At 47.8% G+C, this 69593-nt stretch overlaps 3 protein-coding genes across 3 annotated transcripts; 1 reads left to right on the top strand and 2 right to left on the bottom strand.

Moving 5' to 3' along the window:
* Positions 1-3289: 3289 nt before the first annotated feature.
* LOC123176484 (CLAVATA3/ESR (CLE)-related protein 2) lies at positions 3290-3796 on the top strand. Its single transcript, XM_044590671.1, has one exon. The coding sequence runs from the start codon at positions 3366-3368 to the stop codon at positions 3630-3632; it is 267 nt and encodes an 88-aa protein (XP_044446606.1). The 5' UTR covers positions 3290-3365; the 3' UTR covers positions 3633-3796.
* A 23082-nt stretch (positions 3797-26878) lies between these two features.
* LOC123176494 (nucleotide pyrophosphatase/phosphodiesterase-like) lies at positions 26879-29894 on the bottom strand. The gene is made up of 9 exons (XM_044590677.1): positions 29647-29894; positions 29240-29331; positions 29076-29142; positions 28834-28953; positions 28513-28745; positions 28130-28262; positions 27791-27996; positions 27576-27701; positions 26879-27494 (listed from the first exon to the last, which is right to left on the bottom strand). Exons 1-9 carry the CDS (start codon positions 29830-29832, stop codon positions 26879-26881), a joined length of 1779 nt encoding a protein of 592 aa, XP_044446612.1. The 5' UTR covers positions 29833-29894.
* A 3124-nt stretch (positions 29895-33018) lies between these two features.
* On the bottom strand, positions 33019-40741 carry LOC123183071 (3-deoxy-manno-octulosonate cytidylyltransferase). Its single transcript, XM_044595806.1, has 8 exons — positions 40440-40741; positions 39222-39267; positions 38914-39000; positions 38698-38822; positions 38305-38444; positions 38176-38227; positions 37942-38052; positions 33019-33369 (listed from the first exon to the last, which is right to left on the bottom strand). The coding sequence occupies exons 1-8, from the start codon at positions 40665-40667 to the stop codon at positions 33277-33279; spliced, it is 882 nt and encodes a 293-aa protein (XP_044451741.1). The 5' UTR covers positions 40668-40741; the 3' UTR covers positions 33019-33276.
* Positions 40742-69593: the final 28852 nt, after the last annotated feature.

Raw genomic sequence — 69593 nt, forward strand, 5'->3', positions numbered from 1 at the left:
CGCCAGGTGGCCGGCAATGGGGAACAGTGGCGCCGACGATGTTGACGAGAGGGCGTTTTGTAAGAAAGGTGCTGCGGGAGGAGATGGTCCAGGCGGACGACGACGGTGTCGTCGACATTGGCGGCTCTAAGAGGAAGAGTCCCGGTGGCCCAGACCCACAGCATCATTAACTGATGTCGAGGTCGCCTTGTATGCAGTTTCTCTACAACGGCATCATATACATGGGACCTGAATCCCAGGATAGATCGATCGATCAAGTTTGTGTTCTTGTCTTGATATAGCGAAAGAGATGGTTTTGTTTCCCAAGCAAATCTATACATGTTGTATACACAGTATAGTAGGAGATGCAGCACAAGTTTGTGGAAAAGATCAAAAGTTGTAACTTGTTTTCTCAAAAAAGGAATAAAATTTAGTTTTCATCCGCATTTTGCCACCCTAAGTTTCAGTTGTTGTTGTTGTTGTTGTTGTTTTCTTGACTGCTGCAGAAGTTTCAATTCCGTGGGCTTGTCTACTATCATAGTCGTTGTCCACATTCTACTCCGTCCGTTCCATAATCAGAAAACATAGGAGGGGCCGGTGGTTTATAATGCCAAGCAATTCAGGCACAAAAGAAATACCATGGTCTTCTACAAACTGCTGCTACCTGCATCTACTTTATTTATGGCCTTTTTCTAAGAGGATATGGACCAATCCCGAAACTTTATGTAAGACCTACACTACCGAAAAATAGTCCTACTTTCATTTTTGCCGACGCAGCAGCAGAATTGCCGGCAAAAGAAGAAAACGACGTGGCCTTATTTTATCCACACATGGACGAGATGATCGACGACCAAACAAAGTAATGCTACAAGATTGTCAGTATGTTCGACAATTTATTCGGCCTATCAACGCGCGCCGCCGCCACCAGAAACCGTATGCTATATGCAAAGCACTCGTACGTGCTTGTCTGCTGATATCCTTGTGGCCATTAGCCAAGTGAGCAGTTTGGTTGGAGTTGGGCTTATCAGCTGTCTGGCCTACTGAGTTGGTGAGCAAAAGCGCCCAGAAAGGTGGCATTCGTACTGGTTCATGCCTGCCACTCATGTTTTAACAAAAAGCGGGAGTAGCTAGCGAATTAGCTAATTGACAAAAAGCCGCCACGTTTGTTTTGTCAGCAAAATGGAAAGGGTGAAAGTTTTGATGGATATAACCATAGAAAGTTCAGACTGTCCTTTTTGAAGAAAAACTTGTTGGCTTATTAAACAGATTTCGAATATCCCTTGCAAAAAAAAAAGATTTCGAATAAGGTTAAGCCAGTTTAGTGACATGACAATTTTGTTAACTGAACAAGCCATATAAGACAGACTAATTAAGCATGGCTAGCGCATTCACATTTTATTTTTTTTATTTTTGGGTTTTCATTCGGTTTTTCCTGATAAGCCGAGAATGTTAGATTTTGGGGTCCGGTTTTTCTTATAAACCGGACCAACTCTCTTTTTTTTAATGAAATGCAGAACCCTTCCGCTCACACGAGGTTTCTCAAAAATAAGACAGACTAATTAAGCATGTCTAGCGCATTCACGTTATCACGTATTATGAACCTAAAGCACATGTGAACAAAGAGAGGAGATCAGGACAAAAGAGCCAGCCTGAAAGTCTGGCGCAACAGCACTGCTGGCCATGGTGATGGTGAAGAAACCTCGTGCACTCTATCCATCAAAACTTTAAAGGGTGCTAAAAAATCTGGCTTCCGGCCATTATATTTGGAGAAAGGAGGGAGTTTTGACGGCGCACTCTATCCTGAATGCTCTAAGCACAACTGAAGCATCCCGCGTGTGATACCACTACCACTTCCTCTTCGATGTGCCGCCTCATGCCACCCACTTAGCCCCCCTCTCATGTTGACTCAGACGGCGGTGATGCAAGCATTTTGTTGAGTAGCACTCCGAAGTCGCTCATGACGGCTCCTCCCTCCTCCTCCTAGACGCCTCCATCCCGCCAGGGTTGAATAAAATGACATCTCGGAATAAGAAATCGACGTCGCAAGGTCCTTTCAGCGTGTCTCCCCCTATTCCCTATGCCCCTCCGGTGGCTTCTCTAGCTCCCAATGCTGCTCCGGCCACCCCACTGACCTCGACGACTGTGATCAACCCTAGCCGCGGGGATGTGTCCGGTGAACTGCCCAATAGGTACGAAAGTTTTCCCTTTTCCCCCTTGATTTGTTGGTTCAATTGTAGGAGTAGCAATGCGAGTGTGGCATTGCTACTAGTTAGTGCGTCGGTACGCGCATGCAAACTACTCCTGTTCTGACAAGGACAGAGACGAGCTAGCCAATTAGCTAGCTGATTGGTGTAAGAGGCGGCCCTTTGCTTTGTCGGCAAAAAGAATATTTTGACTGGATGACTGGATGTGTAGGATTTGTATTCAGGGTATCAATTGGAGGGGCCTATTCTCCACTGGGAGATCTAGCTAGGGTGACGAAGTTGTTCAGTTAGAAGAATACTGTGTCCACTGGATTTGGATGTCCAGTGCGCCGGTACCACTACACAGATAAAAGTTGTCCATCTTTTGCATTTGTGTTTGCATTTTGCATGTCGATCGGCCTGCCCATACCAATCCTGATGAAGAAGATGGTATGTGCTGATCATCATCCACGACTCCACAAGTGCTTTCTTATTATCCTCGCACTTGCATGCATGTGCCGAACCTCAACCCAAAGAAACGACTGGCCGGCCGGGTCCGGGTCACGCAGGTGTGCGCGTCCATGATTCCTTGTTTGTTATTGAAATGGACACGGACGAACTTTTGCACACATGCATGCACCCAATCCATGCAGTCGTGCGTAGCGAAATCCACCACAATGAGAGCGCACGGGAGGTCTCGATCGGCCGGCATGCAAGCAGTGCAAATGTATCCTACCCACGTGCGTACGCTTCACATCGGTTTGTAGTTCAAGTACGTACTAGCTATTCCATTGACGGCTTCGACTTTTACTTGTTAATCTCTTGGCACTACCGGCCGGGGCCCGGCCTGCCGGCAGGCGCCATCTCGGGGTTTGCCGGCCGGCCAACCGCCTTATTGCACGCCGGGGCCGGCGGATTGGTGAAACCCCGTGGAAAGTGCACGGAACAACGCAGATACGACGGAGCTGCCAACCGATTTGATATGCTCCATCTCGCGTACGTGTGCACATACGTCTCCCTAGTGCTAACCAACGCGTTAAGCGCGGGCCAGGCTCTGCGACCAACGCGACGCCTATATAAACCAGCCACCTTGCGCTCAAATTGGCATCCGCATGCATCAAGGCGAACGCTGACGGAGCAGAGTTGCCCTTGCACTTGCGTTGCAGGTTCAAGTTCCTAGAAGCTAGCTAAGCTTGTACGCGCATGGCCAGTGCTTGCGTGCTCCGTGGTGCGGTGCTTGTGGTGTGCGTCCTCCTGGTTCTCTCGTCCGCATCTGCAGCGGCCGAGGCGGCTGGCCGGCAAAGAGGTCATGGGAGAGAGGCCACGGCGCCGGCGGCGATGGCAATGGCAGCAGGAGGGCGCTTCGTCAGGAAGGTGCTGCGGGAGGAGATGGTCCAGGCGGGACGCCAGGGCGACATTGGCCAGTCTAAGAGGACCAGCCCCGGCGGCCCAGACCCGCAGCATCACTAGATGATGTCGGTTCACGGCGGTCTCGTTGCATGCACGTAGTTTTCATGCAACAAATTACGTATCTGCCGGGCATCATAGGGGCCTGAATTCAAGCCGATCTAGCCAGCTTGTGTTCCTGTCTTGCATGCTAGCAAAAGAGAAAATTTTGTTTTTCCCCAAGCATATATGTATACAGTGTACGTACGTCCTCGTTGATATCTACGGATTACCTTTGACTAGTAGTGTACTACCACGTTACGATAGAAGCACCATGTGTGTGGATGTTATATATATGTTGTGAGTGGTTTCTCAGAATGAATACGTTTCAACTTTTATCCGCATTTTTCATGGTTTTGCACAAATCTCAGTTTATTGGATTATCTAACTTGCTTGTCCCAAATTCTTTAAAACTCTGCCACATTATAATATTTCGATCAACAATTTCTTTTTCATTCCCCTAGCTTACTTATACATAATTAGTACTCCCTCCGTTTTTTCTTCATATAAGTTTTTTCAGAAGTCAAAGTACCTCCAATTTGACCAAAACATGTAGAATAAAATATCAACATTCACAATACCAAATAAATATCATTAGATTCATTATGGAGGAAAGTAGTTTCCTCTTAAATGTATTTAGCATTAGATATTGACATTTTTTAATATAAATTTGGTCAAAACCTGCAAAGTTTGACTTGATACAAATCTTATATGCAGAGTAAAAGGAAATGGAGGCGGTATATCAAAACTTTTACCTATCTCGGGTAAAATTGCACGCTTCCGAACCCCATAGTGGGAGTGGAGTCATGTCATTAAATCCCTCGCCCCTAGGTAAATCGTCAACCTTTTTAATCACGTCGGTTATCCTCGCCTTTGACCGTCAATCGACCATCTACATGCCGGGGTGGCTATTATTAGTATCGCAGATGAAACCCTTTAGCAAGTTTAAGGAACCATATTGGTAAACTTCCTGAGTTCGAGAGCCATTTCGAGCGATGCCAAATACTCTAGTTCACTACCATGGACACATTATTCCCAATTTCATGTCATTCTCTTGCGCAAAAACTTAGTACACAGTGATACTATGTTTCACAGGGAAACTAACCAATAGTGATTTGCTGGGTAGAAAGCTATCAGCCACTTTCTGGAATCTACATATTCGGTTGTTCGAGGACGCTTGTGGCACAAAAAAGGAAAAAATTGCTCTTTTCCCTTTCCCAAATTTGGAAAACCTCATGTTTTGGAAATACCTTCAAAACCACTTTTTAATTGATAAGGATGGGATTTCAAAATAAAATTTAGAGTTGCCAGAATTTTTACTTTCAAAATTAAGATAACTTTTAGAATTTTTAGTGTTAGCTTTCAACTTTCACGAACTTCGGTGCCAGCCCCCGGAAATTCCAATGCTATTTTTAAAAACCACATGCCAACCGCTATTTCATCACACTTTCTATAAAATTATCAAAGGCTTTCAAAAAAAATATCAAGGTTCCAGCAATTTCATCATAGCTTCTATCAAATTTCACAAAATCTAGAAGCCAACTTTCAAAAATCTAGGAACCAAAAACATTTAAAATAATGTAATGTTACTTTGAAACAAAGTACATAACTAAACTTTCTAAACATTATATATGCAGTGGAGTTCGCATAGTTGGTGGTGGGCGTTGTTCCTCTTCATGGTGAGCAACTAGAGGCATGTCGTCACGCTTCGAAGCGGAGGCAATGAGTGTCCCTCGTGAGGTGGGGAGGTGGCATCACGTCTGACAGTGGCGCCCTCAAGTGTGTGGACTCGGCAAAGTATGCTTGATGAGGTGTCTCCCTCCGATGTGGCGGCATTGTTGGGTAGGGTTGTAACTTGTGACCAGGTGCTCTAGTTTAGGTAGCACTCACTGAATCGCAAATGCAGAAGTGCATCAAGTAGATTCTATCTAGGTAGATTTCCACGGGAGGGAAACTAGGCAGCGTGTCGGTCAACAAGGGGAGGTGAGCTTAGTAGCGTGTCGATTTGTGAGGGGATACACGACGAGGTGGAGCCCAGCGAGGCATTACCGAGATGAGGTCAGGGAAGGGTGAGAAAGGAGAGAATAAGGTTGAGAGAGATGGAAAAAATGGGATGTAGTCGTAAGGGGCGTGTGTGGGAACAAGAAAATAAATAGGGTTGGGCCTGGAGCCTTCGGGGAAAGAAAATGTGTGATATGGTGTGACCGCGGTAGGACAGCGATGCAGATAGTCAAAAATTCACTGTGGCCACAGGTACCCATGGATAGCCCTTTCGATCTGTTTGATACTCCCTCTGCCCATGTAAACAATATCAAGCTATTATTTGGTTTTAACTTTGACCATCAGTAGGTAGACTAACAAAAACTACACTACATGTTTCTCAAAAAAATTAGTACTACATAGTATTACTGAAAATTTATTATTGAAAACTTCTTGTAAATACCAACCCAATGGTATAACTTTTGCTCCAAAAAATACCAACCCAATGGTATTTTTTTTACATATAACCTATTCTTTGTTGGCCAAATTAATAGTTAAATCAGAACCCAAATTACAAGATGGTGTTGTGTACTCACGGAGTGTTCAGCTTTGACTTGGTCATATATACCTCTTGTACAAATTGCCACCTTTATGTATATGAACCTTATGGCCTTCTCAGGAGGATATGAACTATTTGTCTACTTTTTTAGGTAACATGCCCTATTTGTCAACAAACCTAATTTATCCAGAAACATACTTTATGCAAGATCTACACCACCGAACAACATTGTATGTCTGCCGACGAAGCCGAGAAGGGTGTGTTCGCAGCACGTTAGAGCATCTCCAGCCGTTGGCCCCCAGGAGGCGCTAAGAATCAACCCCTGGGGCGCACCGGCGCTAAACCGTGTGCTGGGGGCGTGATACCCCCCAGTCGCGGCGTCCACGTTTTTTTGAAAACTTAAATTTTGTCACAAACACGGCGCAAATTAAATCAAACTTCGGCGAGTTCGTTCATATTTAAAATATTTTACAAAAAATAAAAAACGCTACTAGTCTGCTCCTCGCCGTCTCCCTCGCCGCTCCTCACCGCCCGCCGCCCTTGCAGTTCTACATGCCGAGGAGGCTGTAGAACCGCGTGTAGTCGCTGCCGTCGTCGTCGTCGTCGCCTCCGCCGCGGCCGCCGTCCCTGCTGCAACCCTCCCACGGTTGGCGCGGCGGGTTGGACGGTTCGGGGGCGTCCTCGTCGTCGTCCCTGTCGAGGATCACGACGCCGTGCTCGTCCTCGCGCCCACGTTTGCGGGCGGCTATCTCCTCCAGGGCCCGGCGCTGCCGGACCATCTCATCGCCGAGGTAGTCGTCGCGCGCCCGCCATAGGGCGTCCTCGTCGGAGAAGCCGCGCCGGGCTATCTCCTCGTACTCCGGGGGGAGGCCGGGCTCCGGCTTGGGCGCGACGAGGACGAGGCGGCCAGAGGCGGGGGTGGAGTCGGCGATGCGGACGCCGGAGCTGCGGGTGCGCCGGCTGACAGGCGTGCCCGGGGGCTCCAGCTTGACGGGGCGGAGGCAGGGAGAGCCGGTCGACCGACCGGACGAGGAGGAGGATGCCCCGGGGTCCATGCGCCTCGGCGTCCACGAGCTCCCACGGTGGCGAGAGAAGGACGGGGGGTCGGGGTACTCCAGCCTCGGCGTGTTGCCGCCCTCGATGTACTCGAGGACGGCCTCCAGCGTGCGGCCAGGCACGCCCCACCATCGGCGCCGCCCCTCGGAGTTGAGCCTGCCGGAGGGCACGACGCCGTTGGTGGCCTCGAGCTGCTCGGCGTGGCGGCGGCGGAAGTATGGCTCCCAGAGCGGGCTGTCGGGGACGTAGCGTGGCCCCTCCCTCGCCGCTCGCGGCAGGGAGGCGCGGATACGCGCGATCTCCGCACGCCGCCGCCGCCTCGGTGGGCAGTGGTGGCACCGGGAACCCGTCGGCGCTGATTCTCCACGCCCCGGGCACCCGCATGTCCGGCGGGACCGGGTACTCGGCCTCAAAGAGGAGCCGAGCTTCGTCCTCGTGAAGGTGGCGGCGGCCGAAGCCGTTCGCCGCCGCGCCGTCGCCTGGGAAGCGTTCGGCCATTCTTTGAACTGGAGACGGCGAGAGGAGAGGAGGAAGGGGGGAGAAAGGGCGCGTCGGCGGTGGAGACTCTGTGCGTGCCACCGGCGCGCTGGGGTCGGCTTATATAGGCGGAGGCGCCGCGCGCATGCGTGGCCGCCGCGTTTACGCGTGGCACGCGAGGGGACGTGCGTCGTCTCGTCTTCACTGCGCCGCCCGTGAGGTATCAATGGCGGAGGCTGACCGGCGCGGCAGCGCTCGACAGCTTTGGCATTGATTCGCCACGGGAAACGAGGCGATGAGGACGACGAAGCGGCGAGAAGCGAGACGAGTCGCTGGCAAGGAGGGCCCACGGCTCTTTCGCGCCAAAAACGATTCGTCCGGCGCCCCCGAGCGCCCCAGCACGCCGGGTTCGGGTTGGGTCCGCCGGCGCCAATTTCGGCCGAGCCTGCGAAAATTGGGCCCTTGGGGACGTGACTGGGCCGAATTTTTGGCGCCGGCGATCGAAAAGTCGTCTGGAGGGGTCTTGTTGGGGTCACGGCTGGAGATGCTCTTAACTGCTCTCAAACGTAGAAAACGGCAGTTTTCTTGCCGCACAGAGAGTGAGACGACGATCCAAAAAGTAATACTATCATACTACAAACAAATCAGTAGAGCTAACAAAGACCTGTCTGCCACCTATCGACGTGGCCGCCAGAACCAGAAGCCGTATGCGTGCAAAAAAAAAAAAACTGGAACTGGAAGCCTGTAAGATGATTTATCCATAGGGGCATTATATTGGTACTGGTTCAAGCATGCACGCTAATCCTGTAAGCTCTATCTAACTAGCTCAAGTATTTAACAACAAAAACCATCACAATTCAACCAACAGTGACAAAAAAACTACTAATTTACAAACTTTATAAAAACCTATCACTTTGAGTCTAATCTTTGGCAAAAAAAAAACTACCAAGTCTGATAACATACTGGTTCAGTACGTTTAAATCCATTTATGATAGGTTGGGCCCACACATCAACTTGACCGTTATTACAAATGGGGTGCACACGTCAACCCCTCTCGCGCGCGCATTTCGATAAGCACCTTGTGTGCATCTAGGAAAGGAGACCTCGTGTTGTTCATCGCCCCATTGCAGACCTCTGAGCTACGGGCAACCCAGTCCCGGAGCCCACCCTCCATGTCCTTCGCTCATGCCTCCGACAAAAGAGAGGCTCCCTGTGCTCCGTGCAGAAGCCTGTAGCTGCACCTAGGGCCCTCTCTGCAACGCGAGCGACATGGGTGTGGTAGTTAGCCACGCGCCCGAGGTGGGCCGAGGTCCCAGGTTCGATCCATGCGGCGCGAAGCCGTCGGGAGTGAACTGCAGGAGAGCCACCGGGCTCCGTCCTGGAGCGGCGCCCTGGGGCCTCCCTGCGGCGCGTCCCGGCTGGCATCTGGTGGCGAGGCCACTGATGGTCCGGACAAGAGTTGTGCGAGGAGAAAGGGGAAGCGGGTGGCTGAGCCATGGTCCCGCCAGCATGGCCGAGCCATGGCCAAGCGGTGAGGCAGGCAGGCCGGAGACGTTGTTAGTTGGGATTAGATGGGCCACTGACCGCTAGGCCCACCTGGTTAGATTAGCCTAACTACTAATTATGTTCACTAATTTGTAAAATGTTTAAAAGCCTGAGAAATTTTCTTGAGACTGACATACGGGCCTCACATATGTCATAACAGTAAATTAACGGAGTTGACTATGCTGCCACGTAAACGCTTACATGTGGGCCAACTCTGTCATAATCGAGTTTAATTTCGACTCAATCAGTCCCTAACATGAAGTGGTAGTTTTTTGCCAAAAAAATAGACTCGGAGTGTTTTTTTAATAAAGTTTGCAAAGTGGTGGTTTTTTCGCCATGGTTGGTCGAATTGTCGTAGTTTTTTTTTGTTAAATACTTAACTACTCCCTTCACCCATAATATAAGATACTTTTACAAGCTATGGTAGTTTGCAAGAACGTCTTATATTACGAGACGGAAGGAGTAGCGCATTGGTGTTAAGAGACTGCCCTTGTTTCATTTGTCGGCAAAAAGATGGTTCATTGTGCACACATGCATGCACCCAATCCATGCATGCTGCAGTCGTAGCAAAATCCACCACAAGGAGTGCATATGTGCAACCGCCAACCCACGTCCACGTACGTACGCATGCAGTTTGCTTTGTAAATCGACCAGTACGTACTAGCTACGTACTCCATTACCGGGATCGACTTTTACTTGTTAATCTTGTCAGCAGCAGCCGAGGGCCGGCGACCCTATCCTGTCGATCGGGCGCCACCTCGGATCGAGGTTGCCGGCCGGCCAGCCGTGTTACCGCACGCCGGAGCCGGCGGATTGGTTGAACCCCATGGAAAGGGCACGGAACAACGCAGAAACGACGTGGCTACAAACCGATTTGATATGCTCTATCTTGCCTGTGCACGTCGCTCTAGTGCACCGGTTCCGCGCGGGCCAGGCTTTTCGACCAGCGCGACGCCTATATAAACCAGCCACACCTGCAGCTCAAAATGGCAGCCGCAAGCATCGAGGCGTTGCATAGGTACAGGTTGCTAGCTAAGCTTGCATGCGCATGGCCAAGGCTCGCGTACTCCGCTGTGCGGTGCTGATGGTGTGCGCGCTCCTAGTTCTCTCGTCCGAGGCGGCTGGCCGGCAAAGGGGTCATGGGAGAGAGGCCACGGCGGCGCCGGCAGCGATGGCAATGGCGAGAGGGCGTTTTGTCACGAAGGTGCTGCGGGAGGAGATGGTTCAGGCGAATGGCCAGGGTGGCATTGGCGAGTCTAAGAGGACCAGTCCGGGCGGCCCAGACCCGCAGCATCATTAGTTGATGTTGGTTCACCACCTGTCACGTTGCGTGCGTTGAGCTTTCATGCAATAAATCACGTTCTTGTCTTGGTAGCAAAAGAGATTTTTTTTTTCACAAGCATATGTATACAGTGGACGTCGTCGAGTACTTGTTACTACTAGTGTACTGCTACGTTACCACAGAAGTAGCATGGGCGTGTTTGGTTGCCCGCATCGGGCCCAACCAGCCCCGCGCGGGAAAAAAGAAGCATGTTTGGTTGCCCGTTTTCACTGTTGGGCCTGCATCGCACGCTTCTTAAAGCACCTCTGGGCCTGACTCACTGGAAACGCACGAATCGGCAGTTTCTCCAGAGCCAGGCCCGAGCGGTGCACGTGGGCGGCGGCGGCTGCACGCACGCGGCCACGCTCGAGAAGCCGCGTTGCTTCCCGAAGCGCCGGCAGTTATTAGCCTCACCGCCCCTCGCCGCTCCCTCTCCCCACTCTTCCCTACTCTCCCAACTCTCACCGGCGGCGGCGGATCGGAGCAGAGGAAGAAGACCACCGGACTCCATCAATGGCGGTAAGCACTTCTCTCTCTTCGACATGCACGCTAGATTCGATCCACGGCGATAGATTCGATCCACGGCGGAGGGGAATGGAGAATAGAGGTAGATAAGCATAGCGGTAGTTCATACTAGTTCATAGCAGTTCATACAAGTTCATACATGCAAGATCGAAATGCAGAAGGGGGATTGCGGGATTGGGGGATAGGGGGTCGACAACGGACACCGGCTGAACGCGGCGGCCGTCACCGGCGTGCAGAGCGCCTGGTCGAGCCGCTGGCCTTCATCTTCTTCTTCATCGCCATGCGGGCCGGTGGGTCGTCGTCGTCGTCCTCGGCGGAGTCGAGGTCGATCTGCCAGGTACGCGGCCTGGCTCTGGCGCCCTCTCAACTAGCGAGGTGGGACTAAACTCCCACCACCACGCCGCTGTGCGCGGCCTTTGGTACCGGTTGGTGGCACCAACCGGGACTAAAGGTGGGCATTGGTACCGGTTCGTGCCACCAACCGGAACCAATTCCCCCCCCCCCCTTTAGTACCGGTTGGTGCCACCAACCGGGACCAAAGGTCTCTTTTCAGCAGCCCAAAGGGCGGGAAGCGGCGGCCTTTGGTCCCGGTTGGTGGCACCAACCGGTACTAAAAGTGGGCATTGGTACCGATTGGTGGCCTGAACCGGGACCAATGCTCTGTGTATATAAGCTGGACTTGTGAAATTTTTCATTCAGTTCTTCGATCTGCCTCTCTGCCGCCGAACGCCTCGACACCGACGAACACCTCGACGCCGCCAGGCTGCCGGACCTCAACGCCGACGCCGTCGCCATGCCCTGCCCCGACGCCGACGTCGTGAGCCCCTGCCCTGCCCCGACGCCGACGTCGTGCGCCCCTGCCCTGCCCCGACGCCGACGATGTGCGCCCCTGCCTCGACCTGACGCCGTCGCGCCCCTACCCTGCCCCGACGACGCCGCCGTGCGCCCCTGCCTCGACCTCGACGCCAACGCCGCCGCGCCCCTGCCCTGCCCCGACGCTGCGCCACGCCCCTGCCCTGCCGTCAACGCCGCCGCACCACTGCCCGCCGGACAGGCCGGTACTCCCTCCTCCCTCCCACCCCTCTCCTCTGTCCTTCCTTCATGTATGTGATGATGGTGAAGTTGGTTCAGTGCAAAGTTTCAGAGAATTGCATGTTTTCAGCCATGTCCACAAGGTGTTTGATGAAATGCTAGGGTTAGGTAGGGAACTTTGTTTTATGTGAAACTTGGCAGGATGATGTCTCCTTGGATGTTAGTGAAGATGGTCAAGTTGGTTTGATAAAAGGAAAAACTTGTTAGTGCAAGTTTTATTAAAATTTAGTGCTGGATAGAAACTACATGAATTTTTTTGGTGGACTTGCTAGATGAAATTGGGGCTGCCCTTCTGGACTTAAGGGTTTAGTAGGAAGGACTACAAGATGTAAAAAATTCAGAATTTTTTTAGCAAGGAAAAATAGGGTTGTAGTTTAATGCCAAGATTGGACCAAAATTGAAAAATGGAAGTTGTGCTCAAAATTTTCAAATGACCAAAGTGGGTTTTTGAATAAAAATGATCTATAGACATCAGAGGACTTCTCAAAAAATTTGTGGCATTTGAAAGGAATTATTTGAAATAGTTCTAGTGCAAAAAGGTCATTCTAGAGTTTGAAAATACTAATAAAAGAATTTTTTGAGGCCAAATCATTACTACTGATGTTTTTGTTCATAGCATTTTTTTGTCCATGTATGTATGTATGAATGGATGGATGGATGGATATGGATGTATATACAAAATATTCATATATGATGTTTTTTTGTTCATAGCAATTTTTTTCCATGTATGTATGTTCATATATGCAAAAGTTACATTTAAGAAAAAAAATAAGAAAATTCTATTTTTTTATTCTTCTCTTCTATCCCGATAACTTCAACACGAGGGGGGGGGGTCGATATACTCCCTCCCCGATAACATTATTTTCCAATGTATGTATGTCGTCGTTGTCGATATAACCCCCTCCCGGATAACTTCGACATGAGGGGCGGTCGATATATATACCCCCTCTCGACCGTGATATAACCCCCTCCTGGCATGTGCACCGCTTCTTCTTCCTCCTCCTTAGGCTCTCCACCGATGACCGCCGGTGGTGCGATAGCCGTCTCTCAGTACACTGCGACACAACGGTCATTAGGAGCCCATTAGGTCTTGTACTTGCACCACTTCTTCCTCTGTTTAGCATCGTCGGAGACAGCCTGATTCATGGCCCAGCGAATGATGTCAACTGCCATTGCGCCCTTCGCTGGGTCAGGAATCAGCGTCTTCAGCTCTTCTTTAGTGGCCTTCATGAGCACTGCATTAGATTCGTTCTGCATGTCCGGCATGGAACCGAAATTCGAGCACACCTCCATGGTGTTCTCGAACTTGGTGCGGTCACCAACCGACCACCCGAGGAAGAAGGTCCTCCAGCCAATACCCCAAGGGAAGGGGTTGGCGTTGGAGCTGGAGCTAGAGCTCATGGCGATGGGGAGGAGGAAGGTTGACAGTGAGAGAAGAGAGGGGTGGGTAAGTAGTGGTGGGCAGGGTGAGTAAATATTGGGGGTGGAGAGGAGGAGAAGAGTGACAGTCATGTTGTTTTAACTCCATGCTCTTCAATTAGCCATGAACTGCTCTTCAATTAGCCATGAACTCTGTGTTGTGCTTGACTCCATGAATTGTGTGCAGATCGAGGAGAGCAATGAGATGGGCACGGAGGTGCTCCCGGCCCTTGACAACAAGGGCAAGCAGCCCCTTCACCCAATGCCCAACGAGGTTGTGCTGCCGCCCACCGCCGAGGAAGACCCGAAGACGCCTGAGGGTGGCGAGGACGAAAGCACGGAGGAGCCCCCAGCAACAAGCGCCGCAACTACGGCCACTACCATCAGGAGGATGGCCCAACTCACTTCTACAAGGTCATCCTTGCACCGAAGCTTGAGTGCATCCCCATACCCCTGGACTTCACCAAGCACTTCGTCGCGGTGCCGACGGAGTTCAAGCTCAGGAACAACACCGGCTGCTCCTGGAAGGTGACGGTCAAGCTGATGAACGGCAGGGTGACCCTGGATCAGGGTTGGGCCACCTACGCAGTCGTTCATCAGATCAAGATCGACTACATGGTGACGTTCAAGCTCCTCACTCCCGACACCCTCAAGGTCATCATCTTCGACGACGATGGCATTGAGGTCATCAACATGTGCGGGAAGCACGACGAAGCCTTCGCCGCCAAGGAGTAGGGTCGGGCCACCTCTTTCCAGCGTACTATCGGGTCTACTTTGAACATGTTTATGGTTTAGGCGTTGAACTGTTATGAAGTGTGGTACTGCTTATATCTGAATTATGCTAGTTGATGCTCTGTTTATACTCTGTTGTGCTTATGATGTGTGCTGCCGAAGTGTGGTGGTAACCTCACCAACTAGCCAAAGAGGTTACCAGACACCAGGCGTTGCATACAACCAAACACCATGCCTTGGGTTTGTCCACTAACATGCTGGCAACCAAACACTAGGTAGTGTGGTTATGCCCATGCACGCAAGAGGCCATGCAGGCAACCAAACAACATGCAGATGGTGCATTTGAGGCTGCATTTGCATAGCCAGGTTGGGTGGAGAAGTATATGCAATGCGGGCACTGTAGCGCACGGCAATCAAACACGCCCCATGTGTGTGGAACAGGTTATATGTTGTCACTTGTTTTTCAGAATGATAAATTTTAACACTTATCAGCATTTTGTCATCGTTTTTCACAAGTTTTCCTTTTATTGGATCGTCTACCCTATGTGTCCCGAATTACTTTTAGTCTCTACCACATTCTAATATGCCAACTTATACATCTTTAGAATACCTAATATTTTAGTTTTCTCTGGTAAAATTGCATCCTCCCAAACAACATAGCGAGAGAGGAGTCATGTCATTAAACCCCTAGCCCCTCGGTAAATCATCAACCTTCTTATTTATAATACCATCGGTTGCCCTCGCTTTTGACCGTCAATATACCATCTACATGCGGGGTGGCTATTAGCATCATAGATGGAACCCTTTAGCAAGTTTAAGGAACCATATTGGTACACTTCCTGAGTTTCACAGCCATAATGAGCGATGCCAATCTACCATGGGCACATTATTATCTATCGCCATGTGCTTGCGTACAAACTTCGCACACAATGGTAATATGTTTGAGGGGGAAGCCAACCAACACTAACTTGCTAGGTAGAAAGCTAGCGGTCACTTTCTGGAATCTAATTATTAGGCTGTTCATGCACACTTGTGGATCGAAAAAGGAAAATAATTGCCCCTCTCCTTTCTCAAATCTAGGAAACCATGAGTTGTAGAAAACCCTCCAAAACCACTTTCAATTAATAAGGATGGGCTTTAAAAATAATATTTAAAGTTGTCGGAAGTTTCAAAATTAAAGATAATTTTCAGAATTTTTAGTGCTAGCTTTCAACTTTAACTAATTCCGGTGTCAACCCCCAGAAATTCTTGTGCTCTCTTTAAAAAAAACATGCCAACAGAAATGTCATCATACTTTCAACAATACTATCAAAGGCTTTCAACAAAACTATGTCAAGATTCCCACGATTTCATCATAGCTTTCAACAATTTTCATAAAATCTAGAAGTTATCATTCAAAACTCTAGGAACCAACAGTATTAGAAAAAAAAATCTTTAATACCATCTTTGAAATAAAATATAGAAATGAACTTTTGCAACCTAAAATAAGCAATGGAGTTGGCATAGTTGGTGGCTGGTGTTGTTCCTCTTCATGGTGAGCAGCTAGACGCATGTTGACACACATTGCAACAGAGGTGAGGAGCGTCCCTGGTGAGGTGGGGAAGTAGCAAGACCCCTAATAGTGACGCACGTGCATAGACCAATCCGGGGTTCTTCGAAAAGGAGGTGATCCAGGTTGTGCACGCAAGCATGCACCCGACCCATGCATGCAGTCATAGCAAAATCCAGCACAAATTAATCATGTGCACGAAAATTGTGCATGCATGGATGTCCCTCTTGGAACAAGTTCACGCCTCGCTTTAGAGATAAACCATAAATCATAATATAGGTCGAATGTTACAAGGCAGTCTGACAAAGCGGTTCGCAAGATAACCTGACAAAATAAGCGACACGACTACATATATGAAGGACTAAATACAATGTCATGTCAGGCCCTAAGACACATAAGCTTCACGACAACCCTCAAGAGGAGAAACAGCATGAAGCGTCGATATTGTCGAGTCAAAACTATACTTTATGACCCACTATACTTTAGGACTGATTGGTGTGAGAGGCGGCCCTAACTTTGTCGGCAAAAAGAGAAGTGTGCCTTCTTTTCACCGGATGTATAGGATTTGTATTCAGGGTATTGATTGGAAGGGGAAATAGGGGGTAGTCCATTCTCCACTAGTAGATGTAGGCTGACATCTAGGCTGACGAAGCTGCTCAGTTAGAACTTAGCAGTACATTTTCTGGATGTCCAGTGTACCGGTACCACCACGTACGAGGATAAAGGTTGTCCTTCTTTTGCGTTTGCATTTGTCATGTCAATCCGTCGATGACAAGCCAAAAGGAAAAGAAGAAAAAAAGAAAACCTATGCTGATCATCATCCACGACTCCGCAAGTGCTTGCTTAAGCCATGTACAATGCTAGGTTCTTGGAAAAATAAATCGATTTTTTCTAAAGCACCAACGCCTATTTTTAAAAGGAAAGACGCCTAATTAAGCGTCTACAAATAAGCACCGATGCTTAAGGTTACACTGATTTATTTCTCTAAATACCTTTCCTAAACGTCTTGCATTGTACAAAGACCTTATCCTCGCACTTGCATGCATGCATCATGCATGGATTTTTTTTTTCAAAACTATCATGTTTTTATAGCAAATTCGGAAACTATAGCACCCAATACAAAAAAAACAAAACTATGACCCTGTCAGCCTCGTGTGGGCCGAAGAGGGTGTTTTCGGTCGGCGGTTGGCCGAAAAGGACTCTTCGGTCACGCATTGGCCGAAGAGATCTGTAGCTGGGCCAAAAAGGCCTTTTTGGTCAGCAGTAACTCGAAAAGTACTCTTTGGTCAGTAGTAGGCCAAAGAGTCCCTGGGGCCCACCTTTTCGCGTGAATGGGAGGCCGAAACTGCATGGCTGCGCTCTTCGGCTTATGTTAGGCCGAAATGGTTTTTTTAATAATTTTGACTTATGAATGTTGTGCAACCATTGCCCATCTTAAACATTGAAAAGATATATTTTCGCACAACCCTTTCCCTCAATATTTTCCCGCCAACTCTTTCCCACCATATGTTCCCGCCACCCGTTCCCCGCCAACCCCTAGCCACCGATTTCAGGATGGACAATAGGATAGTTCCATGGGACGAACTCATCGGTAGTGACACCATACTGAATGAGTTGGCTCACGCATTACGTAGGTTTGGGTGGCCTGAAAGGACCTATGAGGAGGTACGTAAAGAACTGCTGAGGTTGCATGGAAGGTGGAAGAAGGTAGTGCGGACGAAGAGTGAAAAATTCATAAGGACTGCAGCAGAGCATACATATTTATGGATTGCCGACATCGAAGAAGAAGACGATATCTTCATGCCGAGCACCAAGGCCAAGAGTATCAAACCATCGAAGCGCAAGAGTACCACATCGTCGAAGGGCAAGAGTGCTGCGTCGACGGAGGGCAAGAGTACCGCATCGTCGAAGGGCAAGAGTGCTGCATCGACGGAGGATGACGATGATGCCTTCATGTAGTATGTAAGCTGTATTTTTTAAGTTCATCCCTACCGTTTAATTCAAATGTACTTGTATCTTAATTATCGGTTGCAGTCTTTTTGGAAATGTAACTCGAATAACAATGTGGATTAATAGTAATATGTCTCTCGCATACATAAAACAATATATGTCTCCTGATCAGATTCATAAGTCAAAATTCAAAAAGAAAAAACATTTCGGCCTAACATAAGCCGAAGAGCGCAGCCATGCAGCTTCGGCCTTCCGTTCACGCAAAAAGGTGGGCACCAGGGACTTTTCCGTCTACTGCTGACCAAAGAGTACTTTTCGGCCTACTGCTGACCAAAAAGGCCTTTTCGGCCAGCTACGGATCTCTTCGGCCAATGCGTGACCGAAGAGTCCTTTTCGGCCCACCGCCGACCGAAAACACCCTCTTCGGCCCACACGAGGCCGACGGGGTCATAGTTTTGAATTATTTTTTTGCATTAGGTGCTATAGTTTCCGAATTTGCTATAGAAAACGTGATACTTTTGAAAAAAAATCTCATGCATGTGCCCAACCTCAACCCAAACCAGTAGCCTGCCGGGTCCAAATCACGCACGTGCAGGTAGAGACGATTCATTTGTGTGTGAAAAGGGACATGGACGAACTTGTGCATGCATGCATGCAATCGTAGCAAAATCCACCACGGGGAGTGCGTGCAACCCACCACCCACGTACGTATATGCAGTATGCTTTATATTTCGACCACTACGTACTAGGTACGTACTCCATTACCGGGATCGACTTTTACTTGTTAATCTCTTGTCACCACCGGCCGGGCCCGCCCAACCCTGTCCTATCGGGCGCCACTTCGGAGTTGTCGGCCGGCCGGCCAGCCGTGTTATCTGACGCCGGCCGGCGGATTGGTGGAACCCCGTGGAAAGTGCACCGAAACAACGCAGAAACGACTACCAACCGATCTGATTTGCTCGATGTCTCGTGTGCACGTACGTCTCTCTAGTGCTACACCAGTTTCGCGCACGCCTATATAAACAAGCCACCACCCGCTCACATCCGCATGCACTCAGGCGTTCACCGAGCAGATATCACTCTAGCATTGCAGGCACAAGTAGTTCCTGGCTACGTTTGCATGCGCATGGCCAAGGCTTGCGTGCTCCGTGGTGCGGTGCTGGTGGTGTGCGCGCTCCTAGTTCTCTCGTCCGCATCTGCGTCGGCCGAGGCGGCTGGCCGGCAAAGCGGTCATGGGAGAGAGGCCACGGCGCCCGGAGCGATGGCAATGGCGAGAGGGCCTTTCGTAAGGAAGCTGCTGCGGGAGGAGATGGTTAAGGCGGACGGCCAGGGCGACATTGGCCAGTCTAAGAGGACCAGCCCCGGCGGCCCAGATCCGCAGCATCATTAGATCACGATGTCGGTTCACGTCCGGCCTCATTGCGTGCATGCAGTTTTGATGAAACAAATCACTTCTTGTCTTGGATATGTACGTATGCAGTGTAAGTCGTCGTTGATATGTACGTACGGAGTACCTGTTACTAGTAGCGTACTACTATGTTTCCACCGAAGTAGCATGGGTGTGGCACAGGCTATATATATGTTGTGACTGGTTTCTCAGAATGAATAAATTAACTTTTGTCCGCATGTTGTCACCGTTTTGCACAGATTTCAGTTTTATTGGATCGTCTACCCTATGTGTCCCAAATTTCTTTAAGTCTCTACCACATTCTAATATTTCGATCATCAATTTTTTTCTTCCCCCTAGCTAACTTATAGTACTTATCATAAGTATAGCAAATCTTATAGTTATCTCGGGTAAAATTGCATCCTCCCAAACCACAGAGCAAGAGAGGAGTCATGTCATTAAACCCTTAGCCCATGGGCCATTTGGAGCGATGCCAGTAGTCCACTACCATGGACATAGTATACTCAATTCATGTCACGTGCTTGCACACAAACTTAGAATACAATGGTAATGCGTTTGATGGGCAAGCTAACCAACAATGACTTGCTAGGTAGAAAGCTAGCAGCCACTTTATGGAATCTACTTATTAGGTTGTTTTGTGCATGCTTGTGGCACGAAAAAGGAAAACATTGCTCTTCTCCCTTTCTCAAAGTTGGAAAACCACATGTTTCAGGAAAAAAAAAACCCTCCAAAATCACCTTCAATTGATAAGGATGGGCTTTAGAAATAAGATTTAAAGTTATTGGAATTTTCAGTGCTAACTTTCAACTTTCACGAATTCCGGTGCCAACCCCTAGAAATTCCAGACGATCTTTAAAAAACACATGCCAACAGAAATTTCATCACACTTTCAACAAAAATATCAAAGGCTTTCAACAAATTTTGTCAACGTTCCAACATTTCATCATAGCTTCCAACAACTTCACAAAATCTAGAAACCAACTTTCAAAAATCTACGAACCAACAACATTAAAAAGAATGCTACATCGTCTTTGAAACAAGGTACATAAATGAACTTTCTGAACCGAACATACGCAATGGAGTTTGCATAGTTGGTGGTGGGTGTTGCTCCTCTTCATGGTGAGCAGCTGGTGGCATGTCGTGATGCTTCGCAACAGAGGCGAGGAGTGTCCCTAGTGAGGTGGGGAGGTAGCAAGATGCCCGATAGCGGCCCTCCTCGAGTGTGGGGACTCAACGAAGTGTTCTTGATGAGGCATCTTCCTCCGAGGTGGCACCTTTGTGAGGCAGGGTTGTGACCATGCACTCTAGTTCAAGTGGCACTCACTGAATCGCTGATGTAGGAGTGCATTAGGTAGATTTCCCCAGGAAGAAGCTAGGTGGCGCGTCAGCACCATGGAGAAGGTATGGGGAGGTGAGATCAATAACATGTTGATCTGTCAGGGAAGACGTGACGAGGTGGAGCCCAGCGATGCTTTGCTCAAGATGAGGTAGGGTGAGGGGAGAAAGGAGAGAATAAGGTTGAGGTAGAGGGACATAATGATGTAGTCGTAAGGGGCGTGCATGGAAACAAGAAAAAAAATAGGCTTGGGCCTCGTGACTTTGGGGAAAGAAAATGTGTGTTATGGTGCGGGCATGCTAGGACAGGCGGTGCGGGTGGTGTCAAAAATTCATTGTGGCCTTGGGTACCCATGGTTAGCCCTCTTGATCTGTTTGATACTCCCTCTGCACATGTATACAAGATCAAGTTGTTATTTGCTTTTAACTTTGCCCATCAATTGACTAATAAAAAATATTAAAAATAAAATAAACCAATTGTTTCTAAAAAAACATATTATTACTAAAAATGTACTATTGAAAACTTCTTCTAAATACCAACGCAATGGTATAATTTTTTTGAGATGGTGTTGTATAGCTTTTTTTGCGATGAAAATGGTGTTATATACTCACAGAGTGTTCAGCTTTGACATGTCATATACCTCTTGTACAAACCGCCACATTTATATACTTTATTAACGTTATTATTATCGAAAACCCAATTCGGTGCTCAGGCTCATCTGCACCCGGTCAGAACAAAAAATCAAAACAAATACTAAAAAATCCAAAAAAAAATGTGTGATAGAAAATTTTATGCGTGAGGTTCACTCCAAATTTTAACTTATGTGGCGACTTGAAAGTCCCGCTAAGGATCGAAGTGCATATTGAAGACGCCCCAACATGTGACTAATATCATACACGCAAGAATCACATGTCGGTAGCAAGATGGATATCACATCAAATACAACATTAACTAAGTAGACGAGAATACAAGCGTTTATTGGCTTACACTTGCCACAACAAAGGTACGTAGGGGCTACAACGTAAGTAACATAATACACCAAACAACAATCATACAACAAGACAGGATCCAATTATGGATAAGAAACAAAGTAGCCTAAAGAGGCCCCAAATAAAGAAAGCAGCGTCCACCCAGCTAATCACAGTCTGCCAACCGGGAACTCATCCTATGATTGTCGAAGAAGAAGAAGAACTCCAAATAGAAGCAACGCATCACTCTCGCGTTAGAGCATCGCTTTACCTGTACCTGCATCCGTGTTGTAGTATCTGTGAGCCTTTTGGAACACATCAATCTCATTAGCATGGGTATCAAAACTAACAATATTTTAATGGGTATGAAATGGTTAAGTGGTATGGAAGCAGCAAGCACTAAGCATTTGTGAACAACTAGCCTACGAGTACTAGAACAAGATGAGATAAGTCCTACCAAAAGGGATCGCAACTAGTATGATCAACAAGTTATCATTGAACACCAACCTACGTATCAATCATAACCCCACCGTGTTCTCTTCTTGATACAAATCTCACAAGAAAAGACGATCACATTTACACACGCGGTTGGTAAGTTTTAGCTAATGTAGTTTGAAGTTCTCTACAACCGGATATTATAAATTTTCAAGTCGCCACATAACGACAGGCATGGCTTTTCGAAAGATTTATCCCTACAGGTACATTGGAAACCTCAACATCGTGATGGCACGACGCATCGTAGGAGTCCGGTGTACAAGTCCTTCGCCAAAGGTAAAACTAGTCCAGAGAGACTTCCCGGTGAGCCAGATCCAATTCGGAGCTGCGCGCACTCGTCCCCAGGCTCATCCGCCTATGCAAAGGCTACGGTTGGCTGAAACCCCGGTTTCCCAAGGGGCGCCGCTGGCTGCTAGGTAGGTGGACCAACTGTTGTCTTTTGCAGTTGGCACAAGTTATGTGTAATTAAAAAAAGAGTCCCCGAGGCGGCGACCCTCTATACGTTCATTTTATTATTATGTTGGCAAATGTTAAAACTAATGTTGGATCTCTCTGGAAAGGGTCAACACTAACATAAAGTGATCAAGGGGAGCCCATAAACCCCACACAGGTTAGGAGCGCTCATCGAGGAACATAACACCGGTATAACGGAAACTAGGGCAGCAAAAGCGGGACAAAACACCAAGCAAAAAACCTCGCCCTCCACCCTTTACCAAGCGTATAGATGAAGTAATTAAATAAGCATGATATAATGACATCCCATGATATCCATGTTCCAAACATGGAACAACCTACACCTGCAACTTGCAAATCTATAAGAGGGGTTGAGCAATCGGTAACATAGTCAAACAAATGTTTGCATAAGAATGTGGAGGTTAGAGGCTTTTCGTGGCAATTGGGAGGCTTGCAAACAAGTGGTAGGTGGCGAGACAAAATGATAGCATCAAGACAACTAGCAAGCAAAGCTAGTAATCATATCCACGGCTATGATCATCTTGCCTGGAATCCCGCCTCGAAGAAGATCAAATCCATGAAGTGTAGTCGAATGAATCCTCACAATTCTGAAACGTTACCGGGAACTAGCGAGAAGAAGCAAACCCGGAAACAAGCAAACGACACGGTAAACCAACAAGCATACTCATGGCATTATGCACAATCAAGTATGATGCATGTCCATTTAAAGATGCATGGCATGGCGAGGTCCAACAACCAAATACTACACATTAAGTGCAGCTCAATATGCAACGAGTTGCATATTGACGAAACACCACATCCAATTATTTAATCCACAGTCTTTTATGAAATCGACAAGTTTAAATGTTGTTAATCATGGCATGAGGTGAAGCATAAGTAAACTACTCTATCTAGGCAATTTAGATTAGGCCGGAAACAACACATAGCAATTCCGGAAATTCCCCATATGCAAATTTGGAATTTGGTACTGTTCTGTCCTAAATCATATTTTATTATTGTTAAACAGGAAAAGTAAGTGCACCATGTTATTCTACACGTTTTTCTAGTCCATTTAGATATATGGTTTATTTAATTCAGAGCTATGGTTAAATAGTTATGAAATAAACTATTTTAGCAAGTCATTAGTGCAAATTCATATAAAGAACATCGTAATAGGATCTACGGAGCTACCAGAATGACCACAACAAGTTCGGGATGGCTACAATTGTAACCAGGAAGACAAAGAAGATATGTGCAACAAAATGGAATTCCATAAGTGCTACCGGATTGTGGGGAAAGAGTAGCCACAAATACTATAAAAATTATATGATTTGGAGTTAGGGTGCAAAAGTTGTGCATGGTGCAAGACATAGGGGGTATTGGGAAAATCTGAGCCAAACATTAATTTTGTTTGCTCAAACCTGAGAACAAAATACCCCACTAGAAAGAGCACAAAATTCTGATTCAGAAACATAAGATATTTCTCATGCAAAGCTTGGTGTCAAATCTGCCAACAACACCATCATGCCCACTTGACAGCAACAGAACAGGAGGTTAACAATTTTTAACATGCATGAAGATTACATATTCTAACAGTTAGGCATAAACTAAGCAACATTCATATACGACTTTAATTCAAAAGATGAACGGTTGATTTTATGTAATATTTGCAAAAGGCTATGTTATGATGTACACTCCTGGACTTGAATAAAATTTGATGTCAAAATGACCACTGACATTAGGCACTTCAACGAAAAGAAACAGCAGACGCATACATGGATGTCCCTACGCCGCCTTTGCATGCACTAGGTACTAGCCACTACCATTTTGCCGCCGGCCGGGTCACTCGCTCCCTCGTTAGTTCCATTTATATGAGCTAGAAACCACCATTGTCCATGGGGCCATCCCCCCCCCCCCCCCCCCCCAAATCATGTGAGGCATGGACATACAAATTACAATATATGTCTTTGATGATGGCGCAATCATCTCCTTGTCCTCCAACATCCACAAGCACGACATCATCATTCTTCAAGGTTTTCAAGACCATAAACTCAATTCTGGCTTCATATTCCAAAACTGTGTACCATCCTGGTGACACGTAGTGAGGTCCTCGAGGACATCCACATCTACCCTAAAAGTGAATATCCATCCATAATTGGAAATGGAAGTTCATTAGTCCATGGGAAAATACCATATGTTTTTTATTCTAAAATCAAAGAAGCTCTGTAGAAAAATTCTTAAAATAATATAGTCCTCCAATTTCTCCATACAAATAGTTTTAGTCAAAGAGAGGTTACATGTGTATTAAGATAGAACCAATTCATAGTACATTTGGTTGATCTTTTTTGGGCTTCAAAAAGATACTAAATATAAGTAACTTTATTTTAACATGTCTATTTTGGGTCCACCATCTGTGTATATCAACAAAGTTGATGCCCGACGAGAGTAAAATATCGTATTCTTCGTTCGTAACAAAGAATAAAGAACATTTGTAAGCAAAACAAAGAAAAGAGAGCAATTCATAGAAATTGACAATCCACCTAGTTTGGGCTTTGCCCATTCAAGCTTTTTAGGGTTTTTTTTTTTCGAATGTCCAGGTTTTCTATTGATTTTAATCCCTTTTTTGCGTCTTTTTGCCGATTTTTATTTTACATTTTAAAGAATTTCATAATTCTTTTAAAATCATGATTTTTTTAATTTTTGAATATTTTGAAAATTCACGAACAACTTTTGAATTCTTTATCAGTTTTATAAATCCAGGTGTATATTTTCACTTCGTGATAAATTTTAAAAGTTTAATAATAATTTAAAACTGTTCATAAACATTTTAAACTTTATGGATATTTTTCTAAATGCACAAACAGTTTTAAAATAGCTATGAATATATCTGTCTTTTTTTAGTCTAGAATACAGTTATCTAAAAGATCTGTAAAAGCAGATGTAACAGGTTTTCTTTGTGGAGCAGAAGTATTCAATCGTTTTTTAAACAATTTTTTAGGGTTTTAAACAAGTTTTCCTGCTAACAGAACAGCGGCAAACGAGCTGCGCAGGCGTTATTGGACCTGACCCGTGTGCGCCATTTGGAAAGGTCCCAGCCTCCCGGGTGTCTCTGACGGAAAATCCTATCTACCACTCATTGCTAGAAAATTGTCGGCCGGACGCTATATCTTCCGTTTTTTCTTTTTCTGTTTCTTTTTTTGGGTTTTAGTTTTCTCCTTGTTCGTTTTTTCAGTTTATTTTTTCTTTCCCTTTCTTTTTTTAAAAAAAAATCGCAATTTCAAGACTAATGTTTACAATTTCATAAAAAGTTAATGTTTTTTAAATGTTTACGTTTTCAAATTTTGTTTGGGGTTTCACAGAAATTTTCCATTTTAAAAATTGTTCACGGATCCAAAAAAATTCTTTTTCCCAAATTTTGTTCACAGTTTCAAAATTGTTCCCATTTAAAAAAGTGTTCATGTTTTCAAAATGTGCTTGCATTTTCGAAAAATATATTTTCAAAATAATGTTTGGAATTTTGAATTGTTCGGGATAAAAAGTGTTTGAAATTTCAAAGAATGTTAGGAATTACAAATATTGTTCACATTTGTTAGATGTTTTGGAACTTCACAAGTTGTTTGTATTTTCAAAAAATATCCAGCATTCTCAAAAAGGTTTCAAATCTAGTGGCTAGCAGCATGTGTTCAACAGTGCGAGTTTCATTCTCTCGCAAGGGTGCTTCTTTTATTTTTTATGTCGTGCGCTACAAAGCACTACTTGTTGTCGCCCCCGGCCCTGACCCGCAGCAACACCACCACCGAGACTCCGAGATGAGTCTGGCAAAAAAAAGAGAGAGGGGAGAGTCCGGCCATCTCGACAAAGATCTTGTTGGTACACATGGCCCAAAATATGTCACAGTCGTCTCGTCTGCCATTCATATTTAGAGGGTATCCACTCCAGCGTATATATGTAAAGCATGTGGTACTATTCTTCTCGAGGGAAAAGTATATAGCTACTGGCATGGCATCCAACACACAGTTTGTTTGTTGCCGTCCAAATCAAAAGGCGGCGAAGTGGCAAAACGATAAATCTTACGTGCCATGCCAATGCATGCCGCATGCGTTGTAGGTATTGAGTTGCAATGGCAAGAATTCGATTCCACGTACTACTTCTGCTCACATTTAATTTGTTCCACTGGGTTTTTGAAGATACTACTCGCTCCGGGTTCATTTATAAATCGGCAATCATCAATGGAAATTATTCAGAGTTGGATTACATTTTCGTTTACTCACCAGCTCAGGCTTTTGATCTAAAAACTAATTAATGGTGCAGCTGGCCAGTTTTATTCCACAGATTAAGCTCATGAGGACCAACCTTGTTAGCCACTCTCCGGCTAGCAACGTTGCCATGATGGGCCGCTAGACGGTCAGAGAGCGAGTGTGGTGGGGAAGCAGCTGTCGTGCACACAGCTGAGCACGTCGCGGTAGTCCCTATCGACGGTGAAGGAATCGTAGACGTTGCCGTCGCTGCTCTTCTTGTACTCGAACAAAAGCGACGAGTGGTTGAAGGCCGTGAGCTTGACGAAGCCATAGTCTTGATCCCTGAAGACGCTCCATCTGGGGATGGCCGTGGTGTAGCTGGAGAGGTGGCTGCCGCCGCCGCCCGCCACGACGAAGATGGTGCCGTTCATGGTGCCCGAGTAGTGGCTCCGCTCGCCGGTGACGCACTGGCTCTGGTAGAGCGGGCATGTGCGCTCGTAGTTGTGGACGTGGCCGAAGAAGGCCATGTCGACGCGGTACCGCTGCCACAGCTTCTGCAGGCTCTCCCGGCCCTCGGGCTCCTCGAAGGAGCCCTCGGCGGCGTACCACGCGTTGGAGGAGTAGCCCAGCACCCGGTGCGCCGCGAAGATGAGCCATGGCTGGTGCTTCCGGTCCACCGTGGAGAGGCACTCCTCGATGAACTTGTGCTGCGGAGTCCCCTCACGCCAGTCGTGCCCCGTATCCGCCACGCAGAACCGGAACATCCCGTAGTCCACCTTGTACCTTTGATGGCACCCATTTCAAGCCCAATAGGTTCATAGGAGTATATAGAAACAAATAGGATTGAAAAATGTGTGTGCGTACCAGAAGTTTGCTCTGTTTTCAGCTGGGTAGTAATACATAGTCTCGGCCGGCACACCACACTCGCCGCCGGAGTCCTTGACGTCGAAGAATCCACCGGTGTTGGGCCAGTCCCTCTCGTGGTTACCGCTGCACACGGAAGACAAGGACACATTTTTACATGACACTGCTCCATATGGACAAGAGGTCGGGGCGTGATCTATGTATCTATAACGTACCTCGCAACCATGTAGGGCTTCCTGGCACTGATGGGGGCGACCTGCGCGGTGAACTGGTCCCACTGGGAGAGGTATCCGTTGGCGTAGGGCATGTCGCCGATGTGGAAGACGATGTCGTAGTTGTCCAAATCTTTGACCAGCGTGTCCGTCGTGTTCAGTGACCCCGGCTGGTAGTTGGCGAACTCATTCGATCCGTCCCTCTCCGCCTTAAAATGAAAAGGCCAGACCATGTAGGGCATATATGTCGGTTTCCATTTTTCAACATTTGAGTGTAGGACAGTTCCTTTATTTCATGTCAGGTGAAATTGGCTTGCATGCGTCACAAAGAGTACTACGTACCTTTCCCATGTCACCTAAGACGATGATGCGTTGCAGTGAGTTTTGCCCAGGGGTTGGCGGCGCCCGGAAAGTGTAGGACTTACCCCACACCATGGTACCGTCGGAGAGCTCGTGCCCGCTCTTGTAAGTGTACCTGCATTGCAAACGAACTGGTCTTGAGTGATCCATTTTTGGGAACTACTACATTTTTCCAAGGAATTGCCTACTCTTTGTTGGGCCACAGGTCCCTCATGAAGGCCGTGTGGATGAACCCGGGGTCTCTCCACCCAACCGTCCTCGCCGGCTCGCCTGGATGAAAATGAAAACACACCATGAACCACGCTCGTGAGCTTCTCTTGTTTTTGGACATCTTCACAAAGAAAAAAAAAAGGTACGTACCGCACATGCTACCGCGGTTGAAGGTCAGCGTGCCGGCGGGCGTGCGGGTGGGGTTCCTGACCCCGCCGCCGGGGGCGACCATGCCCCACTCCACCAGCGGGTAGGCCTCGTCGATGTTGTAGCCGCTAGTCCACGTGACCGTCATCTCGTCGTGGGTCTTGCCCTGCGCCAGGCGCGGGAACACCGGGGCATTGGGGTTCTTGAACGCCACCGCCTTCGACACCGCCACCAGCTTCGGCTGCAAAAAAAGGTAGTCAAACACATAGCCAAGATCACTTCACATGAAACAGTTGAGATCGTGACAGTGCAGTAGAACTAGTGGTTACATTTTCGAAGCCGCCGGTGAAGAGGGCGAAGGAGAAGTCGGAGCGCTGGTTGATGATCTGGAACCGGATGGTGCCCTTGCCCCAGTAGCGATAGTTGGCCGAGTAGTTGGCGTACTGATACTGCATCCACACCCACACACACACCAACAGATTAGTCATGGCCGGCGACGTGCATCGATCCATATTAACTGGCAATTGCCATGCATGAATTTCAGGAGAAGATATGTAATTAGTCAACCGACCTTGATAGGCGCTGTGCAGAGTCCCGGCTCGTCGGCGTTCCTCCGCGGGTTAGGGCACGAGCCCGAGCTGCATGTGCACAAGCGATACCATACATATTAGTATTCCTCCATGCCCCAGAGGATCCTACAGGGGTTAGAATGCTAAGGGAAAAGGCGTATTTTACATGAAATCGGCAGGGGAGAAGACAGCGATCCAGTCGTCGCTGGAAGGGTTCTCCCAGCCGTATTTCACGGTGACCCATACGGTGTCTTCGCCCTGTCAGATGCATCTGAGTTGCTTAGATTTCTTTACATAACACAGAATTAACAATGTAGAGTAGCACTTTATTCTTACAATTTTGCTAAAGCACATGCATCATCACAAATGAGTCCAGCTGTATTTCTCATCAACTTTGTACACTCAAAAGTTCACGATTTGTATTTGTTCGTTCACTTTGTACTCTAAAGTTGTACCTAGTGAGCAACAATTAATATGGATTGGAGGGAGATATGGTGTCTCCTGGCTATTTGTCTAGCAAAATGAACTAGCAAGGGAGTATTAGTGAGCAACTGAGCAAGCTAATCAATGTACCTGGTCGCCGAGCAACGCCGGCGTCACCCGCACGTACGCGGAGCCGTGCAGCTCCACGGTGGCCTTGTGGATGGCGATCTTGGATAGCGGCTGGATCCCCTCGGCCGGCGACGCGCTCACCATCGCCGCCGACGCTGCCGCCATGGCCAGCACCACCACCAGGACGACATGCAACATCTTCCCCATGGTCAACACCGTCACAGCCCCCTCCCGTATCTTGTAGGCACTGGCAGGCAGCTGCTCCTGCTCCTTGGCTCCAGGCTGGTGAGAGTCCGGTGTATGCCGGCCGGCCGGCCGGCCTATATGTAGTACGTGCTGCCACCAAGTGGCAGGCCGCGTGAACCACGGGCTATGTTGAAAATTGGTAACTACGTACGTATACAACTCGATCGGTAGCATCGTGATTCATGGAGCACGTTGTTATGGATCTCGGCATGTGCTCTTGCTTTCTTTGGGTACTCTTCGTTTATCAGTCAAGTCACTCTCTGATGACTACTCACACACACTCTCTATATATGTCCGAATTATTGATTTTAGTAACTTGGATTGGATCAGACGATCAATCAATCGCGACCGGGGATCAGCGCACGTACACAGGGCGCGCAGCATCGACCATGAGAAGCCTATCCGGCATCGATCCGTTATTTATGATGTGATTCATGCGATTTTAGTAAGAGCTAGTACTTCCTCCGTCCGAAAAAGCTTGTCCCTCGAATGGATGTATCTAGCACCAACCAGCATCAAGTCTGCACCACAAATGGAAGGATAGATATTATAGTCTCGGTCTCATCCACAAACATCACATGTGACTCTAAGCATCTTGAAGTCCATGCATTGGTTAATTTTCTCTTAATACTTGCATACAATGATTTAATGCACCTTGAAATCTGAACATGTGGTAGGGAACCATTAAATTGAGACTTATAAAATGAGAAATCTAAAATTTTAAGATAAGCCCTATAAATCAAAAAGGAGGGAGTATTTTGAGAGCCAGAAAGTTTGCAAACTGCACTTGAAATCTCGGCCTCCAAGTTCTTTTCAGAGACAAGTTGGTGTGAGTGCTGCGATTTCACTAGTAAGTGAGTAGCTAGTAGTTGGTCAACGAGCATTACGTCTACATCACAAGTGGATGGATGGAGGTTAAGAGTCACATGCAGTTGGGCGCCAATAGGATGGCAGCATGGCATCGACCTGATCCATGAGTTTTTCAAGGTTTGCTTGTCATGTGTAATGGTCGGGGGAGGAGAGGGTTGGATCCAGATTCCAAGGGTGGTGCTGGTGCACCAATACGCGAGATAGATAGGGTGCCGTTGTCGGAGCGTGGGAAACGACTCCCCCGATAATACTAGCTACACCCTCAATGACATGTGGGCAATTTTGTTAGTGTATGGCTATAAGGCCTTTTGTGCAATCTTTGTTCTGGTTGTGTTACTACTAACAACACCGCCTACTAATTGTTGTTGTGACTTCGAGGCCAACCATTTGTGTAAAACGATCTCAAAGAAGCCGTCTAAGCAAGTTCCAACTTCAAAAGACCACTCACCAAAAGCAAGGGTGTCACCACGAGAGCGTCCAATGCCTCTGAATTTAGTACTCCCTCAGTAAAAAAATATAAGAGTGTTTAGATCACTAAAGTTAACAACTACAGAAGAGCACTCGGCTACTTTGCTAAGGCTCATTGTGCTATAATCTGTTGACAAAAGAGTTGTTCATGATCTTAGCAAAGTAAACAGTGACAAAACAAATCAGTTTTGTGGTCACTGGTCACTAATGACACCAAAAGAAATTAAGAGGAACTGCATCAAAGAATAGGATTTCTATCATGTCTATTGAAAATGAATATATTCATGATGGTAGACAGAAAAAAGCAGTCAGTGAAGTAGGAATAGGTTCTTAAATATTTTTTTATTAATTAAAAATTCACACGAAAATAATTCAAGATTTTTAAGCTGCCATCAAGAAACATCTTGTTAACAGATGAGTACCCCTCTGTAAAGTAGTGATCTAAAAAGTCTTATATTACTTTACAGAGGGAGTACCATTTTAGACATTTTTTGTTTGCATTTAGTGAGTACCATTAGACTGGAAGTGAGACGGCACATGATACTTATTTTGCAGTTTGCACCATGCTTATGAATGCAAATCCAAATTAAGACTATCTTCATGTGCACTAGTGTATCTGATTGTTCATCCCCATGGTAAATTAATTGCATAATCGGAGCTTACAACATCAGAAACTCATCTAGTTCTGCTCATAACATCAGAAAACGATAAATCTATTTGATTTGTTGTTCCTCTCAGTCCTTGCTTGCTGAGTCAGTTGCTTGACCATTTGCCCACCACGAAATTAGGCTTCATGAATTTTATCTATTGACTATATATGCTAAAACTAAATCTGTTGGGCAACGGCTGCACCTTAAAAGATGATCTTCAAAAGCATGAACACGGCGAAGAGAGTACATACCTCACTGATAAAGAAGATTGTAGTAGCCCGAAGTCTCACATTGAAAGTACTCGGCGATACCAATGTTCACCCCGTGTCAACGGATATGCCTGTAACCTTCAGCGTTGACGACGCCTCTGACTTATGCTGGCGTTTAGCATCGAGATTCTGAGAGCTTGTAAACCCCTGTGTAATTACCATCATACCTCAAGATACACCGCGTGGCAATCGTATAGAGTGAAGGTCACATTCTAAAAGTTTTGCACGTTTGGTTGTCAATACTCTAAATCGTCGTATATTACTGTGAATGCTGAGGGTTTAGAGTTGCACAACAGATGCATTACTTCCATAGTAACACAAGGGATTCTTGTATTTATTGTTTGAGAGCTGCTATGCAGACGACGGTTCTTGCACGATTTTTGGACGATGCTACATATCCAACCATCCATCCATAAACTAAAGTGCAGCACACCACCAGATCGACTGTCGTGCAAGAATCAGCCACAGAAGTAACAGCAGTTTCGTTATTGTTTTCATCTTTTTCATGACGGAATCTGCGATAGCGCGGACATGGGCGGCTCGTGCTGCTGAATGGTAATGTTGATGACACAATGTGTAGTGGGGTGAGATGAGATTACGCTCAGATTTGAGTGTCTGAGAACTGATACCTACTAGCTGATAAGTAACTAGAGTCTTTGGATTTTAGTAGCCAAAATGCTGGTAACATAAACAATTGCGTGACTAGGAATGGTAACATAAACAGTTCCGCTTGTATTGAGGAATGGCTAAATTCATATCACCATTCCCATCCTAGCTGTATCGCCCAGGAAGGCGGGGAAAATGATGGCCAGATGCATCCATTCTGCAGTCAAGATCGATCGAATCATGGATGCCGGTAGTCTGTGTGCAATGCTCTACCATTCGTTCCCTACCCATGAAGCAGTACAACCTTAGAAACTGGTTGGAATGTTACATAATTACAAGAACTACACACCAGGTGCATTGCCAATTCCACACAAAGACCGTGCACCCACCTTGTTCCTTCAGTTACGCGCTACGAAACTCTTCCGTACAGGAAATGCAGCATAACATAGCTCCCGATTCTTTTTACAAACTCGAGGATAGCATGACCCCAACCTAACAAGAAACCACACGAGATGTGAAACCAAACGTTTCTGTGATGTTTACTACTGGATGTTCCTTGCCCGCATCAATGCTTCTATTTTCTGGACGTCTTCGGGCGCATCCACACCATGGGCATCATGGTCCACCTTGATAACCTGCAAACGTCAAGGGAGGAAAAGAACGCTCAACCCAGCACGATAAAGCATACGCATCAATTTTTATGAGGGGACACAACATATAAAGCTGCATATAGTACAGAACACGTAATGTACAATACAACCTCTGTAACTAAATGTGAGACGTTTTTGAAATACAAGCTGACACCACTGTACAATGGGCAGTTGCTACTGCATTCTTTCTAAGTGGTAGCTATAGTTCAATGCATACTTTTGCTACTGCATTCAAATCAATAACTTAAATTTTCCAGGCGAAAGATGGCCAATCGAAGAAGGCCCTTGTGGAGGCGATGGGTACTGAAGCCAGGAGTGGGAAAGGCGTAATGGAGACAAGGGCGGTTGCCAGGAGCTAGGCGGCCGCGCATGATGGCCACTTCATCACCTACAACCGTCGCACGGGGAAGGAGACAGCTACTACAAGGGCGGGAACTGAAAAGAAAACCTGGTCATCAACATGACCGGCGCTCGCAAGGCAGTGCAGATGTGTTCCCTTGCGGTCGGACTCTTCCTGTCCGTGCTGCTGGTGACCTCCCGGCAGCTGATCGACCACATGAAGCAGGTCTGGAAGGTGCGTGGGAGCCTGGACAACAGCCAACTGGAAGCAGAAAAGGGGCGCAAATTCATCCCCGAGTTCTCGGAGGATGGAGACCGGCAACATGTCATCAAGGGCAGGCCATGGCAGTACAAGGGGGGCACCTTCCTGGTTGTCGGCCTGGGGACCGGGGATGATCCCGCATCGGCTGTCTTTTCTCATGTGCCGATGTGGGTTCAATTGCGGGGAATCCCTTTCTACCTCCTCACTAAGGAGTTAGCCTTCAGACTGGGTGAGCAGGTTGGCCTGACGGTGATGATCGACCCGCATGCAAGAGGGAACAAGTTTCTCAGAGTGAGAGTGCAGCTACCGTTGTACTCTACCCTGCAGGAAGAGATCACGCTGACTGATGAGATCACAGAGGAAAAGCTTTTGGTAAATTTACGTTCTGAAAGACTGCCTAATTTCTGCTTGTTATGCGGATACATAGGCCAAATGGGAGCCAGGCGCGATCCCCTAATGAAGAAAAGAACTGACGTACTCCATGGAGCTCAGTGTGCATCGACGACCCACGGGCCTGGTCCTTGCCAGACAAGGTGGGGCAGGGCCGGCCCTTCAGACACCGACCTTGCAGCCTAGGCCAAAAGAGCTTGTCGAGCTCGTCGCATATCGACCGCTCTGGTGCTGAAGGCGGTAGAGCAGGTGCATGAAAATGTTGCCCGCCTTTCGGTGGGCGACAGGATGGAGACAGACACCAACCCAAAGTGTCACGATGCCAACTTCATGGTGGCTGCGAGTACGGCTACCATTGCTGCTGTCTCCCTGAGTAGGGAGAATCAGGGGATCAGCATAGCTGATGCCAAGGGCGCCATGGCCTCAACTGCAACCCCGATTGATGCCTCCTCCAACCTGAAGGTCGGCCATATGACATGGCTGCTGTGGACCTGAACACGGCAGCCGGAAGACAGCAGAACAGATGGAAACAACCCACCTCCTGCCTGAACAGGAGGGGAGTGACAACCAGAAGACTGATGAGCTGGCGTCCAAGCAGGAAGCGATCCAAGCGACGCTGGCAGCCCCCATGCCGGGGTCTAGACTTGAGCTACAAGCTGCTGGGAACGCCGGTGGCAATGCAACTTGCAAGGAGAACAATGTCACTGCTTCCGTGACTACTCCACAGGTGGGTGCAAACCAGGAAGTTGAATTGGAACCTTGTGAAGAGCGCTGGGAGCAGTGAGGCGATGCGGTCGGATGCCTCAGCTCAGGATGGTGGAAACACTTAGAATCGTCACTTGCGTGCTGTGTGGGGAAGGGATGGACTAGCAAGAGCAGCATGACAAGAAACAAGTTAACTTAAAGAAGAAAAGCATCAAGAGGAATGCGGCTGCTAGGAAGGAGGTTGCTGCTTCAGTCCTCAACAAGCATCTGGATAGGTATAAGAATCAAATGGATGTAGAATCTGAGAGTGTGAGTCTTTATGTAACAGTGACTTAGTGAGTAGCAAAAAGGGTAGTGGAAGAAAAGAGAAAGAATGGTGGAAAGGGAGCTGCTGGAGAACTGACAGGCGGGAAGGACAGCGCCCGTCAGGAGCCACGAATCTCTTCGCCTGGAACTGCCGAGGACTGGGGCAGCCTCAGACAGTTCAGGAGTCGATCCGCCTAGTGAGGATGTAATGTCCAAAAATCACGTTTTCCACTGAGGTGAGGCAAAATAAAGACATGATTCTAAGTTTGTGGTCATGTTTGGGTTTGCGGTGTTGTTTACCAGTGTTGTCTGCAAGGGAAAAGGGTGGCCTAGCTCTGTACTGTGATGCAAGTTTGAACGTCAGTGGGGTGGCCTAGCTCTTTACTGGGATACAAGTTTGAATGTCAGTTCGATAAACTTTGGTGAGCACCATATAGATGTCAGAACTGAGGAGGCTGAAGGTCAAAGATGGATGTGTACTTTCATCTATGGGGAGCCTAGAGTTCAGGACAGGCCGGAGATATGGAAGCTGTTAAGGAGGATAAAGCAAAGTGTATCAGAACCATGGCTTCTGATTGGCGATTTTAATACGGCAATGTGGCAATTTGAGCACCTTTCAGCCACTAAAGGAAATGAAAAGCAAATGGAGAACTTCAGATATACTCTCTCTGTTTGCAACCTCCATGATTTGGGTTATTCTGGAGTGCCATGGACATACAATAATAAGCAGGGAGGCACCAGAAATGTGAGGGTCAGATAAGATTAGACCGTGCAGTGGCTTGCCCTGCTTAGTCAGGTCTTTTCTCTGATGCCGTGGTGCAGCACCTTGTGACATCGAGGTCAGATCATTAATCTCTCAGTGTCCTGGTTAGCCTTGAAAAACTGAAGCAGACAACAATTTTCCACTGGCATTGTGCTTTCTATGAATTAATGTGGGAGAGGGAAAGCACCCTAGCTGATGAAATAAAAGATACATGGGGAGGGCATGTTGTGGCATCGGATCTTGCAGCGATCAACTTCTGGCAACGATGAATTGTTTGAAGAGTTGGGTAAGGAGAAGTTTGGGGCTGTAAATAAGGAGATTGAAAACCTTAGAAAAGAGTAGAAGGTTTGCTTGCTGACAGACTGCAATGGGAGCACCAGTGTGTGTCTAAACGGCTGGACGAGCTGCTGCTCCGGGAAGAAATGGTGTGGCGGCAACGTTTAAGAGTGGCTTGGTTAAGCATGGTGACCAAAACACTAAGTTCTTCCATCAGAAGGCTACATGGAGAGGAAAAAAGAATAGAATAAGAAGTCTGAAGAAGCAAGACGGTGGATTAGAGGTGGATTATTTCAGCATGCTGTTTACCAAAAATGGTATGGTTGTTCCAGAGTAAATCGCTGATCTTATGGACCAGAAGGTCCATGAGGACACAAACAGTGTTTTGATTTGCGAGTTGGCCTTTGAAGGCACCTGGGGCTGATGGCTTTCCAGCACGTTAAATCGGGGGATGCTGAAAGAGGAAGTTTTTGCTTAAGTGAATAAGTTCTTCCAGGACGGTGAATTGCCAAAAGAGACAAATGAGGCCATCAGTGTGCGTGTTCCTAACGTAAAACAAGCTGAGGAACTAAAGGACTACCGGCCTACAGTATTTCATTGTGCAATGCTGTTTAGTATAAAGTTGTGACCAAATGCCTAATAAATAGGTTGACACCCTTGCTGGACGGGCTCATTTTGCTCACACTTTGGAGATATTGGCATCTCAGGAACGATGTCATCCACGCAAAGGGAGACGCTACTATCCAACAATCGGTTCAGTTCCTCCTAAGGTATGTTGAGCTGCACGGACCCTCTGACCCAGATGTCGCTGAGTCAATTTGCTTGGATGAGTAAAAAGGGAAGGGAGGACATGCACGGAATTCTGGATGCGCGGGCGCAGCAACTATAGCCTGGGAACATCCTGCTGAGGGATGGTTGAAGATAAATTTGGATGGACCCTTTGTTCCTGAAACTAAAGCAGCTAGTGTGGACGCTGTGCTTTGCGATCATTTGGGAAATGCCCTGGCTGTTATGGCGAATGCGTTGAACACTTCTGTTGATGCAGAAGAAGCTGAGGCTCGTGCTTGCTTGGAAGGAATCCGTTTGGGAGCAAGCCAACTTCGACAGGCCTATAATTAGTGAGCGACTGCAGTTCACTCATTGCTGCCTTGAGGGGGAGTGGCTGTAACATGTCTCGTTTAGGTGTGGTTTATAGTGATGCTCTCCCAGAAGCTTCGAAATTGCTGGACTGTAGGTTTGTTCACATCAAAATAGATCAAAACCGTGTTGCTCATGATATTGCTACTTATTTTCATCAAGCTGGCAATTGAGCTGAGTGGGACTCACAAGAACCATCTCAGATTGCTCATGCAATAGCTAGAGATTGTAAATCCCCAAGTTTGGATCATGAATAAGATCTCTTTTGACCTCAGAAAAAACATAGCTTAAATTTTTTCCAGGAACTAGTTGCCCGGGAGCAACAGATGATAGAAATTTCTTGTTTGTACAAATACTGAACAGCGAGAAGCCAAATTACCTTCATCTTGTAGCCGTTCTCAAGAACTTTAAGTTGCTCCAGGTCCTCTTCTAGTTGCAATGGGGTTGGTGCAAGCTGTGGATAGATCTTCAGAAACTTCGAATCAAAGCCCTACACAACAAATGTCAAAGCATTAATTGTGGGGGAGCTTCAGCACAAAGTTAATATTTACAACAAAATAAAGAGGCACACAGGTCACAGGGCACTCAGTTATCAGAAGGGTTGGTCATGTACCGAAATCCCAAGATGAAGAAGATATGGGAAGTGAGGATTGACTTTCCCTGATCTGCAATGTTGAAAATTCCAAAACTGTAAGCACAAATGAGGTTACCTGAAGAGTTAAAACAAATTTTAGTATCTCACTTGTTAAATGGGATCAGCCCTCTTGAGAAGTATATTGCATAACCCTGGTTGTCTACTACACACTTCACTCGGTTTGTGTCAAATGCATCATCAGGTTTTAGTGCTGTGGCAGCTGTGCTGAAGACTGCATCAGGAGCTCGCTGAAGATAAAATTGAGCACATCGTAAATGCAATGAAAAGAGATCAGTTAAGAAGAAAGAGATGTCAAAAAAACTGGAATGAATAGAAATATAAGGCAAAAGGCAAAGCGGAATCTCCAGTAAAATTAGTACGGCAAAGATACAAAATGCAAATCATCACAATCCACTCGGAAGACTTCATCTCAGTTACTTGAGGAAAAACAGTTTGCTTATCAGAAGAGTAAGAAATAACAAAACTAGAGTTCATAACTACCTGCAGTGCCATAACCACACCGTCTATTATCTCTGGTTCAATAAGAGGCTCATCCCCTTGAATATTGACAACAATGTCGTAATGTTTCCTGAGCTTTTGAAGTGCCTCACAGCAGCGTTCAGATCCTGCATTTTGAACCACATGCCAACAAGCAAATAAGGAGATTACGAAGCAGTCATAAAATGATACCTGAATTACAAAATCATCCAAGATTACCATTTTGGCATGATACTGATGTCATTATAACATCAGCTCCAAATCCTCTACAGCACTCAGCAATTTTCTCATCATCCGTTGCCACAACTGGGGACAAAAAGGAAAGAAATACCAACAGTCTTAGCATTAGAAGCATGTTGCTGCAGATTTAGAAGCCTCTCTGAACACATCAGAGAAAACAGAGTATGGCAACATGACAAGTGTTCAAGATGATCAAAGAAAGAAATCAACTTAAAAACAAGGATTTGCATATTACAGAAATGTTTTGCACATAGTAGAAATAAACAAATAAGTAGAAATCTGCTTACCGACATGGTCTAACGAAGAAGCTAGCATAACTCTTTCCCAGGTTCTCTGAAAAGATCCAAGAAGCCAATGGTGAGTTTGAGCCTTTGAGGATGATCTAGTCAAGACGTCAGGTACAGGTAAGGCAACTTATTAGCTATGCTGATTGCTAAGCTAACCGAGCATCAAATCCTAGCACTAACTAATAGGGCACTATATCCATCATTTCATTAAGAATATAAAAGCTAACTTGGAGTCCCATCCTCCCAATTCAAAATCACATTTATCAGCCACAAATATAACTCAATGCTTGAGCAAATGTTGGTACTAGATTCACCACCGTATAAAGCAAAGTGCAGTAGAAAAGTTCAGTAGAACCACGGGACTGGGGCTCCACGTTTGTTTGCCATTAGATGGCACCTCGAGATCTGCACCGTGCAGAGTCATTTGGCCAAGGACCACTAATCAAGTAAAGTAATTTCTTAATTTATGGCGTTGCATACTGTTCTTTGCTGCTCCTTGTCAGACGAGTGAATTATTAAACAATAGTTTCTCTCTCGACTGAGTACTGCTGTTGTGGCAAAAGGCTGTTAGCCGAAGCATTGTGCAGCACAACAATTTAAATTTTCTGTCACGTACTCCCATGCCTGAAGCCATTCTAGCTAAACAGCCTGCAAATTGCACATATTGGCACACATCTCCAGGCCGTCGTTTCTGAAACCGATGGCATCTAGAGGTGGAGCCGGGGCACCATGGTTCTAAAAAATGGCTCTCAAACTGCAGCCCAGAAAGAGGTGGTAGAATTTTGCCCACTCAATAAATTATCTGAACAATTCAGCCAGAAAGGATTCTTCAGGGAACACATACGTCTGCAGCAGAATAAGCAGCCACGACTTCATCCTTTCGGTTGGTAATAATAACTTAACAGCAACACAAGCATCCATATCTGACGATCTCACACGAGTAAGCAAGACGTGCAGTACGGTGTCCAGAAATCCTACTAAAATTCGACCAACAGCTTGCAGCTACTCGCTAAGTTACATTCTGAACAGGACGGGACAGCAACGAGAAATCCTAACCCGAATCCACGGGAAAGAACTAGCATTGCTCGGCCACAGCTGCGGGCACAAGCTGCCACTGCCATTCGCTTCCCGTTCGATCGCCAGCCGCCGCTCGCTCTCTTAGATCGGGTGCTAGAACGCGAGGCAACGGACGGGGTGTGTAAGAAGGTGGACACGGACCTGTATCATGGGCTTGCCGAGGATGAGGGCGAGCGGCTTGCCCTCGAAGCGGGAGGAGGCGTAGCGCGCGGGGATGATGCCCACCGCCAGGCTGCGGAACCCGCGGGGCCGGCGGTACAGGTAGGCGGCCGCGGCCGCCGCCGCCGCCGCGCCGAGCGCCAGCCCGTGGAAGATCCACACGCGGCTCCCGGACCCCGAGGACTCCGACGGCGCCGGGCAGATCGGCATCGCGTCGGCGGTGGCGTGGATCCGGCGCGGCGAAGTGTGTGCTGTTCGAGTGGGAGTGATCCGTGCGGCCGACCAACGTGGGCGTTGTTGTGTCGGTACAGCCCAGCCCAGCCCAGTTAGCGCATCGTCGTCGGCTCAGGGATGAGGATTTCGTTGGCCCAGCCCACAAAAGTTTCCTCTGCTTCCTTGCCGTGGGGTTTCCTTGTGTGTGGTGAATCATCAAAACCAAAAACATTACTCAAAACAATCAAAACCAAAAAAAGAGATAAAATTTGCCTAGAAAATCTCAGATCTACTTTTTTTGATGAAACCAAAACTACAAACATCCATGAAAATTATTATTAAATAAAATACATCAAGGTCTCCAAGGGGTTGATTGTCTTCTTCGTCCCGAGCGGGTTGACGGCGCGCCAGGGTTGTTGTCTCTGCATCAAAATTTGGAACTTCAAAAAAGTTCCGGAAATAAACAAATGAAAATTTTGAAATAAAAGTTTAATAATTCATAAATGAAAATGTTTGCATATTCAGAAAATATTCTCAACTTTGAAAATAAATGTTCGGAAAATAAAAAAAGTTCACGATTTTTTAAAAAAGTTCATGTATTAAAATGTTAATGAAAATGGAAAATAAATTGCTAATTCAAAAAAATGGTCATGAAGTGAAAAATATCCTTAAATTTCAAAAACTGTCCATGACTTCCAAAATAGTTTATTGATTCAAAAAATGATCATGCGTTTCAAAAAAATATTCGTTAAATCAAAAAAAATGTTTGTGAATTTGATAAATTGTTCCACCAAACAATTTCCAAAAAAATGTTCGTCGATTCCAAAATAAAATACATCAAGATCTCCAAGGGGTTGATTGTCTTCTTCGTCCCGAGCGGGTTGATGACGCGTCAGGGTTGTTGCCTCTAGGTCACCGGAGCCAGCCAGTCATTGTTGACCGTGGACGGAAAATCATCAAGTCTACGATCATGTCGGACCATCGCCTTGGAGAATAAATCATCAAAGTCGTCGCCGCCAGAAGGTTGTGAAGGTTGCTTGGGAGAAACCATGCCTAGGATCAAGATCATACAAAGTGAACAATGACGCATCTTTGTTTAATGATAGTTCTGGAGCTACTGTTGTCGTCGTGCGGAATTGTCGAGGAGAAGAAGTAGCTGGAGTGGCAGAGCCCTTTGTATATGCAGATAACACAGCTCCCATAGAAGCTCTGGCTATACGCCGAGGTTTGCAGATCACGCATCAAATTGGTTGCTCAAAGGTGATTTGTTGAATCTGCTTGTTTAGAACTTATCACAGCCTGCAACGGGAAAGATTGATATATTGCCACCTTACTCCACGATTCTGGCATACTGCTTCCAGTATGCTTATGACATTTCTTCGATCCATTTTCAGCATAATGCCCTTGCACATTTTTTAGCTAGACATGTTTTTGATCCAAACTTGATGTACATGTGGGGCGATGATGCCCCTAGCTTTCTTCTTCTGCGTGTTTTAAAGATGTGAGCTCCCAATAAAGTGTCAAGTGGCTTTCCCTTTTAAACAAGGAAAATAGAAGCAGCAGCTCCTGCGTCATGTCATGTCATGGGAGGGCATGGGCCCTGAATCAAGATTAACACGCATGCCGAACATGGTAGTACATGCGCACTGGCTAGCAATAACAAGGTGTTACGTGCAGGTAAAAATGCCTACGAGAGCCGTCGGTGCCGGGGGCCGCGTCGGCGTCAAACAAGTGCTCACTACACCACGGTCGTTGATTGAAGGCACTTTTGAAAACGCCTCCGATTGATCAGTTTTGGAGGCGTTTTAGGAAAGTGTGCCTCGGATTGATGCAGCTTTGGAGGCGTTTTAGGATAAATGCCTCAAATTGATGCAGCTATGGAGGCGTTTTAGAAAATTGCCTCGGATTGAATGTGCTGACCGCAGGTGGCCGAGCTGCTGCTATGTGCACGAATGAGACTCGCGGGTGTCGCCGTTTAATCGCAACGTCGAGGCAGCCGAACGCCGGCGCTGGAGAAGACGGTGACGTTGTTTTGGACCGTCGGACATGCCTGCCTATGTATGTTAAAAGACAGGACGTCCCTTCCCATCTGAGTACAAACAGTTAGCTTGTTGTACTGGTCAGTGGTCTACCGTTGCACACAAGAAGTCCTTTGTTCGAATCACGCATTTGTTTTTTTTGCTCGCTCGACATTCGTGCTTAAATTTAGTCCCATACTGCTTACGGACTAAGAGCTGGACATATTTAAAAGGAGGAATCATGGTTAGAGATTCAGAAATTACATCTACTGGTGAACTATGTCAGTTGCATACGGCGTACCGAGTAAGAGTTAGCCATATATAGGGTTGACAAATGGAATGGATAGATGGGGTACAGTTTCAGAGTTTGAGCTGAGCAGCAAAGCAAACCACGAGGCGACATACAACGCATAGAACAACGGAGCTTTTAAGGCGATTTCAAAACGCCGCAGTATTCCCCGGCGTATTTCGATAGCGCCTTGACCTGACCCTTTCCCTTCTCGACCATTTCTAGCATTTTACAGAAACGCTGACAAAAGCATTCGAAGGCTGGAGGCGATTTAGAATGCCTCAGAATATCATCCGTGTTTTAGTGGCTGTCGACGATCTCTGAACAAAAGAAAAGAAGCCTTGACAAGGAAGGCGCCCTTGATTCTTGGTGGAAATCATGGGTTCGTGTAACACTTGGCACACGACCGGAGACGTTGACCATGCATCAGTAAAGGCCGCTGCATCACCGTCTGGTCCACGCGTACCGACATGTGTTGTACGGGCGAGTAGATCATGATTCATCACGCGTAAAACTATCGTGATTTTATGTCAGAAGAACAAGAATGTTCTGGACGAGACAGCTTAATTACTCTTTCTGTCTCAAATGTAAAAACGTTTTTTACACTACTATAGTGTTAAAAACGTTCTTATATTATGAGATGGAGGGAGCAGCTCACGCGCCCTAATTAATTAACAGCGTTCGTGCGAGGAACGCCCACATGTATGCACAATCTCTTGGATCGCCGTGTCACTCACCCGGCTCGCCGGAGCGGAGAGCAGGCGGGCAGGCGTCGCCGCCGTGTCGTACGTCCAAGCCAAACCTATCCGCAAATCAGCCAGCAATCGTAGACAGGACACATGCATGGCTGCGCGTCGCTCCATTCCCGGGCACGACGCACACGATTCGGATGCCAGACCCGTCCGATTCTCCGATCCGCTGCGTGCGTGCGGGCGCACACGAACCACCCGGCCGACGGCGACGCTGAAAGCGACCGGCGGGGCGTCACCAGCCACCGCCGTGTCCCCCTAAACGACGGCCGCCAGAACGCTCGGGCCACCACCGGGATTTTTCGTGTGGCGGAGACGGGCGGTGACCCGTCAGCACGCACCAACCCCCGGCTGCCGTGGCATCTGCCTCCTGGACGCACGCGTTCCTTTCCCCCGTGGCGTGCACATCCGCAGCGCTAGCCAGCCAGCCACCGTGGCGTCCCATTCGAGCCGCTCCCGTCACTCACTGCCGGCCGGACTCGGGGGCCACCAGAAAATCTCAAGAGAGATCTAGAAGAGAAGCTCAGCATTTTTGTGGTGGTGCGGCGGGCGTGACCGATGTGCATTTCAATTTAGGAATGTATTAGACGAGTGAAAAAAATCATAGTCGATGTGTACACACTACACAGTATCTTAATCCACGGCGGGACGCAAGTTGGGGTTGGATAAGCGGCAAGGCGGCTCTGACTTGCCAAGCGGGGATTACTTTAACCCTTCCAGCTTCCAAGCCAACTTGGTCGGCTCGATTTCCCGAGACCGCTCGTTCATCAGCCTGCTGGATCGATCAAATGGCCAAAAGTCACCTATAAAAAGGCTGGGTCCATCAAATAGCCAAACTTCAGCAAAATGTGAGAGAGACACTGGACCATGGCTCCGCCGATCGGCTATTCCAGACGCTGCCATCCACGAGCCCGCACGCAAGGTCGCAAGCAAGCACCAGCCGCCGCAAGATCTACATGCGGCTCTCCTACCCCAAAGATTCTAAGAGCAACTCTAGCAGACCCCGCATCCTCCTGACCCGCAAAATGTTTTTGCAGTTCGCGGAAAACGTCTTTGCGGATCGGTGCGGACGGCCGCAGTTGCAGACCCCGCATAATGGACCCGTAAAAAAGATATTCTCAGAATATGCTTTTTTACGGGTTAGGGTTGCAGCGTCTGATCTGGCGCATCTCCTCCCAGCCCGCAAAACTAAAATTTGCAACTCAATTTGATCTAGCATATTGCATTGCTTTGACAACATTGGGTACAAAAAGCATCACCAAATCTTTGCTAGAATAGCAAGACCAAAGAAAACAAGAACTACAAGAATGCATTTTAGAAGATTTCCAATTTCCATAACTGCTCCCACTAGTTGGACTAATATCTTCTCCATGCATTCGTTGTTGATCTGTGGATTCTTGATTTTGTATTTTTCTTTCTTCATCTTTGGTTCGGAAGAAGTAGATGTTGCTTCCCCTAGTTGCACATGCAGCCGCATTATTGCCTTCCATTGTACTAAGGTGTGCACTAACATCTATTAAATTTCTTTCTATCAACAAATCAATGTATTGCCCCTCCCAAAACCAAAATGAGCATCCTTCGTCCTACACAAAAGAATGAGCAAGCTCGAAGTGAGCCACCGCAAAATAGCTAAAGAATGAACTGTGAAACGAGCTACCGCAAGTGCACGTACCCCGTCGTTTTCGCATTTGAAGAACACCCATCTGGGGTGCTTCGGCGTGCTCGAAGTGAGCCGCAACACTTTCCGCGTGCAGTCGTCGCACTCTATGAGCGGCATCGGCAAGCCACAAAGACGTTGCGCGAGCGCCGAGCCCGGTGGACGGCCGGACGAGTACGGCGGGCGGCGACGGCGGGCGGACGAACTCGCACCTGCATGCGGTGATGCGCCCTTGCCTGGGCTGCGGGAGAGAGGCTCCCCGACCACTCCATCGCTTGGGGCAGCAACCGGCGGCCGGAAAAAGCCAAATCCGGCGGCCCGCGATGAAGTGCCGCAGATCTGCAAATCCGGCGGCCCGCCGACGCAGGGGGGGAGGGGGGAGGCCTCGTGCGCGTGGCGGCCTTCCGGCTTGCTCCTGCCGGCTGTGGTCGCCGGAATCTTGGGCGGCGGCGCGAGAGGGGAAATTTTTGCGGGCCGGGGCGGGATGCGGGGTCTGATCGGGCGGGTTTTTCCGCCCCGGCCCGCATTTTGGCGGTTATTTTACGGGTCGGGGCGGGATGCGGGGTCTGCTAGAGTTGCTCTAACGGCACCGGGCAGATCGGCATCGCGTCGGCGCGGCGGGGGTGGCAGCACGATAAATCCAACCGAGGCCTCTTTTGCTTTGTAGGATTTTTGTAACTATTCTATATGATAAAGTTTTCATAAGAAAAATGTCTTTCGAGCCTTTTTTGGTTTGTATGAATGAACTCTTATTCCTAAGATATGAATTAAAATATGGTTGGCATTCTTAAAAAATGAAAAGAAAATTTGAAAATATACGACATAGATGAGACAGACCATATTTGCAAGATGGATCACTCGTGAATGAAGTCAAATTCATAACATAGTTCGAGAGAGAAAAAAGATGAATTCGACTCTGATAGTACACAATATTAATTGGGCTTTAAATTTGGCCCATTACCACTGTCGATACTATTTTTTTTAGTTGGGTTTCAAAAGGTACTTGATTTTTCTGACATTATCAGTTCATGTTGTGCCCATCTGCGGACTTTTAACAATATTTGTTTGAAATCTTTGTAAGTACAAGCTGATGCCGGGTGCATTATATACTTACCAAGGGAGATTTGTTGTCGGTTGAAAAAAGGGCCGCGGTTAGCATCTTGGGCCTAATATTTGAAATGAACATAAACAATTTGCAGTGTTTTTTTCAGGCTAATTGTTGCTATGGAGAATGGAACGGCCATGCTATTGATAAAGAACAATCTCACAAATTGGATCTCTCTTCTTGTCCTATTATTGCTGAAATTAAGAGGCACATTAAAAGTCTAAGGAATGTCAAGCTTTGTGTACCTTGTAATAGTACTCCCTCCGTTTAGGTGTGTAAGTCATCTTACGAAAACCAAATAATCCCAAAACACTTAGGCGCGGTACATTAACTCTTATCTCGTTTCTTGTTTTGTGACATATCAACCAATAAGAGATGTGGGTCATGCATGCTTTAAATGATTTGAGACTACCAAACACGACATGCATTGGTTAGTTCGTTGCATGCACTGTTATTAATTAGCAAAAACACATTAAGTTCTCTCGTTTTCTCCTCCACCTTGGTCACGGTGCGCAACGTAAGATGACTTATACACCTAGAGGGAGTAACATGCATAGATGCATGAAATTGAGTGATACAAATACTATTTAATCATGAACGGTATATATCCAGTTATAACTTTTTGACGGCAAGCGATTTTGCTGGTTAAGAAGGCACAAAGACTGTTGAGAAGGAAAGAAGTGGAAAAGAGTTTGTATTTGTCGTTGTATCATGAAAATTCAAATGCCACCACGCTTGACACGCATTTTTGAATTAAAAGAATAATTTGATCAATGCGTCTATATTTTTATTATTCTGTGGCAACGCATGAATATACGTCAGTGCATATGTAATATCGTCATCGCAATAAAGCTCTAATTGCACCGTATTTCCAACACATTACATATGCACTAACGTGTAGCCTAGGAAATGCACGTGAGAGAAAGTCGTCGGTGCAGCTTGCTCAGTCTACGACAGCGTCAAAGAGCTCTTGTGAATGAAAGAAAAACATCTTGCCAACAAAGCCACCCTTGATTCTTCGTTGAAATCATGGATTAGTATAAAACTTGGCACACGGTGTTGATCTGTTGCACGAAGGCTTATGCGTCGTCCATGCGTAAGCATTACACGAGTGCTCCCCCATCCCAGGTTTTTTTTTTAACATCAATATAGACGCAAGCGCTCATATATACGCGTATAAGATGGTTGCATGGCCGTATGATGCACGCGAATCCAACATGTGTTGGCTAGCCAATGAAACCATGCATGTTTCACATATAAAACTGCTGCGATTTTCTGTCAGAAGAAACGACGTCTCCCCGGCCCTAAACAACGGCCGCCACAACCCTCGCTAGGGAGGGCCACCACCGGGATATTTCTCGTGGCGGAGACGGGCGCTGACCAACCCCGGCCCGGCTTCTGTAGCACGATCTCTCGCCGAGTCGCCGTGGCGTCCCATTCGAACCGCTCCCGTCACCCACTCCAGAAATCTTTCGACAAGTCTAGAAGAGAACCTCGGCATTCTTGTGGTGGCCCGGCGTTTGTTTTATGCTTAGACAAGCGGGGAATCTACAAGAGAACACGCCTCAGCATTTTTTTGTGGCGGTGCAGCTTGTGATTTACTAAGAACAAGCAAGTGAAAAAGATCTGCATGTGTCGACGGAGTACACACTACACAGTATCTTAATCCATCATGGGACATAAGTTGGGGCTGGATAAGCGGCAGGCAAAGCGGCTCTGACTTGTCAAGTGGGATGGATTACTTTAGCCGTTTCAAGCCAACTTGGTCGGCTGGATTTTTCCAGACCGCCCGTTCATCCTGAACCGGTAATATGTACATCGACATATCTCAAACTCCTGACGTCCCAAAATCGACACTTATTTTGAGACGAAAAGAGTATGTGACAAGGACGCAACGGTAATGTTATTTTGTTAAAGCATCTCATATGTAATATGTTGTTACAAAAAGTGGAACACACTTCTAGCAAATCCGTGTGTGTGTCTAGAAGTTTTTGGAACAGCATTGATTTTATCTTGTGCACCTTGTATGTAAATGCAAAGAAATATTTTTTGTGAGTGCACATACATAGGGGGCGCTAACCCTAAACCTCTAGAATGCTTGTTAATCATATCAAAATATCTTGTTATGTTGTATCTAGTCATATTGTCATCAACCACAAAAAGCGGGAGATTGAAAGGACGTCCGCCCCTGGTGAGGGTTTTGATAGTAACGATTAGATGACTAACTATATTTTTGAGTGTGCTTTCAACTTATACATCTAGGGAAGCGAAACATTTTGTTTGTAGGTGACACCCTAAGCAAGAAGGATGCATGAAGACGGGTTACATCATCGTCTCCACCGCTTTCGGTTGTCTATCTACTTACTTTACTTGTTGTTTTTCCTTGCTTGTGTGTTGCCTTGTGTAGCTTCCTAGCTTGTTGTAATGCATCATATAGGGTTATATCAGGCCAATAGCTCCTGTGCGACACATTTGAGGTGAATTGGCAAGAGTGCGACGTTGTTCGAGCGAATGGCTGTGGTGCGACAATTTTGAGCAGGTAAATAGCCCACGCACGACATGGCTGTTAAACTCAATTGATGCCCTCGTTAGCTGTTGGGGGCTGGACCCACCACTTATCCACGTAAGCGCGGGACCCACCACTTGTCTATTCGCGGGACCCACCTCCTCGCAGCTAGAAGAGACGAGCGCCCGTGCCCGTCCGCCCGCCGCCGCCCATTCATCCCCTTTCCCCAATCTTTCTCTTCTCCGGCGACCTAGCGCAAATGTCTACCTCCTCCGCCACGCACTCAAAATGGCGACAGTATGGACCAGTGCTGCTCACAAGGTGCCCTGACTGCCCACGCCCAGACCCTCTTAAACGGTTGGTCACTAAGAGGGATGACAATGGCAATCTTGGGCGGGAATTTGTGAAATGCTTGAGCAAACCAATGGCAGGAAGGGATGGCAAGGTTAGATCTCAGTTCTTAGCCCGTTCTTTCGTTGTCTTTTGCTCTGATTTCTCCATATTTTGTTTTTTCTCCTTGAATTTGGGATTTAGGGTTCATGTTGTTCTTTTCAGATCTTGAAGAAATGTTACCATTTCGAGTGGATTGATGAATATGTTGATAGAATTCAGTTTGAGGGCTATGTTGATTCGAGCGTGGCTGCAACCTGGGAGCTCAATTTGGGCGGGGTGCCGCCGACTGCTGTGGAGAATACGGGGAGCTCGGGCGGAGGGGCGGGCAGAGTCGTGCCAATGGCGATGTATGCGCGCAATGCTGAACAGCATGCGGAGTCCGAACTGGCCGAGGAACTGAAGAAGATTAAGAAACATCTAATGCAGATGATCGATTTGCAGAAGCAAGCAAATATCATGGCAGGGGGATTCTATTGTTGTATCATTGCTCTGTTTTTGTTTTATTTGTTGTTCATCCGTCATTAGAATGGGCATTTGGGCCTGTCAGGGTAGAGGATGTGATCTGTGCGCCATGCCAAGTTATGTATCTGAATTGAAGCAGCAATTTGGAACACAAATTATTCAGTGTTCATGCTCTGTTTCCTCTGTTTTTGTTCTTCAGTTAACAGAGTACACACCCAAATTCAGTTTCTAGTAAAAACAAAATTGGGCCGCCGAATAGATGTTGGGCCGTGACCAGCCCACCCGTGTAGGGGCACCATCCCACCCGCGTAGGGGCACCAGCCCACCTCTAACTTCGGCAAATAAAATGGGGCCCAATAAAATGTTACTTGTTTTTATTTTGGCCTTTTTCTTGCACTAAATTTTGTGATGGATCATTTTTTGATGCACTAAAACTAAATGTTAATTGTTTTTATGCATGTCTACGGTTCCATGAACTAAATGAGTTGCATGCTTGCATGAAGTGCCCGAAGTAAATTAGTTTGCATTTCCTAGTTGCACCCATGTCCATAGTGGGTTTGTATGGGGCTCCTAGTTGCATGTCCATGGTTTGGCCAATATTTTGATGATGGTGTGTGTGGTGATTGGGGTGTAGAAACCTGGGCCTGTAGCAACCCATAGCAATACACGAATGATAAGCAAAAACAACCCATAGCAATCCACAAATAATAGCACGAAACACACAATATATATAGTAGCAACGATTATATAGAAGCATAACGATTGCAACCCATAGTTCCACGATAGCCTTACAACTCCATGATAGCCTTACAACTTAAAGTACTAGTAAAACTTAATAATAGTAGCATAACGATTACAACTTAAAAAAAACTAATACGATAGATCTATAGCAAGCTAGATAGATAGGGGGGCACCAAACGCGGGTTCTTCGGGTTCTCCTCCTCCTCCCCTCCTCCGGGGCCACCTCGCTCCTCCGGGCGCCGCCCTTCACTCCTCCCCGTTATTGATGGGGTACGGGAGCGTGTGCATAACGCCGTTGTTGGGAAAGATGTCGTTGAAGTCGGTGAAGATATTGTAGGTTGTGAAAGCTATGAACTCACAACCAACCCAATACGCTCGCCCAAGGAGATGGAAAGCATTGAAAGGGTTAGTGAACGTGGCGAGGAGCCCAACCACAACGCCGTTGTGGTTGACCTCCTCAAGATGGTACATCCGAGGAGAGCCGCGGGGGAGGTGGCGGAAGCCGGCCGCAAGGAAGAACTCCGTTAACTCCCTTGCGCCTCTCCACCTCGAGATCGCCCAAACCCTAAGGGTTCTCTCTACATACACTCCGGCCGGGTAGAGCCTTTCCGGCATGGTTGGGGGGAAGCGGTAGGTGGGGCCGTTGTACTGCATGGTGGCGGGGTGGCTCGAGGGCTCGATCGGGTTTGATGGAGAAGAAGGAAGAAGGAGGGCAGAGGAGGCAGAGGATGGGGTGTGGATGAGGAGGGAGAGGAAGACGATAGTGCCCGGCTTAAATAGCCCAAGTGCGACGTGGTTTCACCCCGTAGAATTAATGGGCGGGCGGCGTTTGGTGGCGCCCCATGAAAGTGTGTACATGAGCGTGGGAAACTGGCTGCGATCCTTCTGTGCCACCGGTCGCCGGTCAAGGGGGACGGGCTCACGCACGCGTCTGTGCCGTCGTGGGTCAAGGGGACACGCCTGCCCTGGGTTCTCTGCGTGTGCCGCCCGTGCATTCATGCCGTAGCCCATTAATTTGCACATCTTGCTAGGGCCTGGCTAGAGGGCAACATTCGGTCGATGGGCGACGTGACAATAATGGACGCCTTCATTTGCCCATCTTGTAACGGGCAGCACGCCGTTTGAACTGCATCGATACCCACATCGATACCCCATGCCAGTATTGCGTCCTCAAAGAGGAGCACGCCATGTACAGCACGCCATGCAGCGTTGGCTTTTTGGTTGTCTTCATCGGGCTGCTGCATTGTGGCCGGGTGCATGCTTTGATGCGACAATGCATCGGTTCTAATGGTAGGCATGCGACAGCTTACTGCGTCGATAGGGGTGGCGGAGCAGGGCTACGTCGAGGGCATGCATGCAACGCACGGGCGCAGTTCTGCGGGTGGGCATGCATGTTGCGGGTAGGCACGAGCGCGCATGCAACGATGGAAAGGGCACTGTGTAGGCTTGGTCCATGCACCGCGTCAACTCTTGCCGTTGGATTCAAATGAACGGTCCTGATGCCCCAATGAGAGAGGCTGATCCAAACCCCACCGATTCAACCAATCAGCGCGTCTCATGCGGATCGATGCACACTGATTCAACCAATCAGCGCGTCTCATGCGGATCGATGCACACTGTAGCTAACCCTAGCGCCTGATCTCAACCGTCCACGCACAACGATCGACGACCCGGTAGTGTGCGGGGTTTTGACTGATTAGGGTCGAGCATAACTAATTCAAAAAAATCAAAAATATATAAAACTTGCGCACATAGACTTATTATGTCGTATAGTAACGAGAAAAAAATATAAATATGGTTTACATACATTTTTACGAAAAATCCTTCACAAAATTGTCATTCCTCGAACAATGTAGTATGGAGTTCAAGGGAGAGAGTAGTGGGCACCCGAGAGTATGTGGGGTTTTGAAAATGAAAAGTGTGAAAACCTCACCAAAACTTCATTTTGGATTGACTAAGAAAGATCTTAACTTACTTTTCTCATTTTCATGTTTTAAACTTGTTTTATATATAATTTTCTATTAAACCTTGTTTTTTCAAAAAAAAGAAAATAATAGAAAATTAATTCAATAAATAGTGAGACTTTAGATTTACACTATATAGGTAGAATAGATGTGTAGAAAAATTATTTGGATGGTTTAGACAAGGTGCCAAAAAAACTTGCTTAAATATGAGGCCGTTTACCCTACCTTTGGAGGTCATTTGAGACACACTTTTCATGACTATGAGTTCAACTTATCAAAAAGGCTCGGAATGATCAGCAAGCAAACATATTTCAGTTGAGGTACTTTAGATAGCATTAAAACATCAATACCCCATCCCTAATTCAAATTTGAGCCCAAATTTGAATTTAAATTTGAATTTTATTTGGCTGGTTTAGACAAGGTACCAACAAATATTATTACATGCCCCAAATTTTCAAACTGTTCTCTGTTCTACCTCTTCCTACCACGTCGCGTGCCCTTCTTCGCCTTAGCACTTCTTGTTTTTGGTTCTACTACACACACAAGTTCACTTATCATCTTGGTTTTCTTCACTGGTCTTTTCAACACCTCGTCAACACCCTCGTGATCAGTGTCTTCAGTCTCAATGTTGACAGGAGTTTCAGTTTCTTCGGTGTGTACCTCAACATGGGTTTCTTCAGTCTGAACCTCGACACGCTCAGGTTCAGTTTCAACCTCGAGAGCAGTTTCTTCAGTCTGAATGTTGACTGCAGCAGGATTTTCTTCAGTCTGCTCAGGCTCAGGCACACTTCTCTTCTTTCTACCGCCATTGACTCTTGCTTTTTTTGTTGGCCAACACTGTTCAACAACAAGGGGCTGACTTGCTCGCTTCCTCCTGGCCATTGGGAAAATGTTATAGATATAGTAATTGGAAAAAAGCACCAAATCAAAACACGGACAAATAAACAAGAACATACTTTGGCTTATCAGGAGTGTAACGGCATTTGACAGATCCCACTCTGTGCTCAAGTTCCTGGCACAACTTGCATCTGTTTTTGTTACCTTTTTGGGCCCTTTTTGGCTTTCCATCTTTCTTTCCCTTCTTACTACTCCCACCTTTCTCAAACCATGCCTTGAATCTACTCTGTTTAGGCCTGCCAGCCTTTCTTTTCGTCAAGGGAGGACCCATGGAAAATTCAATGTCCACTTCAGGCCACGGAGAGTAATCTGTAAGTGCTGGAATTGGAGTAGCATATGCAACTTTGAATCTTGCTACCGAATAATATTCATGCAAATATGGGTGCATGCTTATCTTCAGTTGGGATGCTAAGAAGAGAATGGCATGCTCACATGGTTTACCAGTGTGTTGCCACTCGAGGCAAGTGCAGTCATGCAATTCAGTGTTAACAACATGTCTCCTTCCAGTTTTGTTATCTCTAACTTTAGCACCCCAAGGTGAAGATTTTTCAACAAACAAATGTGAAAGACATCTGCTCCTATTGACCACCTGTTGTACCACTGCTGGAAGCTTATCATCTTGCATACAATCACCTATCCTTCTTCTCAATTCCCACAACCGCATGAGCATGATCCTGATTTGGTCAACCATGTCATGCACAGGCAAATCTTTTAACTCCTTCACCTTGTTGTTGAAACTCTCTGCCAAATTGTTGTTGATGTGGTCACACTTGATGGCAGTGTTGAATGCTGACCTGTACCATAACAAAGAATGGTAGGTGTTCAGCCTTGGACCAAACTCATCACATGCTGCCATTATCTTATCAAGATGATATTTGTGTATCTGTCTAGTGTAAGATCTTGCTGCTGGCCACATGCGCCCAAATTCTTCTCCTCTAAATTTTTTGATCAAATTCATCCACAAATGACCGAAGCACTCCCTCTGCTCAGCATGTGGGAAAGTATTTTTCACTGAATTTTCAAGCCCCTTACATGCATCTGTGTGTATAGCCAAAGGCGACACTGGCCCTAGGCATCTTTTCAACTGGATCATGAACCATGTCCATGAAGCCTCTGTTTCTGACTGAAACAAGCCAACAGCAATAGGAAACATCCAGTTGTGTCCATCTAGAGCATTGCATGCTGCCAACTGACCATTCCATTTGCCTGTAAAAAATGATGAGTCTATGCTCAAATATGGACGGCACCCTGCTTTGAACCCATCGATGCAAGGCTTCAAAGCCATAAAAAACTTGGAGAACTTGACTTCACCTTCGGCTGATACCTCTGTATCTATCTCCACAACACTGCTAGGTGACCTCTTTTCCACCTCTGCTTTGAAGTTGTAAAGCATCCTAAATGTATTTGCCCAATCACCATATAACTTTTTCATTGCCCTTTGTTTTGCCTTCCACACTGTGGTATATTTCAGTTTAATGGGGTACATCTTTTCCAAGTCTACTTTGAGTTTCTTGGCAGTAGTGTTTGGTGTTTTGGCTAAAATTGGGGTCATCTTTTCTGCAACCCAAAGTTGTGATGTCATGGTTGATACTCTCTGTGAACTTGTAATACAAGTATGTTGATTGGGGATTTGGGTAACCCTGACAGTACTTCCATCACGTTGCAGTCTAGCAGATATGTACCACTTGCAAGGCTTCACACTATCATCAAATCCTCTGCACCTCGCATAAAACTTCTTTCTATCAGTCCAAACAGTCTTGGCATCAAACTCATGTTTCACTGCATAAGTCTTGAAACACATCCTAAACTCCTTCATGCTTCGGAACAACTTGCCTACTTCAATGACAGGGTTTTCTTTGTCATACACATGCACCAGCTCATCATCATGTGCATCATCTACTTCATCTGCAGCTTGTTCCATCAACTGTCCATCTACTTCTTCATCAGCATTAGCAGGCAAACTAGATTCGCCCCTCTCCTGCTTATCTCTGTCATCGACTGGAATGCCAAAATGTTTGGCCATCTCAATGTCAGGCATTGGTGCAATGACCAAATCAGTAGGCTCATCTAATTCAACTACATTCCAATCAACAGTTGCTGTAGTTTCAGTTTCAGTTCCAGTCACCTGTCCCTCTTCGGCTATTACTGTAAGTTCAGTACACATGGGAATCAATGGCCTCTGTGTAGCCCAATCATCATCTACCATCTGCGCAGCCAATTGTGATGGCACATATCCAACCTTCGAAAAAATGTTCAGATCAACGAGCTCAGCAAAAAAATTAGCCCGTTTGCTTGTCCAGCCGTTTTGCCGATCGATTTCTTCAACAATCTGTTCACCATCTTCTATTCTCACATACTCTCCTTTCCAATCATCAAACCGCAACAGTGATACTTCTTGCTCTGGACCCCAAACAATATTCTCCCCAAGCAAAAGTTTGGCCATCTCGGACGTCACGAGGAGTTCCGGAATGGTCTGGAGGTGAAGAATTATATATAGGAAGTCCAGTTTCGGCCACCGGGAAAGTTTCGGGGGTTATCGGTATTGTACCGGGACCACCGGAAGGGTCCCGGGGGTCCACCGGGTGGGGCCACCTATCCCAGAGGGCCCCATGGGCTGAAGTGGGAAGGGAACCAGCCCTTAGTGGGCTGGGGCGCCGCCCCTTGGGCCTCCCCCTGCGCCTAGGGTTGGAAACCCTGGGGGTGGGGGCGCCCCACTTGGCTTGGGGGGGAAGCCACCCCCCTTCCCCCTTGGCCGCCGCCCCCCCTTGGAGATCTGATCTCCCAGGGCCGGCGCCCCCCAGGGGTCCTATATATAGTGGGGGGGATGGAGGGCAGCAGCACCACAGCCCCTGGCGCCTCCCTTTCCCCCAGCAACACCTCTCCCTCTCGCAGAAGCTTGGCGAAGCCCTGCCGAGATCCCGCTACTTCCACCACCACGCCGTCGTGCTGCTAGATCTCCATCAACCTCTCCTTCCCCCTTGCTGGATCAAGAAGGAGGAGACGTCGCTGCTCCGTACGTGTGTTGAACGCGGAGGTGCCGTCCGTTCGGCACTCGGTCATCGGTGATTTGGATCACGGCGAGTACGACTACATCAACCCCGTTCATTAGAACGCTTCCGCTCGCGATCTACAAGGGTATGTAGATGCACTCCTTTCCCCTCGTTGCTAGTATACTCCATAGATGGATCTTGGTGATGCGTAGGAAATTTTAAAATTCTGCTATGATCCCCAACAGTGGCATCATGAGCCAGGCCTATGCGTAGTTACTATGCACGAGTAGAACACAAAGCAGTTGTGGGCGTAGATGTTGCCAATTCTTCTTGCCGCTACTAGTCTTATCTTGTTTCGGCGGTATTGTGGTATGAAGCGGCCCGGACCGACCTTACACGTACGCTTACGTGAGACAGGTTCCACCGACTGACATGCACTAGTTGCATAAGGTGGCTAGCGGGTGTCTGTCTCTCCCACTTTAGTCGGAACAGATTCGATGAAAAGGGTCCTTATGAAGGGTAAATAGAAATTGGCATATCACGTTGTGGTTTTACGTAGGTAAGAAACGTTCTTGCTAGAAACCTATACAAGCCACGTAAAAACTTGCAACAACAATTAGAGGACGTCTAACTTGTTTTTGCAGCATGTGCTATGTGATGTGATATGGCCAGAAGATGTGATGAATGATATATGTGATGTATGAGATTGATCATATTCTTGTAATAGGAATCACAACTTGCATGTCGATGAGTATGACAACCGGCAGGAGCCATAGGAGTTGTCTTTATTTTTTGTATGACCTGCGTGTCATTGAATAACGCCATGTAAATTACTTTACTTTGTTGCTAAACGCGTTAGCCATAGAAGTAGAAGTAATCGTTGGCGTGACAACTTCATGAAGACACAATGATGGAGATCATGGTGTCATGCCGGTGACGAAGATGATCATGGTGCCCCGAAGATGGAGATCAAAGGAGCAAAATGATATTGGCCATATCATGTCACTATTTGATTGCATGTGATGTTTATCATGTTTTGCATCTTATTTGCTTAGAACGACGGTAGTAAGTAAGATGATCCCTTTAATAATTTCAAGAAAGTGTTCCCCCTAACTGTGCACCGTTGCGAAGGTTCGTTGTTTCGAAGCACCACGTGATGATCGGGTGTGATAGATTCTAACGTTCGCATACAACGGGTGTTGACGAGCCTAGCATGTACAGACATGGCCTCGGAACACACGCAATACACTTAGGTTGACTTGACGAGCCTAGCATGTACAGACATGGCCTCGGAACACGGAAGACCGAGAGGTCGAGCATGAGTCGTATAGAAGATACGATCAACATGGAGATGTTCACCGATCTTGACTAGTCCGTCTCACGTGATGATCGGACACGGCCTAGTTAACTCGGATCATGTTTCACTTAGATGACTAGAGGGATATCTATCTGAGTGGGAGTTCATTGAGTAATTTGATTAGATGAACTTAATTATCATGAACTTAGCCTAAAATCTTTACAATATGTCTTGTAGATCAAATGGCCCACGTTGTCCTCAACTTCAACGCGTTCCTAGAGAAAACCAAGCTGAAAGATGATGGCAGCAACTATACGGACTGGGTCCGGAACCTGAGGATCATCCTCATAGCTGCCAAGAAAGATTATGTCCTAGAAGCACCGCTAGGTGAAGCACCAATCCCAGAGAACCAAGACGTTATGAACGCTTGGCAATCACGTGCTGATGATTACTCCCTCGTTCAGTGCGGCATGCTTTACAGCTTAGAACCGGGTCTCCAGAAGCGTTTTGAGAAACATGGAGCATATGAGATGTTCGAAGAGCTGAAAATGGTTTTCCAAGCTCATGCCCGGGTCGAGAGATATGAAGTCTCCGACAAGTTCTTCAGCTGTAAAATGGAGGAGAATAGTTCTGTTAGTGAGCACATACTCAGAATGTCTGGGTTGCATAACTGCTTGTCTCAGCTGGGAGTTAATCTCCCGGATGACGCGGTCATTGACAGAATCCTTCAGTCGCTTCCACCGAGCTACAAGAGCTTTGTGATGAACTTCAATATGCAGGGGATGGAAAAGACCATTCCCGAGGTATATTCAATGCTGAAATCAGCGGAGGTGGAGATCAAAAAGGAACATCAAGTGTTGATGGTGAATAAAACCACTAAGTTCAAGAAAGGCAAGGGTAAGAAGAACTTCAAGAAGGACGGCAAGGGAGTTGCCGCGCCCGGTAAGCCAGTTGCCAGGAAGAAGCCAAGGAATGGACCCAAGCCTGAGACTGAGTGCTTTTATTGCAAGGGAAGTGGTCACTGGAACCGGAACTGCCCCAAATACTTAGCGGACAAGAAGGCCGGCAACACCAAAGGTATATGTGATATACATGTAATTGATGTGTACCTTACCCGTACTCGTAGTAGCTCCTGGGTATTTGATACCGGTGCGGTTGCTCATATTTGTAACTTAAAACAGGAACTGCGGAATAAGCGGAGACTGGCAAAGGACGAGGTGACGATGCGCGTCCGGAATGGTTCCAAGGTCGATGTGATCGCCGTCGGCACGCTGCCTCTACATTTACCTACGGGATTAGTTTTAAACCTCAATAATTGTTATTTAGTGCCAGCTTTGAGCATGAACATTGTATCTGGATCTCGTTTAATTCGAGATGGCTACTCATTTAAATCTGAGAATAATGGTTGTTCTATTTATATGAGAGATATGTTTTATGGTCATGCCCCGCTGGTCAATGGTTTATTCTTGATGAATCTCGAACGTGATGTTACACATATTCATAGTGTGAATACCAAAAGATGTAAAGTTGATAACGATAGTCCCACATACTTGTGGCACTGCCGCCTTGGTCACATTGGTGTCAAGCGCATGAAGAAGCTCCATGCAGATGGACTTTTGGAGTCTCTTGATTACGAATCATTTGACACGTGCGAACCATGCCTCATGGGTAAGATGACCAAGACTCCGTTCTCCGGAACAATGGAGCGAGCAACCAACTTATTGGAAATCATACATACCGATGTGTGCGGTCCAATGAGTGTTGAGGCTCGCGGAGGATATCGTTATGTTCTCACTCTCACTGATGACTTAAGTAGATATGGGTATGTCTACCTAATGAAACACAAGTCTGAAACCTTTGAAAAGTTCAAGGAATTTCAGAGTGAGGTTGAGAATCAACGTGACAGAAAAATAAAGTTCTTGCGATCAGATCGTGGTGGAGAATATTTAAGTCACGAATTTGGTACGCACTTAAGGAAATGTGGAATCGTTTCATAACTCACGCCGCCTGGAACTCCTCAGTGAAACGGTGTATCCGAACGTCGTAATCGCACTCTATTGGATATGGTGCGATCTATGATGTCTCTTGCCGATCTACCGCTCTCATTTTGGGGCTATGCTTTAGAGACTGCCGCATTCACTTTAAATAGGGCTCCGTCAAAATCCGTTGAGACGACACCGTATGAATTATGGTTTGGGAAGAAACCTAAGCTGTCGTTTCTAAAAGTTTGGGGATGCGATGCTTATGTCAAGAAACTTCAACCTAAAAAGCTCGAACCCAAGTCGGAAAAATGCGTCTTCATAGGATACCCTAAGGAAATCATTGGGTATACCTTCTACCTCAGATCCGAAGGCAAGATCTTTGTTGCCAAGAACGGGTCCTTTCTGGAGAAAGAGTTTCTCTCGAAAGAATTGAGTGGGAGGAAAGTGGAACTTGATGAGGTGATAGTCACCCCTTCCGAACCGGAAAGTAGCGCAGCGCGGGAAGATGTTCCTGTGGTGCCTGCACCAACTGGGGAGGAAGTTAATGATGATGATCATGAAGCTTCGGATCAAGTTACTGCTGAACTTCGAAGGTCCACAAGGACACGTTCCGCACCAGAGTGGTACGGCAACCCTGTTCTGGAAATCATGTTGTTGGACAACGGTGAACCTTCGAACTATGAAGAAGCGATGGCGGGCCCGGATTCCGACAAATTGCTAGAAGCCATGAAATCCGAGATAGGATCCATGTATGAAAACGAAGTATGGACTTTGACTGACTTGCCCGATGATCGGCGAACCATAGAAAATAAATGGATCTTTAAGAAGAAGACAGACGCGGATGGTAATGTGACCATCTATAAGGCTCGACTTGTCGCTAAGGGTTATCGACAAGTTCAAGGGGTTGACTACGATGAGACTTTCTCACCCGTAGCGAAGCTGAAGTCCGTCTGAATCATGTTAGCAATTGCCGCATTCTATGATTATGAGATATGGCAAATGGACGTCAAAACGGCATTCCTTAACGGCTTTCTTAAGGAAGAATTGTATATGATGCAGCCGGAAGGTTTTGTCGATCCTAAGAATGCTAACAAGGTATGCAAGCTCCAGCGCTCCATCTATGGACTGGTGCAAGCATCTCGGAGTTGGAACATTCGTTTTGATGAGATGATCAAAGCGTTGGGGTTTACACAGACTTATGGAGAAGCCTGTGTTTACAAGAAAGTGAGTGGGAGCTCTGTAGCATTTCTCTTATTATATGTGGATGACATACTATTGATGGGAAATGATATAGAATTCTTGGAAAGTATAAAGGCCTATTTGAATAAGTGTTTTTCAATGAAGGACCTTGGACAAGCTGCTTATATATTAGGCATCAAGATCTATAGAGATAGATCAAGACGCCTCATTGGTCTTTCACAGAGTACGTACCTTGACAAGATATTGAAGAAGTTCAATATGGATCAGTCCAAGAAGGGGTTCTTGCCTGTATTGCAAGGTGTGCAATTGAGCACGGCTCAATGCCCGACCACGGCAGAAGATAGAGAAAAGATGAGTGTCATCCCCTATGCCTCGGCCATAGGGTCTATTATGTATGCCATGCTGTGTACCAGACCTGATTTAAACCTTGCTGTAAGTTTGGTAGGAAGGTACCAAAGTAATCCCGGCATGGAACACTGGACAGCGGTCAAGAATATCCTGAAGTACCTGAAAAGGACTAAGGATATGTTTCTCGTTTATGGAGGTGACGAAGAGCTCGTCGTAAAGGGTTACGTCGACGCTAGCTTCGACACAGATCTGGATGACTCGAAGTCACAAACCGGATACGTGTATATTTTGAATGGAGGAGCAGTAAGCTGGTGCAGTTGCAAGCAAAGCGTCGTGGCGGGATCTACATGTGAAGCAGAGTACATGGCAGCCTCAGAGGCAGCGCAAGAAGCAGTCTGGATGAAGGAGTTCATTACCGACCTAGGGGTGATTCCCAATGCGTCGGGCCCGATGACTCTCTTCTGTGACAACACTGGAGCTATTGCCCTTGCCAAGGAGCCCAGGTTTCACAGGAAGACCAGGCATATCAAGCGTCGCTTCAACTCCATTCGTGAAAGTGTTCAAAATGGAGACATAGATATTTGTAAAGTACATACGGACCTGAATGTAGCAGATCCGTTGACTAAACCTCTCCCTAGAGCAAAACATGATCCGTTGACTAAACAAGTAACGTACCGATTGACAAAGGGAATTGTATACGGGATTGATTGAATCCTCGACATCGTGGTTCATCCGATGAGATCATCGTGGAACATGTGGGAGCCAACATGGGTATCCAGATCCTGCTGTTGGTTATTGACCGGAGAGGCGTCTCGGTCATGTCTGCATGTCTCCCGAACCCGTAGGGTCTACACACTTAAGGTTCGGTGACGCTAGGGTTGTAGAGATATTAGTATGCGGAAACCCGAAAGTTGTTCAGAGTCCCGGATGAGATCCCGGATGTCACGAGGAGTTCCGGAATGGTCCGGAGGTGAAGAATTATATATAGGAAGTCCAGTTTCGGCCACCGGGAAAGTTTCGGGGGTTATCGGTATTGTACCGGGACCACCGGAAGGGTCCCGGGGGTCCACCGGGTGGGGCCACCTATCCCGGAGGGCCCCATGGGCTGAAGTGGGAAGGGAACCAGCCCTTAGTGGGCTGGGGCGCCCCCCTTGAGCCTCCCCCTGCGCCTAGGGTTGGAAACCCTGGGGGTGGGGGGGCGCCCCACTTGGCTTGGGGGGGAAGCCACCCCCCCTTCCCCCTTGGCCGCCGCCCCCTTGGAGATCTGATCTCCCAGGGCCGGCGCCCCCCCCAGGGGTCCTATATATAGTGGGGGGAGGGAGGGCAGCAGCACCACAGCCCCTGGCGCCTCCCTCTCCCCCTGCAACACCTCTCCCTCTCGCAGAAGCTTGGCGAAGCCCTGCCGAGATCCCGCTACTTCCACCACCACGCCGTCGTGCTGCTGGATCTCCATCAACCTCTCCTTCCCCCTTGCTGGATCAAGAAGGAGGAGACGTCGCTGCTCCGTACGTGTGTTGAACGTGGAGGTGCCGTCCGTTCGGCACTCGGTCATCGGTGATTTGGATCACGGCGAGTACGACTCCATCAACCCCGTTCATTAGAACGCTTCCGCTCGCGATCTACAAGGGTATGTAGATGCACTCCTTTCCCCTCGTTGCTAGTATACTCCATAGATGGATCTTGGTGATGCGTAGGAAATTTTAAAATTCTGCTACGATCCGCAACACTAATTGCATGCAAAATTGGATCGGAGAGAGGCGCATTACCTATCGAGGCGTTGGGCTCTAACTGAACCCGAGCGAGGCATTGGGCTCTAACTGAACCCGAGCGATTGCACTGCAGGCTACGCGTTACTGAACCCGAGCGATCGATCGATGGCTGTTAACTGAACCCGATCGAGCGATTCCTTCGCTACTGCTGCTAACTGAAGCCGATCGATGCTGCCTCTGGGATGAACAGTGAGCGTTGCGGGGGGGTTTGGATGAAAAGTGAGCAGTGGCGTTGCCTCTGGATGAACAGGACCCCGTGGTGTGGTGGAGGGCTGGATGAACAGTAGACGGTGGAGGGGTGCCCGTGGAGGGGTGGTTGAACAGGACCCCATGGTGTGGAGGGCTGGATGAACAGTAGACGGTGGAGGGGTGCCATGGAGGGGTGGTTGAACAGTAGCCGGTGGAGTAGCGCGCGGTGGAGGCTGGATGAACAGGAGCCCGTGGAGGCTGGAGGAGGTCGACGGTAGCCCGTGGAGGCTGGAGGAGGTCGACGGTGGAGATGAACAGTATCCCGTGGAGTCCCGTTTTGTGGTACGCCACACCCCTCCCGATGAACAGGACCCCCGTTTCGACCGTAGGAGGTCCGTTTCGTCCGTTTTGTGGTACGCCACACCCCTCCCGATCAACAGGACCCCCGTTTCGACCGTAGGAGGTCCGTTTCCTCCGTTTTGCGGTACGCCACACCCCTGCCAATCAACAGGACCCCGTTCCGAACATAGGAGGTCCGTTTCCTCCGTTGTGCGGTACGCCGGGCCTCATTTCCATCGCCTGTTCCGTCCAAGCCCTCCCGATGAACACGACCACGCATTCCGTTCCGACCCAGCCGGTTGGCTCCCACGCGTTCCGTTGCCTCCCGATGAACACGAAGCATTCCGTTGCCTCCCCATGAACACGACGCATTCCGTTGCCTCCCCATGAACACGACGATGATGCTGTTTCTCCGTTCCGACCCAGCCATGTCAACGAGCCCTCGCCGTACATATGCGCGAGTAGGCGTTCGAGACCCCGCCCGTATGTACACATACATGGCCGTATTTTCTTTCTTGCACCCTGGCCGTTGTACGTACGTGTACATGCTACGTGCGCGCCTCTACTACGACACGTGCGCGCCTCTACATCCACCAGTATATATGTACGTACACGTTCGCGACCATAATGACAACGCTACATACGCTTCGACCAGGTGGGTCCCGACTGTCAGGCACTTCCTTGCGTGCGAAGATGTAGCTGGTGGGTCCCAGCAGTCAGGGGGGCGAATCGTTTTGTTTTTTTTGCCCGGACGCACTTCCTTGCGTGCGAAGGTGTAGCTGGTGGGTCCCAGCAGTCAGGGGGAAACGTTTTTTTCGCGAAATACGGTGGCCCGTCCGGTGGGTCCCCGCTGTCAGGTGGAGGAATAATTATTTTGCGCGTAATAAGGAGGCACTTCCTTGCTGCGGCCGTGGACCCAGCTGTCAGCGTCTCCACGCACAGTACTCTTCCGATGGAAGTCGGTCGTTGACCACATTGACCACGCCGCGCCGAGAGCACCACGGCGGTGGACGACGGCGAGGCCTAGGAAGGGGACGACACGGAGGCAGGGAAGACTCGGCAGTTGTTTCCCACGCGGAGGGGAGTACGACTGTACGAGGGTTTACTGGTTCGTCTGCCGCCGCCGGAGAATAATATCAGGTGTGGGTGAGTAGAGGGATGGCTAGGCCAGCGATGGGAGTACGGTGGGGCGGTGAGGCCTGCGCGGCAGCACAGCCGGCCACGGGGAGGAGGGAGCAGGCAGTCCCGCCGGCGCTTGTTTGAGCGGCTGGAGCAGGAAGAGCAGAGATTGAAGAAGCACGACGGCCGTTGGATGGACATCCAACAGTCAGTGCTTGTGCGTCAACCTTTTTTTAGGAAAGCCTCAAATTTGTGGAAAACAGCATACAGCCCATTTGCTAATTTTTGAGGTTTTTTTGTAGCCCATATTCTTTTTGTTACCATTACAGTCCATATTGTGGCCACGGTTAAAAAATTATACGAAATTTTGCATATTTCGGTGCGGTCCGAACTGTTTTTAATCCCGAAATTTCGACTCACATTCAAACTGATTTTAAAAATAAATGTATATCAATATAAAATCCAACAAATTCTCCATGCATAAAATTAAGGTAATTTAAAATCTTGAAATTAAAAAAAAGATATTTGAAACTAATTGCCGGTTTGATGTGTTTTAAAAATGTACATCCCATTTCTCATTACTGATAGGCCATTTTCTCGGCCCTCGTCTTGAAAGATTTGCAGCCCAACAGGCCTGACAAAGCGACTTACTTGGCAAATCACAAAAAAACTGGGCTGTGGCCGTGGACCCAGCTGTCAGCCTCTCCACGTACAGTACTCTTCCGATGGAAGTCGTTCCTTGACCACGTTGACCACGCCGCGCGGAGAGCACCACGGCGGTGGACGACGGCGAGGCCTAGGAAGGGGACGACGCGGAGCCGGGGAAGACGCGGCAGTGGAAGCCCGCGCGGAGAGGAGTACGAGGGTTCACTGGTTCGGCTGCGGTGTGAGGCTGCCGTCGCCGCAGGGCCTGGCCAGCGGTGGGAATAGTAGGGGCGGTGAGGCCTCTGCGGCAGCACAGCCGGCCACGGGAGGCAGGAGCATGCGGCACGACCGGCGCTGCTTTGGGCGGCTGGAGCAAGAAGACCAGAGGTTGAAGAAGCACTACGGCCGTTGGATGGACATCGTACGGTCACTGGAGCTAGAATCGTTCATATTGACTAAGTTGACAAAGCCCTTCGTCCCCGTCAACTTAGTAGGCCCACAAGTCAGCCTCCCACCAAGGTGGGTCCCAGCTAGCCGGGGGAGTATTCATTTTTTGTGCGTAATAAGGAGGCACTTCCGGTGGGTCCGAGCTGACAGCGGGGGGAACGTTTTTTTCGCGAAATACGGTGGCCCGTCCGGTGGGTCCCAGCAGTCAGGGGGAAACGATTTTTTTCGCAAAATACTGGTGGCCCGTCCGGTGGGTCCCCGCTGTCAGGTGGAGGAATAATTATTTTCCGCGTAATAAGGAGGCACTTCCTTGCGGCTGCCGTGGACCCAGCTGTCAGCCTCTCCACGTACAGTACTCTTCCGATGGAAGTCGGTCGTTGACCACATTGACCACGCCGCGCCGAGAGCACCACGGCGGTGGACGACGGCGAGGCCTAGGAAGGGGACGACGCGGAGCCGGGCAAGACGCGGCAGTGGATGCCCACGCGGAGAGGAGTACGAGCGTTCACTGGTTCGGCTGCGGTGTGAGGCTGCCGTCGCCGCAGAATAACAGGGGGTGTGGGTGAGTGGAGGGATGGCCTGGCCAGCGGTGGGAGTAGTAGGGGGCGGTGAGGCCTCCGCGGCAGCACAGCCGGCCACGGGAGGCAGGAGCAGGCGGCACGACCGGCGCTGCTTTGGGCGGCTGGAGCAAGAAGACCAGAGGTTGAAGAAGCACGACGGCCGTTGGATGGACATCGTACGGTCACTGCAGCTAGAATCGTTTATATTGACTAAGTTGACAAAGCCCTTGGTACGTCAACTTTTTTTTGAATGCATGCAGATCAGCTTAGTAGGCCCACAGGTCAGCTTCCGAAACGGTGCGCCCCAGATGTCAGGGGGAGGAATCATTTTTTGGGCGGGTGAAGCTAGAATATCCGAGATTGAAGAAGAAGCACGGCATCCGTTGGATGGACATCCAACGGCCACTGCTGCTAGAACCGTGTGTTGACTATAAGTTGACAAAGCCTTGCATACGCGTCAACTCTGTTTTTTTAGGGGACGCGTCAACTTAGTAAGGCCAGAAGTGTGTGGCAGAGAACTTATAGCCCATTTGAGATTTGTAAGAATGTGTAGCCCATTTTTGAATTCTAATGGAATTTACTACAGCCCATTTACAGTTTGTTAAAAGTACAGCCCATTTCAACCAACCGTTCAAAACAGAATTCAATAAAATTTCCCACATTTTGATGGGATCCGAAATATTTTTATCCCGAAATTTCTAGTCAGATTAAATACAATTTCAATATAAATTTATATTACGTAAAAATCCAACGAAACATTGCGCTCGCAACAATTAATGAAATTAAAATTTTCAATATCCAAAAATAATATTTTATAAAGTAATCACGTGTTTGGTGCATTTTTTATAGTTACTGCCCAGTTTTTATAATTACATCCCATTTATTATTTCTTAAAGCCCATTTTCTTGTTAAGCCTAATGCATCCCTCCTAGGAAAGATTTGCAGCCCAGCGGGGCGGAGAATAACAACTTGACCTTGCCTGGGTATTCCTAAAAAAAGTATAGCTGGGCTAGCCATTTTCAGCTTGAAAAAAATTAATATCTGGGCTGGATATCTGGCCTGGGCTAGACGGGCCACAGCCCGCCCAGTTAATACCTGCAGCGATGTTTTCGTTGTTGTTCAGAGGAGAAAAATTAATATCTGGGCTAAACATCGAAAAACTCTGCAGTGCTCACACCTCAAAAACACAAATACTGCTCGAGCTGCTTGGTCCCAGCTGTCGGCCGCTTCTTGTGCAATTCTCTCGTTTATTGACTACTACATAGGTTGACAATGGTGTGGGACCGTGATGTCAGGAAACCAGGAGGAAGCAAAATAAATTATAGTTATATATATATATAATAAGGAGGCACTTGCGTACGTGAGGCTATGGACCTGGTGGGTCCCCATTGTCATCCTCTCCAAGTAAAGTCATCTCCTCGCCCGCGCGCGCTTTCCGCCCGAAACAGTCAGCGCCGCCCGCCCCGCTTCCCGGTGCAGGCGATTGCTCCGCCTTCAAACGACACAAGTGCCGTCCGTCCGTCCATCTGCCGCCCACATTAATGATACGCGGTTGCCGAGGCGGCTACTCCGGCGCCACACGTCCGTCCCTCCGCCCGCCCACCATTGCTATATAAACTGCTGCGCCGGCCATAGCCGCAGTCATCCGCATCCGTTCCCTTTCTCCTGTCCACACCACTACTGCCCACCATGGCTTCCTCGCGCTCCAGCGCTCTTCGGGACGGGCGGACGACGGACCACAAGGAGATGGCAGCCATTGCTGCCGACCGGCTGGCCGGCAGGCAGCCGGAGGACGACGACGTCCCAATGGAGAACATGGTAGTCGACGATCCGGCGCCAACCCCCTCCTCCGCGCCATCCTCGCCGGTGCATTGCACCATGACCATCGGCGAGGCCCGTGCCCAATATATGGACAGGGTGAGGCAGATGCGTGAGGAGCAGTTCCGGGAGGCGCAGGCCGACGCCGCCTACAACCACCATCTCCTCTAGGAGCACCTGCAGGCGGAGGAGCGGATCGCCGCGGAGCGGGCGGAGCAGGAGGTGCTGCTCGACTCATACCGCTCCGCCTGCAAGGGCCGCCTCGAGCGCTGGCGGTACCGCATGCGGGTGGCGGAGGCTGCGGCCGCCTACAAAGAGGCTAGCAAAGAGGGCGATGAAGCGGGCGAGGCGCTGTTTGGCGAGACCGAGGACGAGGCAGAGGACAATGCCGGCTCCGACGAGTCCCCGCTCCGCTGGCGTCGACGAGGCCCTGCTCCACCGAGGCCCCGCGGCGCCAACAACGAGGCAGAGGACACCACCGGCTCCAGCGAGGCCCCGCCCCGCCAACAACGAGGCAGAGGACATCGCCGGCTCAGCCGAGGCCCCACCCTGCCGGCAACGTGGGGGAGGATTTCCACCGCTCCGCTGAGGCGCCGCCCGCCGGCAACGAGACAGAGGACATCGCCGGCTCCGCCGAGGCCCCGCCCCGCTGCCAACGAGGCCGCGCCACACAGAAAACGAGGAAGAGTAGAACACGGTAGGTCGCCGCCGCTCGGGTCCAAGTAAGGCCACCGCTGCTACCCTCCGGTTGAAGCCAAGCTAGGCGGGTTGACCATTGACGGCCGGTTAGCTTCTTGGCGGCGACGTGGAGTCGGAGAGCTGCGCTGGAGAAGAACGCTGCTTCTACTTAACTGCTGGTGCAGTTGGCTGACTGACACGTGGGCCCAACAGGCCACATGTCAGTTACGCAACTGCACCTGCAGTTAAGTCACTGAAGCTTCTGTTCGGCTCAGCGGGACACAGGTGGGTAGCTTCGGTTAATTAATTATACCTCCAGCGCACCCCTTTTTAGTTGAAGAATGTATGAAATGTAATGAAATCCGGCATGTTTATATGAAATCCGACCGTGTATGAATGAATTTATTTCGATTAGTTCGAATTCCTGTATCACTGGCATTGGATGAACATGCAAAACAATACGTACTAGCATTATTCCCAGGGTGATCACCTCGTTTGCAGCAGTTTCACATGTACTCCCTCCGGTCCTTTCTAGTCTGCATACAAGTTTTGTCTGCAGTCAAAGTATCTCTACTTTGACCAATCTTATACAAAAAAGTATGCACTTTCACAATGTGCGAAGTAAAAAGGAACAGAAGGAGTACAAAGAGTTTGAGCAGCTTTTTAGCGTTTCTGTACATTGCAATCAAACACACAGGCCTGGCAATTCATAGAGAACATTCAAAACAATCGATGATTATGCATCTCAGCTACTCACATGT

This window comes from Triticum aestivum, chromosome 1D (assembly GCF_018294505.1).
Source record: "Triticum aestivum cultivar Chinese Spring chromosome 1D, IWGSC CS RefSeq v2.1, whole genome shotgun sequence".
In the NCBI taxonomy this organism is placed as follows: Eukaryota; Viridiplantae; Streptophyta; class Magnoliopsida; order Poales; family Poaceae; genus Triticum; species Triticum aestivum.

Excerpts from the sequence above, each read along its gene's own strand:
- LOC123183071 (XM_044595806.1), bottom strand. The coding sequence starts at position 40,667 with ATGCCGATCTGCCCGGCGCCGTCGGAGTCCTCGGGGTCCGGGAGCCGC. Across the intron at positions 38,053-38,175 it reads TTCTTCATCTTGGGATTTCG|GGCTTTGATTCGAAGTTTCT; the intron begins GTACATGACCAA and ends TTTGTTGTGTAG. Across the intron at positions 33,370-37,941 it reads AGAACGGCTACAAGATGAAG|GTTATCAAGGTGGACCATGA; the intron begins GTAATTTGGCTT and ends TGACGTTTGCAG.
- LOC123176484 (XM_044590671.1), top strand. The coding sequence starts at position 3,366 with ATGGCCAGTGCTTGCGTGCTCCGTGGTGCGGTGCTTGTGGTGTGCGTC.
- LOC123176494 (XM_044590677.1), bottom strand. The coding sequence starts at position 29,832 with ATGGGGAAGATGTTGCATGTCGTCCTGGTGGTGGTGCTGGCCATGGCG. Across the intron at positions 28,746-28,833 it reads TCACCGGCGGCTTCGAAAAT|CCGAAGCTGGTGGCGGTGTC; the intron begins GTAACCACTAGT and ends CTTTTTTTGCAG. Across the intron at positions 27,495-27,575 it reads GAAAACAGAGCAAACTTCTG|GTACAAGGTGGACTACGGGA; the intron begins GTACGCACACAC and ends GTGCCATCAAAG.